At 42.7% G+C, this 72,089-nt stretch overlaps 1 long non-coding RNA gene across 1 annotated transcript; it reads right to left on the bottom strand.

Annotated features, from left to right (window-relative positions):
• Nucleotides 1-45,587: 45,587 nt before the first annotated feature.
• Nucleotides 45,588-67,109, bottom strand: LOC124245063 (uncharacterized). Its single transcript, XR_006890174.1, has 3 exons — nt 67,036-67,109; nt 47,843-47,978; nt 45,588-46,578 (listed from the first exon to the last, which is right to left on the bottom strand). It is a non-coding gene; the product is annotated as an uncharacterized LOC124245063 (long non-coding RNA).
• Between the last annotated feature and the right edge of the window lie 4,980 nt (nt 67,110-72,089).

Here is a 72,089-nt window from a genome sequence, read left to right as displayed (position 1 = left end):
GTATGGTGACCTTTGTTAAATTAGCCACAGAAATGTCAAATGTTCTTTAGCACAATAAGGCCAGGGGTTATGGTTTTAAAATGAAAAAGGTCAGAGTAATGCAAACAAAAAAAATATGCTTTCTTTATATGAGACTAAACAGTGTGGACATCAAAAACACCAATGCTAGGCTTGACCACTTGGGCTGGATTCTTAGGACAACTAATGAGGAAGCTCTTGCTCATGGGAAAACTAAACCGGAAATAGAGCACCCTCAATTCATGGAACAGGAGCCAACATCCCAACCCTGGGCAATTGACAATGGCCAAATGAAGAGGAGACGCCATTTTCATCCAACCAAAGGCTCAGGCTCTCAACTGTGAGACACAAGAGATGCCTAAGAGGACAGGCCTAAAACTTCTCCTCCTCTGTCGAAGGGGGGTAAAACTGACCCAGGAAGGTGCTGGAGGCACTGAACTAGGAATTACAGAAAGAGAGCTGTGTGGAAAGGAAGGGAGAGCTGGGGAGAGCATCCCAAGGCCTCAGTCTATGGGTCCTTCCATTGCATGGTACATAAGCTCAGATTAAGTTACCACCTCTCCTCCTCCCACACTGTGCTGGGTTTTGAGATCTACATGGCCTTTAAAAGAAGAACATGTTATACACCTGACATAGCATGCATTGTGTTGGCCTGAAAAGCCCTGGCAGAGGCTCTGGCAGAGACAGGACTGGAGGACATCAGCCCCTCTCATGCATTCCTAGGCCAGGTCTCTCATTCACAGTATTGGTGCCAGGGACTCTGCCAGCCATTCCAGAGCCTTTGTGCAGACTAGAAAAAGACACATTGCTTTTTCACAGATAGCTGAGCCAGCTGAAAAAGGTGTTTTCATTGGATGAATAAGGCACCCCTTCTTCCGGCAGACATATGTGAGGGTTCATAGCTTGTGAGCAGATTATGGGATAGATTTTAGCCTCCACTCACTCCCTTAGTCCGAGGCATTTATGCAGAGCACAAATGGCACAACACTGTGGCCCTGAGCCCCACAGGGATCCACGTTCAGCAGAATCTCCATTCCTCCATTCACACGCTAGGGAAGAGATTGCAAGGGAACCAGCAGACACAGGAAGGACCAGCTCCACCCTACCACTGTGACCCATGGAACCTGACTGATGTTCTGATTGTGGGATGGGGAGGAGCTTCTCCTGCCTTTCAGAGAAACACGTACAAGGTACGGGTACAGTGCAAGTTGGAGGAGATGAAACAGAGAGTGGACCTGAGAGAGAGAGAGGCCAGGAGAAGAAATGTGGAGGAAGAAGAGCTCTCGTGGGAGGATGGGAGGGCAGGAGCACAGATGCAGAGGCTCCAGCCCGGCCACAGGGAGCCCAGGGGCAGGGGCGACATGGCTTACCGTCATCCCTACTCTGCTCTGCTTGTGTTTCTGCCCCAAACCCGGTCCCATCCCAGCGCAGGGGGGAGACAGGAAGCAAGAGAGGGGCCGGCGACTGTGGAAAGGGAAATTCAATCCCAAGGGGAGATCAAAATAAAAATGCATAATAAAACCTTTTAAAATAACAAAATAAGAAGCTTTTCTTAGTTTTAAAGAAAATCCCAAGAGGTAGGAGCAGAGAGGGAAAGGGCTCCCCTTGGCGACCAGGCCGCTGACGACACTGACACTGGGCACAGGTTTGCAAGGCCTGGGTCTGTAAGTTGCCGCCCCTGTGCTTTCCTGTGCTTCCCCGCGGCCAGGCTGTGCTTGGCAAGGGTCAGCCTGGGAGCACCCACCGTTCTAAACACTCTTTCAATTTAAAAAAGATGCATCACTAACCTAAAAGTTGGCCTGTACTGTAGTTATGAAAACTTGGAAGACTGAGCTGAATGTGCACATATCCTATGAAGCCTGGAAGGTTTTTTTAAAAACCAGTCTCATGATAATTTAGCTACTTGTCATTTTTCTCTCTTCATAAAAATAAAATACAGGCCCCCAAAAAGGGTACTGACTTAATTATTTGAGTTCTGTATAAAAATGAGTTTCTTGTATATACACATGCAAATTTTAGGAATTCTGATAAATTAGAGAACGATTATTCAGATTTCCCTGTCTTTGCTTTTTTTTTTTTGCTTTCGGTGGGGAGAGGGTGGGACACATGAGATTCCTTTAGATATTGACCGAATCATAAGTAAAACATATTTACACTCATATTTATGAATAACTTTTCAGGAATGTATTTTCTGAAGAAGACCCAAAAGGAAAATGTTCATGGGTATAGCTCATCTAGAGAAACATTGACCAGTTTCAGCAGAAAAGATAGCACAGAAGGAAGATGGCATCTGACTTCAACATTTAGGTACAAGAGAAATTTCAATTGACTTTTCTTCCTTTTTTGACAGGTCTGGGTTAAAATACAGAGCAATGCTCAGCCAGTGAGCCTGGATTGCCTGAGGATGAGCATCCCTCATATCTAGTGCTCATCCAATGAACATTTGTTGAGCACCTGTACCTAACAGGTTCTGTGCTAGGCACCAGGGGCTACAAAATGAATAAAGCTCAAGAAACTGCCATCTGATCAAGGAGCTAGACTTTTAAAAATAATTACAGCCCCTTCCTGTAAGACCATTTCTAAAAGTACAAAGTAAAGTAGTAGCGTATCAGTCATGGTGTTTTTGGCTACTAACAGGAGAAAATCTGACTAAGAATGCCTTAAATGATAAGAAATTTGTTATCTCATCAAAAAGAAGTTCAGGGTAGGCTAGTTCAGTGACTCAACAACTCATCAAAAACTCAGATTATTTCTACCTTTCCATTTGGTCTCGCTCAGCATGTTAATTATTGTCCTTATGGTTGACTGTAAGGGTCACAAGATTGCTGCTACAGCTCCAGGCATCACATCCTCACACAGCTGCACTCACACAGAAGCAGGAAAAGAATAATTTCTCTTAACATGTCTTTCTTTTAATAAGAAAGGAAAATTGTTCCAGAAGTCCCCCAGCAGACCTCCCCTTAAGTCTTATTGGCCAGAATTGTATCTCAAGTCCACGCTTAAATGAATCACTTGGAGGGTCCGCCTGGTGGTACATTGGTTAAGTGCACACATTCTGCTTCGGCTGCCTGGAGTTGGCCGGTTCAGATCCCAGGTGTGGACATGGCACTACTTGGCAAGACATGCTGTGGCAGGCATCCCACATAGAAAGTAGAGGAAGATAGGAACGGATGTTAGCTCAGGGCCAGTCTTCCTCAGCAAAAAGAAGAGGATTGGCAGCAGATGTTAGCTCGGGGCTGATCTTCCTCAAAAAAGAAAAAAAATGAATCACTTGTAGAGAAATTTGAGTCCCTGATTAATTCTGACCAATGATGCATTGGTCACCTTTTAGAGCATTTTAGCTCCAACCCAGACCCTCTTTCTTCTCCCAGCTCAGCCAAGAACCACGTCTGTCTTTCATGTCAAAGAGGCAGCAGGTGCCGTCAATCCCACCTAGGCTAATCATTGGCTGAGGTACCTAAGCCAGAGTTGAGGCCCCACCTCAAATTTGTCCACTGCAGGAGGGTGTAAATTGTTTTCTTTTTAAGTATAGAAGTAATTAATAACAACCTTTAAAGTTTTATTTAACTTCATACAAAACTCAGTACCTCTCAAACAGTTGACAAGTGTCAATAGAGAGCAACAACAAAAAAGAAACAAAAAGAAATCCACAGTGATCTCAGAGTGGATATTTGGTGACGCCGTCATTGACCCTCCTTTAGAGAAACATGGGCTCCTAGGAAGGCAGAACAACCCAGGGCTCTCCGAGCCAGCACGTGCTGAGGAAGAGCCCATCAGAGAAAAAGAGAAAGGAAAATTCATACCAAGTCCTCACACTGTTCCTCTTGAATAGAAAACGGTACAAAGATGAAAAGAGAGAAGGCAGCCAGCAAAGCCTCGTCACCTACGGCCCTGCTAAATAGAAAACACAGAGACAGAGACTCGCCACAGGGCAGCTCCATAAAGCCACTCTGGATGCCGTTTTGCTAATTGTGTTTGCTATGACACCAAGCGCTGCTTAGCTGGGCTCCCAGAGTGTCTCCATAATGGCAATCACTTGCCAGGAGCGAGAGTGATTTTTATTTGATATCCATACAAAGCAAAAGCAAATGAATTACCATAATGAGAAGCAACATAATGATGTAGAGATGTACAAACTGCCATTGTGTTTAATAACAACAAAGCCTTCCCTTTTGAATTAAATTTGCGGGAAGATTCTTAGTGAAGCATCATTGTAGTGAAACCAAGTTGTTTAAAAAAAAAAACGAAAAAACCCACTCCAAAGTATTTCAGGCCCATGATGACTGGAAAGGTTGTTAGGAGAATTTTTTTCTTCAATTTTGATTCTCAGTAAAATCGACTTTATTGTAGCACTACACAGCTGCGATTTGTGAAGTAAATGGCAAAGCTAAATGTGCCGAAACCCGACATGTTCCCTGAGCAACAAAGGGATGGAAGGCAAATGTTACAGTATTATTGACAACACTGGTAATGCTTGTATAAGCATCTGCTTCATAAAGGGGAAAAACCTACATTATAAACAAAAGGAGTTTCCAAGCGAGGTCTGCCAACTCAAATTGTGGCTTTGATCTGAATTTTCACTTGTTAGATCAAATATTTCCTCTTTTTACCTTTTCCCTCCAAAGTAAAAAAAATTCTCTGATCCTGGAAACCTCCCTGTAACTGACTCATTTTTTTTCTTTCTCTAAAATTGTTTCCTACCTGTTCTGGTATTTACCTGTTTCCCACCAGCTGACGTTTGACAACGGATGAAGACATCACTGATTAGCATGGCATCAATTTACGTCTGTTCCCATGATCATGATGAGGGCATTGTCCTCCTCTTAGACGGAGTCCAGTGTGTGAAGGGAATGTGTCCTTCCCCCACCTCGACCTGCCCCAACACTTTCAATGCTGCTATTTGTATCCATTTTATAATAGAACATTCTGGTTTCATTAATGGACAAACTCAGAGCCAGACCATGGCTTGCACTAGATTGAGCTAGACTGGAGCAAAATCTGAAGAGCAATCTTATGGGACTAGATGTCAAGCGCCTCTGGTCCCCGGGTTCAGCTCCCCACTGAATGTGACGGAGGAAAGTCGACTTCTTTGTGTCTGTCTCAGTTTTCCCGGCTGTTAAATAGGCACAATATCTGCTCCCTCCACATCATAGGAGTGTCTTGAGAATCAAATCATATTCCAGTATTTTGTTAACTGTTATTGCTATGTCCATGAGAGACAATGGGAGGTCTTACTAAAGCCCAAAACGCATCCAGAGAATCATATAACTTATGAGGATCTATATTTTGGGGTTTGTCATTTTATCATCCAACAAATATTTCCTGAGGTCCTATTCAATGCAAGGCACAATCCTCAGGGCTGTGGGAAAAAATATGATGCCTGCCCTGGAGGGGTTATAAACAAAGTGAGCGAGAAGGCACGCCCATATAAAAAGATGACTGGAGACAGAGCCCATATCTAAGTACCAAATGGGAGATGGTATTATAACCCAGGGATTGGGGGTGCAGGCATGGGCATCACATTTTCTGGGTCTGAAGCCCGGCTCTGTCACTGACTAACCATGTGTCCTTGGGCAAGTTACTTAACCTGTCTATGCCTCAGTTTCCTCATCTGTGAAATGGGGATAAGAATAGCACCTACCTTATAAGCTTATTGTGAGGAATAAATGTATTACTATATCAATAATTCTCAGAACAGTGCCTGGCACACACATAGGACACACTTAATGAATGTTTGCTGAACATAAAGATACCTTGTGGTACTACAACCAAGAGGGAGAGAGAGCACTAAAGATTACAGTCAAGTGGCTCTGGTGTCCTGATCTGGGGGTGGAAGGTTGGGAAGGGCCAGCGGAGGTGGAGTGAAGGGATGAGGGATTAGACAGGAGAGGCATTCCAGACAGGTCAAACGGCCTGCACGAAGGCTCATAGCCAGGTTCGCATGAGGCACATTTGGGGTAGAATGAAGAGAAGGGTCAGAGTTTCCTAGTGGAAACAGTGAGGGCAGGGCGGGGGGGGGGGCGCTGTAAGTGGGGATCTGGGTGGGGTAGCTCATCTCCGCCTGCATCTCTGGGGCCAAAAGCTGGAGTGAGTAAAGGGGCCGTATTTCAAAGCTGCCAGCAAAGTCTCTTTCTCTACAGACAATGGCTTGAATGTACCTTTGGAAGTGTATTGCTTTTGAGTTTTGGAGGGAGAAACAGAGCACTTTAATGAGCTTTTGGTCCTACGAAGATAAATCTAAATACACCATTTCTGAAAGTGTTCCTTCACAATGACATGCTAAACTGCTTTGCACGATAACGTTAAGGCCATCCCATCAGGCTTGCACGAAATTCCCAGGATTCTACCCACAGACACCTAGAGAGGAACGGGGAGAGAAAAGGACACAGGGAGAGAGTGAAAAACTAGCTAGAAAGCGTGGACACTTCTGCCTCAGGAGCGGGTAGGAACTGCGATTCGCCTTTTCTCTCCATGGTTTTCAGCCCCTGTGCCTTAAGCAGTATGAGCATCTCACCACGGAAAATGGGATTCTGAAGTTAAAACAAACCTTAAACCCAGACCAGCTACTTCCTCTGGTGTTCTGCTGAGGAAATCGTGGCCTCTACTAGGCTTACAGAGAAAAGTGCGTCCACCTACAATGCGGCTCTCCTCTAGTGGTCTCCAAAGTCAATTTCTTACACAAATTCTGCCTTACACAGTAACTTTAGAACTTAATCCCCAGGAAAGATTCGGCTCTACTGTACAGAAGATTGTTTTCATCGTGGGTAGAATTTATCACAACAGATTACGTTTCTGTGGGAGGGGCTAGTGGAGACCAGGTATGAGGAGGAATGTGGATCCTCTTCAGCCATGTCTTTTGGAGGCTCATATGTGTGGCCTGAACTTCAGAGAGGGGAGACAGCAGAGGTCTCTCTTTGTGAAGGGAGATAATCAGGCCCTTGAAAAAAGGTGGCAGGCCAAGAACTGAGGAGAGACCCAGTGTGGATCCTGTGGGAGGCCTTGGTCTCTGGACTGCAGAAGAATTCATATCTAGTACTCAAAGCTAAGGGGTGGGGGAGTCTGTATTATAATTTCTTCTTCTATCCCTTACTTTTCAGTGGAGTATTTGTTTTTAATTATGAGGCATGATCTAGGCTATGCTCTGGGCCAAGTGGTAAAGAGTATCAGAAACAGAGATGGAGCAGGAGCTTCCGGAAGCCAAAGTCAAGAAGATTGGAGCATCCGTGAGGAACAGAACAGCTGACTGGGTCTCTGGTGCTGTAGCCCATGGTTAGAAATCTCACCGCCGAAAATATTCTGCCTCAGTTAACACTTGTCCTCTGCGAGCAAACATTAAATGGAAGTCACTGTACGTTATCCCTGAGCAAAGCAATGAGGAAAGTCCCCTCAGAGGCGGCAGGACTGGGCTCTGAGTAAGGGTGTTCCCTTTCCAATGGGCTGCCTTTCAGGACCACCCAGAGCCTGCATTGTCATCCCACAGCACCCCAGAAGGTCCCCTCTCACTGCATTGGCCACTCGTTACTGTAACCGCCATTTTATTCCTGGAAAGGAAGAACCAAAGTGAGGGACGCTGTGAACAACAGACAGGCCTTGGTTGCTGATGGGGTGACTGCAGAGAAACCATCTTCTGCTCTTTGCTTCGCTGTTTTGCCTCCTTATCCAGCCCCCCTCACTCCATCTCAGTGAAATCCGTCGTGATCTCCTAGCTCAGATTTCATAAGTCAACAAAAAAATTAGAACTACTTTAACAACATTGGTTCTACCGTGCCAGGCCATGGGCTAGAAGTTACAAGAGTATGCAGTCTCTACTTGCTTTTTATTGCAGAACAGCACATTCCTGGAGCCCATGTCATAAAGCGGATCACTGAAAAGCAAATTACATTTTCCCACAGGAACAATGTTGTAATTAGAGGCTGTATTCCTGACAAAGGACTTGGCTTCACGTAAATAGTAGACATGAACAAAAATATTTCACAAAAGCAAACATTTGAGAACTATAAATCCTTATAATTGTTTAAAATAATAAAATTTTCTTCAAGTATTATAAACCAGGCGGGATTAGAGCGAGTACACACTGATTATTCGGGGACTCCAATGTACCATAAAGTGTACATTAAAATATAACTACTGCGTCATAAATTAGAACCTGAAACTAACTTTAATATAGTCATTACATACTTAATTAACAATGGGAAGGCAGAGAAGTACCATGATCACGTGCAGCATTGGGCATTAGGAGATCTAAACTACAGGCTCGCCCTCTAGACTGTGAGCTCTATGAGGCTAGAGGCTGGGCCTGCCCGGAGTAGGTCAAAATCATTTTTACAATGAACAGCCCAGCCCTGGGTTGTCACTTTGAGCAAGCAAATCACTTTCTCTAGTTTCTGTCTCTTCATATGTAAAACAAGGAAGCTCAACTGTAAAGTCTCTAAGGTCCCTAGCAGCTCCAACATTCTGGGACTGCCACTTTGGTCTCTTAGAATTCAAAAGAGTTTCTGGGTGTAGTGAGCTGTGACTTCAGTGAACGTCAGTATGACCCTCCAGTATTTATACACTCCTGTAGTCGCCAACCACATTCTGGGCTTGGCCATGTGAATGGCTCTGGCTAGTGGGACTTTAGCAAGCCAGATACAACAGAGGCTTAGTAAGTGCTTGCAAACTGGGGCTTGTTCCCTTGGAATATTCCCTCTTGGAATCCAGGTACCATGCTGTGAGGAGCCCAAGACCCACGGAGAGGCCACGTGGAGGGAAACCAGGGCATTCTGGTGGACCGTCCCACTGAGCTCCCAACCAACTGCCAGCACCCACTGCTAGTCATGAGTAAGCATCTTGGACATTACAGCCCAGTTGAGCCCCCAGATGACAGCAGCCCCAGCTGATACCATGTGGAGCAGAAGAACCTCCCAACTGAGCCCAGGCAACCCATAAAGTTGTGAAAGATAATACAACAATTGTTGTTTTGAGGCACCAAGTTTTGGGGTGGTTCATGGTGCAGCCATAGCTAATTGAAACTCTAGCACATGGCTTAAATGGCTCTAGACATTGGTAAAAACAAACCATCCAAAGAAGACTGAATAATGTCTATGCTTCTCCATATGAATTTTCCTCTCCTGAGAAACATTTAAAATATTCCAATTATCTTAAAATAGACTCAAAATACTGTAGTAGTGTTCAATAAATATTTGTAGTAGATAAAGATGTTTCCTCTTCCTGAAAAATATTCTTCCTCTTTACCTTCTCTTGAGAAAGTAGAGTTGTTCAAATGCATAATCAAATAAAGGTCACAAGGAAATGATATGTGCTGCTCAGTCATTCTACTTGACACTTTGTTGATAGCTCTTAGAACATTCCCTCACTACCGATAATCCATAAAAACAATTATCAAGCAAAGCAATGACTTTAAAATAAGACTGTAGCAAGGTCTCTGGTAAGGCAGAACTTTACTTTTTCTTGATAAAGAAACTGTTGACATTCAGGCTGGCAGAAGTAGGCAAATTTGGATGAGACATAGGTTTTCTTAAAGTAAAAGGATGAGACACTCCAACCATTCTCTGGGAAATTCAAAATTATTGAAACCTCTCAGGGGTGCCCTGATCAAGGGTCAATGACAAAGTCAAGGAGACTAACACAATAAAATCAGCATGGTGACCAGAAAGAGACTGAGTCTGGGGACCTTCCCCGTATGAAGTCAGGTGGTCAAAGGGGTAGTGGTTCTAAACCTATCTTGTACTCTGGGGAATTGGCTGTGTGGGTGAAAAGAAAGCCTGTCAAGTTGGGCTACCTGCTCAACTTTGATGTGAGGTTCCTCTGGCCAGTCATTGATAAGGAGTGGAGGATGGTCTTTCCTCACACTTTGAAGAACCAGCCTGGGAGAGGGCCTGCACTGGTGCTTGGGCCATCAGCCACTTAGCTCAGACGCTGCCACAATGTCATCCCAGGAACGATGGGTCAGGAGGCCTTCTGACTTCCCAGGTTTTGCTGTGTCACCAGGTCTGCAATTTGGTGATGCCTTAACCCAAGCAGAGACAAGTTTCTGGTGGCAGTGACAACATGCTCTCACTCTTAGAGGGTATGCCTGCCTGAACTCCAGCTCTAGCAGCAAGATAGACCCTCAGGACACCAAGCCTCCTAAAGATCATCCCAGAAGGATGGAACCAGGGAAGCCAGACATTTAGCCTCAAGCCATTTAATTGGAATCGTAAAAAGAGACACAGTTTTATATGACACCTCTAAGCTGGTAAAGTAGGTTGTGTCCATTTGGGGCACTACGAACCTTCTCTCAGATTATTTAAGATGGGTATAAGAAGCACGTAATCTTTAGGGAATGCCAGGCACTGTTTCAGATTCTTACACATGTCATTCATTGAAGTCTCCGATGTAATTATGAGGTAGGTATTTCAGAGAGGGAACTGAGGCACAAGGAAGTAACATAACTTTCTCCAGCTTTGACAACCATTAAGTGGTGAGGCCAGAATTCGGCCCCAGCCATGCTCTGAACTTCTCAATCACTTGCTCTCTTCCTGACACCCCAAAGCTGGCAGCCTTGCTTCCCTGGGCGTTCGAGGGCATTTCATGAAGGAAGCCCTCAACAGAGCTGGAGGTGCGGGAGGACAGCACGCTGTCTGCTCCGCAGCACTTCTCTCCGGGACCAGCTTTCTCTGTATCTTCCACTGTAATTTAGTTAATATACTTAATAATCTCACCAAATGAGGCTAAATCTGTTTTTGGCACCTAACCAAACCTAAGACTGTAAACCACCTGTCAACACCCTCACTGGAGCTTGTCTGGATGCCCACAGGAGAGGAAATCCGGGCTTAGGAGTGTGGTCCTGCTGCGCAGACAGAGCTCAGAACGCCAGCTCTCCCGTTCCTCCTGGCCTGGCTCGTTCTGCCTAGAACTCTGAAATACAGCTCCCTACCCGCTTTGGGCTCTGCGTGTATATTGCTATTATCAGTTAGTGGCAGTATTTGCTGTCGCTACAGCACCTCATATTTGCAAGTCCCCTCCTTCGGGTGTTTGTGCACGGCTGGTCTTCACAGCCACAGCTCTGCACTGACACCACCCGCCCAGAATTATTCTTAGGGGGTAAATGATTTGCTTACGGCAATTGCAGAGGGATGTGCTGGAGAATGCAAGATGAGCAATAAAGAGACAGGAGACGAAGGACGCCACGGCCTAGCTGTTTAGGGGAGTCCAGTGAAAAGAACAGAGAACCGGCAGCTTGATTTTACTTATTTCCATTTATGATCATAAAAGTATTATTATTAATGAGGCTGTTTTACATTTTACAGCTCCTTTTCAGCTGGAGAGATTCCCAAAAGGTTTTGTGAACTCTGCTTGCGGCTTCACTGTGATCGTGTGGCCATTGCCTGTTCTTGCCTCTCGAGGAGCCTCTTACTCACACAGAGGCAGGGACAGTAGCAATAATCAGTAGATAAAGCCACAAGTTAGACACTAAAGTTTTGCCCCCAACCCTGCCTAGTGTTAAAAAGGGGCTCCTCTTTGCCCCCACGATCCATTCCATTTTCCAGGCAGGAAAAGGTGGTGGCAGCTCAGCATCCATTGGTGAGGGCTGAGTTCCCGCCCGCTTGTACCACCAGGGACAATTAGAGCAAAATGAGACCGCAAACATCAATAGGGGAAAGGCTGCAACAAACTCCAGCTAGAAATCTGAAGGTGTGCTCCTCTTTGTAACAGTGAAATATAGATTTTAATGCCCTAAAGACACTAAAACTGTAATGCCAACTCTAAGCGTGTGAAACACAAAAGAAACACGGGGTAAGGTCCTAAAGTATTCGATTTAGAGGAAATGAGCAGAAAGTTGAAATAGAAAAGCACAGACATGTGTGGTGTGAAAGCAGAAAAGTCTCGAGACTAATAGCCGCATTAACAACTCTGAGCCAGCGTCAAATTCTGAAGTCCCCGGGCCCCACGCCCCAGAAGCCCAAGTAGCTTGCTGAGTGTGCTGTCTTCGGGGCCTGCTTCCCATTTGTTATTAAGCCCAGCTCTCTGTGGACCCAGAATCCATTTCTTACGAATCATGATCATCTGCTTGAATTAGAAGGAGATTGTTACTTACCTTGAAATTCTAAATGCTGTATTTGGTACTAGCTTTTGTCAGCTGCCAGAGGAAAAGTTCAATTAAAATGAGTTTCTTTATCCTTTTCTCCCTCTTGAAAAAAAACCAGGGGGTTAGATTCTATAGTTTACTTGTACAGTACTTTATTCTTAATTATTTTAATTATTTAACAAATACATGTATAGCACTTACCATGTGCCAGACACTGTTCTGAGTGTTTAACAATATCACTCATTCAATTGCCATAACAACCCTAAGAGATAGGCATTAATATTTTACAGAAGAAGAAATTTACAGATGAGGAAACTGAGGCACAGAAAGGTTAAGTAACTTGCCTGAGGTCACACTGCTAACGAGCAGCAAAGCCAAGATTCAAACTCAGGGAGTCTGGCTCAAGTCCCTATTTTTACTACTATGTTACGCTGCTTCCCTTATATAAATTATGCTCACAAATGTGGAGAGGCAGTTTTTAGCGGAACATAAATATTATGAAAGCAAAAGACAATGACAACTTACAATTCAGGAAAATGCGTGTGCCTGGACATATTTTTACAGGTTGCTTCCATTAAAATCTTATTTTTAAAATCATTATCTAATTAACCTTAAATTCTAAGACATTTTTCTCTTGCAGGAAGGAGCCACGCATCCATTGGTGGGGCTTCATTTTTGTCTTCAACTGCTTTATAACTTCAAAGACGGGAGGGTGGGTGGAGGTGGGAAGGGTTTGGCCTACACAGGAGGACGGAGCACAGTGACCAGCACTTGGGTTCAAATCCCGGCTTTGCCGCTCACTATTTGTATGACTTTGAGTAAAGTCCTTAATCTTTCTGTGCCTCAGTTGCCTGATCTATAAAACGGGAATGATAATATTACCTACTCAGAGGTGGTTGTAAGATTAATTGAGCTAATACACATAAGGTGCTCGCCGCGCGTGGCCCACAGCGAGCGCTGCGTGAAAGTAGGGAAATTGGGCGGCGGGACAGAATGAGAATGAGACCGCAGACCGCAGACTGATAGGGCCAGTCTCTGCTTCCTGTTAGTTCTCTGGGGGGACTCGTGTCTGGCACCCCCATCAAGGAGGGCAGCGGGCAGGCCTGCCCAACTTTGAGAGGTGACCTGCAGTTTAATTTCGGAAGCCGCCACCCCTCGCCTCGGGGACCCGACTCAGGCAGGCCAGCCCCAGCCCCAGCCTCAGCCCCAGCCCCAGCCGTGCCCTGGGCATCGTGCACACTCGGTGCACACACGCTCCCCACGGGCCACCAGAGGCAGGCCGCGGCTTCAGCGGCCGGGCGTCCTGAGGGCACCCTGGCTCGGCGTGACAAGCGGCAGGGACGGACGGCCAGCGGGACCGGGTACCAGGAGGGGGCCACCCACGCTCTGCGCATCCCTGCGGCCCGCGGCGCGCCCTGCCCTTCGGGGAGCGGGGAGTCCCGCGAAGGCCTGGGCGCTGCTGCGACTCCTTCCGGTGGTCTCCTCTCGCCCGTTGCTTTGAATTACCTGGGTCACGTCCGCTGGCTGAAGACAGTCGTGGAGTGAGACAGGGGACGCCCGTCCTCACCCCGCTGCTCTATCACACGGCCCAGAAAACCCGTCGGCAAAAGGGAGAGTGTTTTATTTTTCAGACTGTTGTAAACCTTTTTACACACACACACGCACTCACACACACAGTGATCTCCTTTTACAAAAAGACAAAACGGAGGGGAGAGATGGGGCGGACCATATTGTTTACAGTTTTCTTCACCTTATTTTTTTCACTTAAAATATATCTGGGGGCAGGCCTGGTGGCGTAGTCGTTGGGTTCACCGCTCAGCTTCAGTGGTCCGGGGTCCGCGGGTGACAGGGGTCCCAGGGCGGGACATGCACACCGCTCATCAAGCCATGCTGCACTGGCGTCCCACATAAAAAAAGAGGATGTTAGCTCAGGGACAATGTTCTTCACCAAAAATATATATATAGAGACTATATCTATATCTATATATATATATCTGTACACCTTTCAGATAACAGAACACATAATTTTTTTTTTTTCTGTGAGAAAGTTTGGCTCTGAGCTAACGTCTGTTGCCAATCTTCCTCTTTTTGCTTGAGGAAGAGTGTTGCTGAGCTAACATCTGTGCCCATCTTCCTCTATTCTGCGTGGGATGCCAGCACCGCGTGGCTCCACCAGCAGTGCTAGGTCTGTGCTGGGATCCAGAGCTGACAACCTGGGCTGTGGAAACAGAGCATGAGAACTTAACCACTATGCTACCCTCCCAGCCCCCACGTAACTCATTTTTACCATCCGCATGTTCCTCCATGTAGAGTTCCAAATTTTATTTAATCATGGCCCCAGTGATGGTCATTTTGGGTTTTATTGTTGTTATTCTTGTTCGGTTTGGGTTTTTGCCATTGCACTCAACGTTCCTGTGAAAATCCTCATACACTGTACAAGCATTTCTGCAAGAAAAATTCCTAGAAATGCAACTGCTGGGTCATAATATGTATGTATTTTTAAAATTTTAATAGATGCTCCAAAGTGAGAACCATTTCCTAAATAAAATGCAGACTTCTGTTATGATTGCTGTCAAAAAGGAAAGAGTGACATAAGAATTTTACATTTCAGAGAAAGGGCATTGATGATACTTCTTTGTTTTAAAATGTTTTTCTTATTTTAAATAATTTTTTTAAACTTGTGCTTTGGAGAATACACTATGAAGATACACCATTAAGCAAACCACATTTTGTAATTAAAGCTTAGACGATAAAGCAAAGAAAGGCAAAATGAACCCCTTCCACAGTATTCTGCTCAATAAGGAGATGTGTTTGAATCTCATCATTGCCTGATATTTCCCTGCAGTGTTTCTCATAGTCATTCTAAAAGGTTGTTGAAGCCTCAGATCAATTTGAATCAGAATCTCTGGGGCAGTGGGGAGGGGAGGGGAGGGGTCGGGGAGGGGCCTTAGGCAACTGACTTTTAAATATTTCCAGGTGATTCTGAAATACGGGGAGATTGAGAACCACAGCTACAGGCTTTGGTAATTTTGTGATTTCTGAAATTTTAGCAAAACAGTAATGCAATTGTTCAGTGGCATTGCAATAATAAAAGAACACTAATAAAAGAATATTATTATTATTTTTTTTTTTTGAGGAAGATTAGCCCTGAGCTAACTGCTGCCAATCCTCCTCTTTTTGCTGAGGAAGACTGGCCCTGAGCTAACATCTGTGCCCATCTTCCTCTACTTTATACGTGGGATGCCTACCACAGCATGGCTTGCCAAGTGGTGCCATGTCTGCACCCGGGATCCGAACCGGTGAACCCCGGGCCACTGAGAAGCGGAACATGCAAACTTAACCGCTGCACCACTGGGTCGGCCCCAAGAATATTAAATTTTCTGAATTTTAAGTGTATAGAATTTACAAAAAGAAATGCAACCTCAAATTCTTTTTATTTTCTTGAATTAATCATCATGCAAAAAATAGTTGTTCATAACTAGGATCAGAGTATTTGTGATTTGTGATCAGAGATGTGTGATTCTAGAGAAAACCAAACAATAGAATAAGTGGGAAAGCTGAAGAAAAGATAGAAGGACAAGAGAGGGAGCTGTGCAGGATTAATGCATAGAGTGTGAGTCAAACAGAAGTTTTTGAAACCCAAAGCCATGGAAAATTCCTTGGAAGGCCAGGGCTCGCTGAGCTTCAATTTTCAAGCATAGATGGGCATTGCCCAATAAGAGGCGATAACAAGCCTTGGTGAATGATCATTAATATGGTGGTAGTGAAATCATATTGAAAGAGAGGAAAAATAATCTTGTCCTCACAAGAGGAGGCCAGGCCAGCAGCCCGTTCAGTTCTTGTAAAGAGCCAGCAATGATTCATAAAGTCCTAAAAGGCAGTTGTGGAACAGGGACTTGGGAGGGACAGTTATAGGATTAAAACCCAGGCCCTCTTCCGCATAGACCCTGAGTGAGGTGGCCTTTATCTTTTCTTCTCCCTAGAATCTTTGTGTCAAGTGAAAAGTCAGCTATTTTGAACCAACAAAAATGATTTTATGCCAGCATGTACAGTGTAATTGTCTTTTCCTAGTAGTTAATGAGCACTCCATATTTCAAGTCAGTCAGCCTATCTTCTGATCTGCCATATCCAGGAAGTCCTAGGTAATTTAGCATTTAGAATTCTGCTTTCGAATTTTGTTATAAAAACAGTGTTCCGTGCCTTTTCACCCTTTTGTTGAGACTAGGGTACGGTTATGAGGCTTAGAAAATTCGTTTGGTAAAAACCCACACGTGTAGTCAACCATATTTTGAATATTAGAACAGCACTTGGAATGCTAAAACTAAAAAACAGTGATGAAGACAAAAAAATAGATGATAAGTCCATGGATTTCAGCATCCCTTCTCCTGCATCAGGACCAGGCCCCAGGGCTTCCAAGGAAGAACAAATGAGGAGCCCAAAACAAGTTAATCAAATACTCTGCATTTGATCTAATTTGAAGAATTAGCCCAAAACCAGACAAAGGACTTTGTGTGATAGTAAATAAAGGGACACAGAAATAGGAACATCCAACTATGACTTTCCAACATCATCAAGACAGTGATAGAAGCTTCTGGCAAGAGACAGAACATTTCTGCTTAAATTTCCTTCAACCGTGTGTGTTGTGTATTAGCCTTGGTATCATGACATCCAAATTGTAAATTTAATGGGGAAATCATATTTACTGTGTCCCTGGAAGGTTGTTAAAATCTCATGGTCTGTTGTACACATCTTATGACAAAATTCGGATTCACTGCAATTTTTTCAGTAAATATGTATTATATCACTTTGATAGGGTCTTGGAAGCAAGAATAGGACAGTAAAGGGATAATATTGCCATTATGTTGGGAATTCCTGACTTAGGAAAAGTTAGCTAGCATTTCAGAGAGCCCTAAGGTTAGACTCCTTCCACGGAGGATGTATAAAGCTGGAAGGATACACAAAGAAGGAAATACAGAGCAAAGCTGCACAGGCACCTGCTTCTCAGACAGAAACAAGGGGACTTCCAGGAGGAAGAAAAGAGAAAAGGTGTCACAGCAGAAGCAGAGAGCTTTGAAGGTAAAAAACAAAAGGTGATGCTGACACACAAAGCAGGAAGGAGCCCACAGCACACTTTTAGTAAAAATCTGTTACAGTATTTACTGAAAAATAGAGAGAAAGTCAGCCCTAGTGCTCTAGTGGTTAAGATTTAGGGCTCTCACAGCTGCGGCTGGGGGTTTGTTTCCTTGTCAGGGAACCACACCACCCGTCTGTCATTGTCTTACTGTGGCATCTGTGTGTTGCTGTGATGCTGAAAGCTATGCCCCCGGTATTTCAGATACCAGCGGGGTCACCCATAGTGGACAGGTTTCGGCAGAGCTTCCAGACCAAGACAAACTAGGAAGAAGGACCTGGCCACCCACTCCCGAAAACACTGGCCATGAAAACCATATGAGGAGCAGCGGAGCGTTGTCTGATACAGCGCCAGCAGGTGAGAAGATGGCACCGAAAGACTGGGCGAGGTACTGCTCTGCTGTCCACAGGGTTGCTAGGAGTCAGAATCCACTCAACGGCACTAACAACAAAAAGAAAAGAAAAGAAAACAGGGTGGGGAAAGGTCACAGGGCATATGCTCTAGACAAGTTAGCTATGCTGTTTTGGTACTGCTTTTTAGTTTTTATGCCAAGACACTTAGGCTTCTTTGTGGTGAGTGCTAAACAGAAATTAAACCAACAATTGGACCAAAAAATGTTAACAATATGCCCACAAACAATGTTTCTGCCCCTTCACCGGTGCCCGTCACAAATTCAGCCAAGAGGTCACTAAGGCCCCACAGTTGTTTGCTGGACTACTGCCTTATGAGAACAATGGATGTTGATTTGTTTTTTTTGTTTAATTGTTCCTCTAATTTGACTAACCATAAGGCTGATTTGTACATTTACAAACATTAAGATCTGGATTGGATTTCCGATCCTCATTGTCACTCAGTCTTTCAACATCCCAATGGGCCCGTGTGTGTTGGCCACCTTTCAGGTAAGAGTCCTTACAGTAAGTACAAGCCTTTCTGACTTTCAAGCCAGATTCCCATTCAAATTTTGCAGACTGAAGATGGTAATTAGAATATGAGTTGGAGAAAAGAATGGGAACAAGGAGACAAAATCACTGGAATCTCGTGGTGCTCATCTCCCTTTACCATCAAACACCACACATTTACAAAGACCTTTTGTCCTTCTGGGTGGGGAGGAAGACAGCCTCAGCTATTCATCACCCACCCGGACCAATCAACAGAGGGGTAGAGTAACCTGCCCGGGCAGAGGACAGGGCTCGCACGCAACATCCTTCCTCTCTCACCTTGTGACTTGCCTTTTCCAGATCCTTCTATTTCAGAAATGGTGGGGTCCCACATGTTGGTCTCTACTGGGTTTCTAGCACAGCCAGCCAGCTTTGAATGGGGAAAGACACAAGAGGGACTCGCAAGTATGTCAGCCTTTTCCTCTAAGCGAACCTTCTTTTTTTCCCTTCCCGTCTGCGTTATCCTGCTACGGTACTTTAAACTTCTCCCGTCATTAAGCCTTCTGAGTGAAATATTGAACTGATTAATGTGGCATTTTCCACTAAACTGTTTCAGGAAATGTTGCACCTTACCAGTGGGATGCTTTTGAATAATGTAATCTCCTTAGGATAATTAAAACTAAGTTCTGAAGTTAGTACCTTTTCTCCCTGGAGGCACTCATCAAAATGTCAAGTGTTCCTTCTGGTAGAACTGCAATCCCATAATACAAACAAATATATTACCCACTGCTCCTCACTTGCAAGAGGCCCTTGCTGCATTTTTTTGTCACTTCATTTCTAACCTGAGCCAGCAGCATAAGAAATACGGTCACTGGAAGCCGCTGTGACCCCAGTACTCAGAGCAGTACTCACTGCCTGGTTTGGATTTACTAATATTTCTTTTGACTGTTTGTCATCAACAGATGAACTTTTTGTTGTGGTGGTGTTGTTTACATGAAGAGAACAATGTGGATCTAAAAGTCATTTTCTCTCCTAGGGCTTTTGCTTAGTTTAAAAGGAAAAAAAAAAAAAAATCAAGGACGTAACGCCCTCTTCTGGCTGAGAAGCATTTACAGGTGAAAACCTGAGCGGCGTTTTTAGACTGCTTGGTATATGGTGAATGATGAACAAATAATCAGTGTTACTGTCAAAGTTTGCAGTGTTATTCTCTCTAGGGAGAGAGGCCTGACCTCGGAGGGCTGTCCCGGTTGCCGGCTTTTAGGAGCTCTGGAGGGAGTTCAGTGGGTGGACCATTCCCCAGGGGAGCAGGAAGGTACTGAGAGGAATGGTGTCAAGAGTCTGGTCCTTCTCAGGAACAAATATTAAATCCAAGACAAGGGTAAATTCATTCTAGAAGTTCAGGAAACTTCTTTTTGAGTGGGTAGTGGAGAGAACCTGGTATTTCTTGCTAATTACTGGCTTTTTCTAGAAATACCTGAGAGGGCTTCAAAAGTTTCCTAATAGCAGCCTATTATTTTCTTAGGACTATTACTACCCTAATATTTTGCTTCCCCCAGATCACATTAGAGTCTTCTAGGGAGCCCACACCCGTCTTTGAGAAACCCGATCCCCAAATAAGGTGGCCCTGCCAGTCTCCATCTGGGAAGGAGGTGGGGAGGAAGTGACAAAGGAAAGCACAGACACTCAGAGACAGAAGGAGCCCAGCAGGACTTTGAAAGAGAAATATTCAGTGCTGGAACATGCTTCTTACCAAAGAATGTTTTCATTCTTTAGAAAACATGCTTCTTTCCAGTCTGAAGGCCAGGCTGGCTGCCACTTCTCTTCTTTATGCCTGCCAACTAGTCATTAGCAAACAATGAGTGACAGGGTGACTGGAAAAGAAAAAGGAAACGGGCACGCAGCAGCACACAGGGAATTATAAGACGAGTGTCAATGAGGAGAAATGATCCAGGTATCAGACTGGATGCTCCCTCTTCTCTGGGAGCTTCAGGATGAAGTTAAAGGTGTGGCCAGCACAGAGTTGAGGAATGCTGTCTGCTGGCCACACAGTTGGGCAGGAGCCACAAGACGTGTACACCTCGGGACGTGTACACCTGGGGCTGTGTGCACTTGGAGCCATGTTACCTTGGATGTGTGTGGCTAAGGGGGTACACTGCCATGGCAATGCCTGGGGCAGGATATTTTCTAGACCTAGCCAATGACAGAAATGCTCGGAGCAAATAATTCCAGAAAGCAGTTTTCAGAACATACAAGTTAAAGCTCTTTGGATGGCAAGTGTTAGAAACCCTCTTTAACATAACTTAACTTAAGTAAAAACAGGAATTTATTGGAAAGACTCCCAGAGTGTCTCATTGGATCCAGGGCAGGAATTAAAGTGGGGGCTGGGCTGCTTGTGTGTCTGGAGCCGGCAAGTAAAAAGCAGTTAAGAAACCAGGCGGCCGCTCTCGCTGCCTGCCTAGCTCTGTTCCTCCAGCACCGCGCGGTTTCTCATCCCTCGGCTTGCTTTGTCCTTGCTCTTTTCTTCTCTAATTTCTGCTTCATGTTTTTATGTCCAAACACGGGAGCCACGTCCCCAGAGTTTGACTGTCCTCACTTCAAAGGATCCATAAAACTGACTAACTGGTATCCATTCATTCCAATTCCACATTTCTGAGAGTGACGATTTGCTCCATCCTGCTTAAGTTCACCTGTTTCCCAAGCAGCCATGAAAAGAAGGAGACGCCATGCACTATGAACTCGGCTGTCAGGATTCACCCCTGTGCATGGGGAGACAGTTCTTAGAGAAGAGGGTATGGACTGGGAATAAGGTCTCATAATAAACACATTTTCACGTTGACTCTAAGGGACCCTGAAGTGCAGCTGAAGTGATTTTATGAAATGGCAAAATAATGAGCAATTTTTTAGAAAAAATTTTACTAGAATTTTAACTGTTTCTGAAAACTTTTAAAAGGGGGGAGAGGTGGAAGGGGCACCAAATTGTATTCTACTATACAATAGAATATATATATATATTTCACTAATATGTGTTAGTGGAAAGATCGCTAATTTGGGAGCTAGCTGATCTGAGGACTGCTTCTGGCTGCACCAACCTGTGTGAACAAATGATGTAATCTCCTAACATAGTTTCTCATCCATAAATAAGAAATAATAATAGTTACCCCGTCTATGTCACAGGACTGCATAAGAGGGGGATGTATTGCTGTACATGTCGGGGAGACGGGAATTAAGAAGAGCTTGGGTGCTCCATGGCTAATTATTATAGGCCACATAGACGCTTGGGACTCCAATACAGCTGGATACAAGAAAGAAAAACAATGGAGTTGCTCTGATCACCATTAGCCTTATCTGTAGGACTCTGGAGGAACTAAGCCATATATTCTGAGAGTTAAAGTCTTCCACAGATAGAGTAGTTGCTAAGGAAGTAATACCATAAATAATAAAAACTAGGTGGAGAATGATGTCGGTACGTGAGTAGGGGAGTGCCCACTGACACTCATTGGTCAGAAATGTGGCAAATCTAAGACTGGTCCGTTGGATGTAACCCTGGGTTCAGTAAAGTGATTCAATGAGACTAAAGCGATGCTTTACTAAAGTGAGTTGAGGCTGGTTACTCCCACCCAGGGTGTGGAGGGGCAGGGGCAGGGTGACATCCGCCCAGCCCCAGCTGACTTCTCTGGCTCGGTGTCCCCATCTTCCCCCAACGTTCTTCATGCATCCCTTCTTGAAGACGCACACTTAAAGAAGATGACTTTCCCAGCGAAAAGACCGTTCTTTTGGCAAGTGTGTCTTCCCAAGTTTGTTGTGAAGACTTGATAAGATAATAGATATATAAATGCTTTAAAAACTGTAAAGCACTATACAACTGTAAGTTATAATTATAATGATTAACAATGTCATAAAGGGAAACCATTAAATCAGTCACACAAATTGGCACACGAACTCAGTACCTAAAAGTAATCAAGCTGGGCGCTTAAAGCAATTTGATCATCTTCCTTTCCTTCCAAGTTTCTTTTCATTAAGCTTTTGTGGGTTTGTGCATCTATAAAATCAGAAGATATACTTGTCTCTAGGCTATTGTTTTCTCAGCTGAATGGAGTGCCTTCTTTGTTTATTCCTTAGTCCAAATCCTTGACTGTATGTCCATCTCTGAGACACACACCATGCTAACTACCAGGTATTCCAGAGAAATGTCAAATTGGAGCTGGATTCCAGTTTCTTCTTTGAGTTCCTTGCATCTAGAATGGGGAATGTAAGTGCTGACAGGTGAGAGAAGGTGGAAGAGAGACAGAAAGGAAGTGGTAAGGGCAGAAATGGGCCCAGTCAGAGACAGGGACTGGTCTGTTTTCAATGGGCTGTCTTGTGGCTCAGCAGAGATTAGAGAAAAGAACAGCAGTCATTCCTGCAGTTAAATATTGCTAGGGGCCCTGAAGTACAATTGGCTTACATCCAACACTAGGTGAGCATCACATAAGAGCCACTTGCAGGTAGCAACCAATGCAACCTGAGGTTTTAGGTTAAAGATAGTCATTTTTGAGCAGTAAACAGACTGAAGTTCAAGTTGGAGGACTATGCAGACTTTTTCAGTCAATTCTTGTGGGGTGTAGGTAGAAATTGGAAAAGAGTCTGTTTAAATGAGTGTAATAAGACGGATCCTTTAACAATAAACAAAATTTATGTTTCATGAAATAAAAGATGATGGAACTAAAGAGAGGAAAGCACCATTGTTACTGGATATGAGAAGGATATATAGGCTGGAATAAGGCGGGTGATGAGCATTTTGGGAAGAGAGAATGTTTGCCATTCCTAAGTGTAAGTTTGCAAATTCAAAGCTCAGGAACCCTTTTCCTTCGATTCCTTGTTCGTGGTCATTAGAGTATGCTGACGAGGAGAGTTCCGTGCTTATCTGCAGTTCCTAAAATGATGGCCTCCTATTCAAATGCACTAGATTCATAGTAATGGCTATTCTAGACCTTATGTCCAAGAAAACATAACTCTTATTAAGATAAATAGGAATGATAAATAAATAGAAAAACAATCTTATAGAATTATCTTTCAAAAAATAAAAATTTATGTAAATGCTTATACTTTATAATTAGGCTTTTAAATATTAGGATCATTTCTCTTTTTCTTATTTTCCTTATGCCTCTGAGAATATAACTCCTAGCTCCTTCTCACAGGAGTGGTGGGAAAATGAGGAAGCTTAGAGTTAGAAGACCTGAGTTTAAGATCTGATTCTATCCAGTTGTGTGATCTAGGGAAGGCACTCACTGTTTCCAGGGGTATGAAATGAGCGATGATGCACTTCTTCATGAAGGACCTGTGTAGAACAGATGAGAATATATATGCTAAAGAGCATTCATGCAAGTCCCACACAGGTAATAAGCCAAATCTGGAGATCACAGAATTACAATTGGAAGGGAGTTTAATATCATCCAGGCCTAAGATTTTCAAATCTTTTAAGATGAAGGGCCTTGTGGGTTGCCATAACAAAGTACCCCAGACTTGGTGGCTTATAAATAACACATTTATTTCTTACAGTTCTAGGGACTAGAAGTCCGAGACCAGAATGTCAGTGTGGTCAGGTTCTGGTGAGGGCGCTCCTCCAGGTTGGAGACTGCCATATTCTCACTGTGTCCTTACATGGTAAAAAGAGACCAAGAGAGCTCTCTGGGATCCCTTTTATAAGGGCACTAATCCCATTCATGAGGGCTCCACCCTCATGACCTAATCACCTCCCAAAGGCCCCACCTCCTAATACCGTCACATTGGGGGGAGGACTTAAACTGTTGAATTTGGGGGGAACACAAACGTTCAGTCCATCACAGATCTTTTCTCCAAATAAAATTATATGTAACAAATAAAAATAAAAGCTATTCTCATAAAGCAAGGACCAGCTAGATTTACACCACAATGGGCCCCAGCCCCACAGCCCTCCCTCCCGCTTAGGTATTACTCAGTGCACAAGCAAAAAAACTCACTTATCTATTCCAACCTCCTTAAAGTACAGGTAAGGAAACTAAGGTCACAGAGTAGGTTATGGCCAGTTCTCCTATAAAAGATGTCCCTAAAACACCAATTATCTTATACACGATTGGTATATGGGAGAATTATGTCAGTAAAATATGGATGTTCTGTTAGTTTATATATGGCTTTTCTTAGGCAAGGAGAGCCAGAATATCAGGAGGAAATAGAAGGAAAGCCCCTCAGTTCAGCTGTGGTACAGGGAGGAGCCCTCCTAGCTCTATTAAAGATAAACAAATAAAAAGAAGTAGCTGTGTGGCCAGCTTGTGCTGGGCTGCATTTCCTCTTGTGCCCACCTTAGCAGAGCCCCACTAGCTCAGAGCTCCACTTCCATCTCCGTTGTCTCAGTGCCCCCACATCAGCATTTCCATCTATTGCTTTTGTGCTGTTTTTAATATCCCTGGGTGTAGCCCCTGGCCATGCTGAATGCCTGGGCTTTGCCAAGAAGCTACAAAGGTGCTGACTTAGTCAGCTCAGGCCGCTGTAACAAAATACGTTGAGCTGACTTAAACAACAGAAAGTTATTTTTTTGAAACTCTGGAGGCTGGAAGTCCAAGATCAAGGTGCCAGGAGAGTTGGTGTCTGGTGAGGCCTCTCTGGCTTGTAGAGGGCCACCTTCGCTGTGTCCTCAATGACCTTCTCTGTGTGTGTGGTGGGGGGGGAGAGCACTCTCTGGTGTCTCTACTTCTTATAAGGACACCAGTCCTATCTGATTAGGGCCCCACCCTTATAACCTCATTTAACCTTAATTGTCTCCTTAAATTTGCCCTATCTCCAAATACAGTCACACTGGCATTTAGGGCTTCCATATATGAATTTGGGGGAGGAACACAATTTAGTTTTTATTAGTGTCCTTGTTAGTGTTGCATCAGTTTCAAGTGGTGTGTCCCTCACACTATATTTCCCAAAGGATTGAAAAGATATTTTTAAATGCCCAATATTGGTAAAGATATGGGACAATGGACACTCTCTTACACTTCTGGTGATAAAATAAAATAAAACTGGCACGACTCTTATGGATGGAAATTTAACAATATACATCAAAAGCCTAAAAATTTTACATTTCCTTTGACTCAGTCATTCTATTTCTATCCATTTATCCTAAAGAAATACCAAAACTGTAGCTTACAGAATACGACCATAGCATTAGAATTTGGAAAAATTGGAAGCACAGTCGTGCGTCACTTAATGATGAGGATATGTTCTGATTTCGTCATTGTATGAACATCATAGAGTGTACTTACACAAACCTAGATGGTATAGCCTACTACACACCTAGGCTATATGGCACCAACCTTATGGGACCACAGTCATATATGGGGTTCATCAACGAAAACTTTGTTATGTGGCCCATGACCATACTCTAAATGTTTAATAATAGGGGACTGGTATATCATATGATAAAATTCTATAAAATTCTTAATATAATAATGTAGAGCATGGAACAAAGAAATACACATTTAATACAATAAGTGAATAAAAATGAATTAAAATTACATAAAGGATATCCCGTATGATCCCTTTTTTACTAAAATATTACATTATAGGTTATAGATAGAAGAAACTTTAAAAAAAATACCTCTGGATGGTAAGATTAAGGCTGATATTTATTTTCTTCTTTCTGTTTACTTTTATTTTCCACAATGAACAAGCATCACATTTGTAAAAAGGAAAATATATATGTATTTATGTATATATACATATATGTGGATATATATGTACACCCACACACACGTTTGAGTTTAAACTGTTAGAGCACTAGAAACCGTAAAGGAAATTAGAATCTCGATCTAAAATGATCATGAGCATCCATTACCCATTTCTTAGAAACCTCTACACGCTGTGAAGTCCCTGAAGAATCTTCTCCTTCCTTTGATGAAGCAGCAACAAAGGGATTAGAGCAGCAACAAAAACCTGTTTCTAGACAAACAGTCCTTGTTGGACAACCAATCACACTGTCTTCCTTTATTTTCTATCCCCCCAAAAATCCAGGTAAGAAGGGGGAACCAACAATACAGCTTCACAGTAACGCTTTCCTAACAGAATATTTTCTGCTGTTTTTCACAACTTCAGCAGCTTAGAGAGGCGAAGAAACATCCTGAGGACTGTCCTGGAAGGTTATTTTAAACATCGGCATCGTTCTTATCAGGTAAAGATAGCATTTCCTTGGGGGGACTCGAATGGTTCCTTCAGAGTGGTTCCGGTCTCTGAGGCAAATATGGATCCATGCACTGTGCTGGGGAGTATTTGCCAGGGAGACTATGAATGCCCAGGTACACACGCGGTATGTGTTTTGCTACAAATGTTTTCCCAGTAAACAAGAATGGAGCCATCAAAAGAAAGGGAACACTCATTTTAAATCAATTAAATTCAAACAGAAATGCTTCCTTTGGGTATGGTTGCCTTGTAATAAGCACATTAATTTTGGAGACTTGTATTATTTACCCACAAACTGTTTTTGAAGCATCTGTGGCATTGAGAAGTTCAAGTCAAAGTGGTCTCTCCTGTAGCTCCTTCCCCATCCATGAATTACGGAGGGTGGAATTTAAAGGCGCCATTATTGTTCGTCATCCTGCCCTAGTCGATGCAAATGCAAACTCGATCATTGTTGCACAATAGAGCATTCCTATATAACGTTCATTGACATGAAAGGGGTTGCCCAGGAAATCAGGAATCACATGCTTCCGTGAGTCCCTCTTCTGGTCACATTAGGACCACTAGACAGACGGAAATGGTTCAAGATCACCTGCTGGCCAGGATATCAGTCTGGGCAGGAGAATGGACTCTGGACTCTGGGTTCGTCCAAAAGGAAGGAGATTCCATCCTGCAACTCATTAAAATGTGCTTGTGGCCCTGAGCAGCCTCAGTCACTGGGGTCACATGCGAAGGGAGAGAGAGCAGAGCTTGAGTCCTTGCCAACCCAGCTCAGTCAAAGGGAGGGTCACGGTGTCGAGCCTCCAGGGAGGAAAATAGTTGGATCACTTGCAAGAAAAGAAAAAGATCTCAGAGATGACAACCGTAGCCCAGCGCCTTAAACAGAACAAAGGTGGTACAAGGACCCCTGCAAATGGCTGCTCACCTTCCAGTGCATGCGTCACTTAACATCCAGGGTTTTGGGTTTAGATTTGCTGTCATTGCTTTTACTGTTGTCTGGGGTGAGTTATTGGACTGAAAGCAATTTAGATATTGTCTCCCTCTATGGGGTTCTGCAGCCAAAAAGAGATTGATGAAAAGCAGGAGTTTGGGGTGAGTGATTCCAACATAGCCTTCCTCAGAGCAATACAAATGATAAGGCTGTTCCTTGGGAAAACAACAGGCCATAAGAGCGATTTCATTGTCTCCCATGGGGAAGGGTGGGCATAAACATTAAGTACAGTTCACGACATTGGGCGATGACGGATGGGAGGATGCTACAGTCTTCTTTCCTCTTTAAGGCTTTCTCAACGTTTGCAGAAGCTGTATTCTTATACAGTCCAGGAGGCAGCAAGCCAACCGAGCACCGTAGTCTGTGACATTGGGACAGCACTTTAAATTTTACCAGACACTTTCACACACGTGATCGCAACTGACCCTCAAACTCACAGCCTGGATAGGTGAGGCAAGCACTCCTATTTTACGAATGAAGAAACTGACGTTCAGAGAGGTAAATGACTTGCCTCAGGTTACCCAGCCAAGAATATTACTTCTGATACAACAGCGTGTCCACTCAGAGTGAAGTCAGGAGACTGGACGTCTGTTATTTGTTTCTAACCAACTGTTTAAGGAACATGTGGTATACCTCGGTTCCCTTTCTATACAATGGGATTATCAATAATAGTGTAACAATCCCTATTTTTAAAAAAACAGCTGTATGACTGAAACCTGGCAACACTTTTTAAAGCCTGTCAGGATAAATTAGAAGCTCCGAGGAATACTTTAACCTGTTCTGTGAGTCCAAGAAGAACAGCAACTACTGACTGAGAGACGGTCCCCACACACACTCCATTTTCAGCCACTGTTTAAACATAAAGAGTTACAACTTCATTCTACGGGAAAAGAAATCTCACCTTAACCTTGGATTTCTGTTTACAAATATTTTTGTAAAAATTATTTACAAGGAACAACACTAACTTGCATTTGTGGGTTGCATTAGCGACAGTCAAGTGCTTTTACGTACCTGGTTTAATCCTCATTCCACCTTGAAGATAGAAAGAGATGAACATTCTTACCACCGACACCGGAGCCTCGTTGGGAAGGTGAGCACGCTAAGATTGCGAGAGATCAAGGGTGGCGCCTGGAACACACTTAGCCTTGGAGCTGGGAAACCTGGGCTTGAAGAGCAGCTCCACCACTTGCTAGTGTAAAGGCCTGCAGCAATCTCCTAAATCTCCCTGAGCCTCCAGGAAAAATCAGAGAATTTACAAGAGAGCCAGTTAGTTACCCGCTCTCTCTCAGCCCTGCAGCCACCCTTCTCCATTTAGCTGCGTAAAGCTAGAGCTAGAAACTTGCAACCCACATGGCCAGGCTCCCTCGCTGCTGACTTCCTATGAGTTTCTACCCATAGGAAGCACTGGTGCAAGATCAGAGGGTGGGAGCAGAGGAGAAGCTGTTCCTTCCTGCTTTGGCAGCGGCTCTGGAGGTGGGTGCCTCCCCCTGTGATTCTAGCTCCTGACGTGGGGCTCCTCTGCGTGGTTCCAGCCCAGCAGCAATGGTGCTCTAAGACTTTACGAACTAGATCTCCCCACTCTTGTTCCCCCAGAGCTGGAAGCAGGACAGATTCCTGAAGTTACTGGTTTCTTGGTATCACCGCTTATTTTTCATTGCTCTCCCAGCACCTAATCCTTCCATTTGTTCTTATAATCCATTCAAAACATGCGTAACTAATTTTTTTGTATCAAACTTGTTTGAAATATCTAGAAGGAGCTTGATTTTCTCAAATCACCCTGACTGATATACAAAAGAACCTAACACATTAACTGCCACATTGTTTGTGTGCAAGCATCGAAACCAGTAAAAATAAAAAGACTTGACTTTCACTGGCTACATTGGGAAGCACAAGGGCGATCCGCTCTCCGCTGCCCTGCCATTAGAACTTTGTGTTAGGTGTGATCGCTGCCTGAGCATCGTCTCCAGTCACAGAATGCTTCCAAATCTCTAGAATTTTAAGATTTTTTTAATGATGCATGCACCAATTTAATGTAATTTCCAAAACACGGATGATAAAAATACTGACCTACCTCATAGAGCTGGTTGGAACAACTAATTAGCTCTCATAAAAACACTTCAACCACCTAAAGTACCTCATAAAAGTTTATTATGAGTAGTAATACTAATAGTTAACCATATAATGATGGGCATCGAATGGGCGCGCTCCACAGCTGATGCTGTTTTAAATTCTCTTTACGATCTCACTGTTGTTTAGCAGTTCATATGTTGAAAGCTCTTCACAGCTGTAAATTAGTTAATCCCCATGACACTCACTCCTGAGAGAGAGGTCAGTATTACTTCTATTACTATGGCAACAAATCCTATGTAAATGCCCAATAATAGAAGTTGGAGATGAGAAACAAGAAAGGTTAAGTGACTCGTTCAAGGCCACACATCAAGTAAGTGGCAGGGTCGACTTTGAAATGCAGAGGTGCTGACCCCAAAGGGCACTCCCATGCACCTGGTCGACTCTGAGGGGATCATTGACATTCATTTGCTTAGAAATTCAGTGAAACAGAAAATATCAATATGGTCTACATCTGGGAACAAAATACGAACAATTATAATTTGCAGGCATATAATTCAATGACTATATTTTGTTAGTCCATCAACGAGAGGCAGTAGCAGGCAATGTAGCATGAATTCTGAAGACAGACTGTTCAGATTCATACCCCCAACTCAGCCTCTGTCACATCCTTGCTGTGCAAACTTGGACAAGTTGCTTCACTTCTTTGAACCTCAGTTTCAGAGCCTAATGGTAGTAAAATGAAGCTAATAATGGGATCTACTTCATATGGTTTCTGTGAGGATTTACTGTAAGTAGACAGAAGCATTGAATGAGCATCAGCCAATGTTAGATTGACAGAACCTCTTACACAAAAATATTCCTTGCTTTCCAACAATGTTGTAGCAAGCACAAAGATGCTTAAGACAGAATCCCTGCCCTCAAGGAGCTTCCAGTATAATGGGTTTGCACAATGTGTAACTTGCCAAACCATCTACGAGGGCTGGGTGATACGTGACTCTGAGTGTCCGGGCAAGGTTCCATGTTTTCCAAGCAAGTGACCTAATTCCTCAATTCTCTCATGGGGAGTGCTCAACCTGCTCCCTCCTTCACCTGTCCTTGGGTTTCTGTTTCCATTTAACTAACTTTATTTACGCTTTTGTAAAAAGGCAGGACACAATCAACAGTCACTAAAAGGTACCATGTGTTAGCGAGAGTGCCAAGGGTGCTCAGAGGAAAGCAGGATCATTTCTGGCAAAGTGTCCAGGCAAGAGGTGGTGCTTGAATTTGGTCTTGAAAGATAAATCTGATTCTAGAACCCCAAAATGCTGTGAGAGTTGGTGGGTGAGGTGAGGAGGGTGGGTTGAGGGAGCGGGTGGCCAAAGAACAGTGGGATAGGAGTTTGAGGAGGAAGGGTGACAGGATGTTTATCAAACACTTGTGACGATCCAGCAGGTGTGTTATCGCCCTTCAATTGCTTAACAAAGGTCACGTAACTGGTAGATGACCCAGCTTGGACTCAAATCAGTTCACCTTCTCTGAGTTTGAGGCCATGGAAAAGAAACATTGATGACTTTAAGAGTGGAGAGTGTGACACAACGTGGGACTTTTTTGGCGGTGGGGGGGGGCGGAGATTAGCCCTGAGCTAACTGCCACCAATCCTCCTCTTTTCGCTGAGGAAGACTGGCCCTGAGCTAACATCCATACCCATCTTCCTCTACTTTATATGTGGGACACCTACCATAGCATGGCTTTCCAAGCGGTGCCACGTCCGCACCCGGGATCTGAACCGGTGAACCCAGGGCCTCCGAAGTGGAATGTGCACACTTAACTGCTGCACCACCAAGCCAGCCCCCAAAAGTGGGACTTTTGCAAGATTATTCTACGTATAGTGTTTAGAGAGGATTGAATAGACAGTCTGGGAAAAGCCAGATAGGGAAGTCTACACTATGTGAGGAGTGATGCAAGCTGGAACAGCATGGTGATGTAAGACTGGAAGGGAAGGGGTGGATGGGAATGCTGCACAGAGATTGTCAGCCCTAACTGCATATAGAGTCACCCAGAGATATTTAGAAAACTACTAACGTGTAAACTCCCTGACTATTGTATACACAATAGGTGGGAATCAAAGGATGCTCTTTAAAGCTTTCACTAAAAGGAAACCAGACAGAAAAAGTTAAATAAAAAACAGGAAACTAAGGGCATCTTTTTTTTGTGGTAAAAACACATATCATAAAATTTACTAGCTTAACCATTTCCAAGTATACAGTTCAACAGTGTTAAGTATATTTACATTGTTGTGAAACAGACCTCCAGAACCTCTTCATCTTGAAGAACTGAAATTCTATGCCTATTAAACAACAACTTCCCTTTGCACCCAGTCCCTGGTAACCATCATTTTACTTTCTACACTTATGAATTTGACTGCTTTAGATACCTCGTATCAGTATTTGTTCTTTCGTAACTGACATTTCACTTCCATGCTCATCCATGTTCATCCGTGTTGTAGCATGTGTCAGAATTTTATTCCTTTGTAAGGCTGCATAGTATTCCTGTGTGTGTGTGTGTGTGTGTGTGTGTAGCACATTTTGTTTACACATTCATCTGTTGGACATTTGGGTTGCTTCCACTTCTTGGCTATTGTGAATAGTACTGCTTTGAACGTGAGAATGCAAGTATCTCTTTGAGACTCTCCTTCCAGTTCTTTCGGGTATATACCCAGAAGTGGGATTGCTGGATTGTATAGTAGTTCTATTTTTAATTTTTTGAGGACTTGCCATACTGTTTTCCATAGCAGTTGCACCATTTTGCAATCCCCCCAACAATGCACACAGGTTTCAACTTCTCCATATCTCTACCAACGCTTGCTATTTTCTGTTTTTTTGATAGTAGCCACCCTAATGGCTGTGACTAAGGGCATTTTTAAAAGGTATAAATGCAAAGATAATCTCTAAAACAAAAATATGTATCATCCTAAATACCAAGATAATTAAAAAAGGAAAGAAAACACATTATGTAGAGAAACATAGCAAATATAACAAATATAACAATAATATCATAAAATAATGTGGCAGAGTTGCCATCAAAGCACATCAGCTTTTTCAATAAATATGTATAGACTTAACTCACTTGCTAAAAGGTTTTCTACTTGGCTCACAAAGCAAGACCCAACTATATGCTTTATGCAAAACACACTTAATACAGAGTAAATCAGAAAGGCTAAAAATAAAGGAATGGGCAAAGATATTCCAGGCAAATGGAAACAATAAAAAAGCAGGGGCCGCAATCCTGATGTCATCACATATGTTCCTGGGAAAGCAAACTGCAATGTGTCCACGTCAGACTCCTCATTCGAGTAAAGGTACTGTGGCTATGAGAGGGAATGCTCCTATTCTTAGGAAGAACAGACTGAAGGACTTCTAGGGCTAAAGGACTTGCTTTCAAAGGGTTCAGAACAAATAGAAAGAAGGATAAAGTAAATGATGCAAAATGTAAACAGTGAACCAAGAAAATGTGTGAGTTCATTGTACCTTTTTTGCAACTTTTCTGTAAGCTTAAATTTTATCCAAAGAAGTTTTTTTAAAAACATAACACCCAGATCTAACTCCCCAGAAAGTCTAATTCTCTTAGCTTCTAAATGGAACCTGGACCGTAGCAGTTTTTAAAGCTGTCCGTGGGATTCTAATGTAACTTCGGGGATGAAAGCCAACGGACTAATCTGTGGGACTTGTTTACTGACCAGTGTGTGTGGCAACAGAAAGGAAGAAATCAAAGAAGATTACAGCAGGCAGAAAAACTGCCCCCAAATATATCTCGGTCTTTATCCCTGGGACCTGTGAACATTACCTTATATGGCAAAAAGGGACTTTGCAGATGTGGTTAAATTAAGGGTGTGAGACAGGGAGATTATTCTGGATTCTCTAGGCATGCCCTCAATGTAATCACAAGTGTCTTCATAAAAGGAAGGCAGAGGGAGATTTGACTACAGAAGAGGAAGTAAGAGATGTGACAATGGAAGCAAGAGGTTGGAATGCTGCAGCCGTGAGCCAAGGATGCCAGCAGCCACCAGAAACTCAGAGAGGCAAGGAACAAATTCTCTCCTGGAGCCTCCAGAAGGAACCAGCCCTTGATTTTACACCTTGATTTTAGCCCTCTAAGACTCATTTCAGACTTTCAGCCTTCAGAACTATCAGAGAATAAATTTGTGTTATTTTAGGCCACTAAGTTTGTGGTAATTTGTCACAGCAGCAATAGAAAACGAAGACAAAGACTGGAATGTTTTAGAGGTAAAGGGACAAAAGTGGTGCCATAAATAGAAGTATGACTTTTCCTGTGCAAGAGGGTGAGTTTTATAGCCATTCTTTTTCTGAAGCCTAGAGAAAGAAAGTGGGTAATTAATGGATGAGACATTTCAACAAATTTCTGGAAGATGGAAAGTGGTTGGGAGCCTGCTGAGAGAGGAAACAGAGACATGGACCCACAGCCCAAAGCATCTGACTGAGGAGGCTGCAGGGGAGGCGGAACCTGATCTGCCCAGAGCAGACCATGCAAGCCTCCAAACTTAGAGCCAGCGTTGAAGACCGAGGGGACCGGTGACATGCTGGGCTAGCAGGAGGAGTCTTTGAATGTTTATACACAAAATAGTTGTATTAGGGAGCACCATCTCCCCTTTTCTCTCCCCTTTTGCTACAGTTAGCCCAGGATTTGTCCTTGACAAACATTCTGGAGGGCTCTTCTTTAAGGAAACTGAGTAAATATCGATTGGAAGAAGCTAAAGTTCTGTGTTGGATGTTATTGCCCGAAGATAAGTCTTCTTCACTCTGACCTGAGGAGGGGCTCTCAGCCTGCTCATACCAGAGCTGATCCTGCCCATGATGTACCCTGGACCTGGACACAGTGATCAAGCAGAAGACCTTCTTCCACAGGGCACAGGAAATCCATATCCACCACTTAGTCCTTTTCTTTTAAACTTGAATAAGCAACGTGAGTTCATTGGAAACTCCAAAGGGAAAAGGCAACAGAAGAAACAACCAAAAGATGTTTGAGAAACTCGTGGATCAATTATGAAGCATTCTATGACTTTAAGCAATTGTTGCAGTGTAAGAGAAGGGAAACCTTTTGACCTTGAAGCCACAACCATTGTAGTATCTTGAGGACACTTCACTGGGCTTGTAAAGAAGGAATTGCAATCCTAACATAGCAACTTGGCTTTGCAGTGAACAATATTCACCTAGTTACAATAACGTCAATGCTGTTTTTTGGTTTTCAATCTATGGTAAAAGCTCACAAGAGTTAATTGTGGTTTCAGGACAGATGTAAATGTTAACCACCTCGACAAGGCAAAGGTTGAAACGTGGCTGAGACGAGGTGGGAGTTGGCAAGGGAGGAGTGGAACAGAGATACGTAATAAAGAGAACAAAACAGGAAATAGAGAGATATAAATATAGCACCTAATGTCACAATGTTATCTGACAAAATAACTCAGAAGTAAGGAACATAAAGATCAAGTAGCGCAGGGCTCAAATAGTGGGGGTAACACAAGTGAGCTGAGTCTTGGTCTTTCGTGGCTGCGAGTCAACAGATATTGCTTAAAGTAAAAAAAAAAAAAAATCAAGAAATGGAAGTACATTATTTAGAGAAGGCTTGAACTCAAAAGCCTGGACATAAGAGGTCTCTTCTAGAGAGTGGACTGGGATGGAGAAAGGAGCTCAATAGATTGTTGCTTTTTGTCATGAACTCTTCTGTTCTATGTGATTTTTCTTTTTACCACATGCATGTATTTCTCTAAGAAACATAAGCTTTAAAAGGATAATGCGCTAAGGACATAGTAGATCCTCAATTAGTGGCAGTCTAGTGTTATTTTCCAGATGGCTCAGTATCTTAAATTACTTTGAGGCCATTATTTAAGGACCGATCACGGTTATACACTCTCATAGTTGTAGACTCTATAGTTAATCACCGTATTCTTATGTTGATAAAAAGGATGTAGGAAAGAAAGAGAAGGAGGAAGGGACAAGGAAATAACAGGGAACTCAAGGTAGAAGAGCTGTTGAGAGGGTCCCATTGCTGAGCTCAGACTTAGAGTGAGCTGGTGAGTCCTCTGGGTGGAGATTTCCAACAGGAAGTAGAGCTCTGGAGGGCAGCCATAGCTCAGAGGCACCTTTGGGGCCTCAGGCACATAGACCAGGACACTCTTAAAGTGGTGGAGGCACGAGCTCTGCTCTAGTCCCCTTGCCTCCTTTCCCAAACAGGCTTTCTCCTGGCACCCTCCAGCCCCACCCACACTCCCCTCCTGTCTCTACCATTCTACCAACAGGCAAGGCCCTTCCCAAGTGCCACCTTCCTGAAGGCTTTCCCAACGATCTCAGCCCTTACTAACCTCCTCTTGATGAACTCCATGGGGCTCAACACTTTCACTCTCAACAACAGTCAGTACCGCACGCTTTACAAATTGTTTGGGTATGCTAACCCTTTCTTCTCAACTAGATCATAAGATTTTTTAAGGGGAGAAGCCATGACATCCTTCTTTTGTCTCTTCTAGAGAACCTAGGCCAGTGTTAGGCTTCAAATAAGAAAGTACAACTCTAGTTGTAGCAGAAAGTAGTGGAGGAAGTTCTCATTTTACCTGAAACAAGTTTCTTTCCCTTCCTTGCCCTGAATTGTGATGCAGGGAACCTAACACACTTCACCTGTCAGTTTTGTAACCTGGTTGTGACTGCCAGGGCCCCACACAAAGCCAGTCACCTTTTATTCTCTGAGACAGGCGGCCCGGAGTGATGAAGGTTGGGGACCCAAGGGAGAACAGGCACAGCATTATGGCTGCCTTTTGTTTCAGCAGAGACTGCCCCTCCTCAAGCGCAGAATCATCCAGATAGCAGGTGCAAGTTCATTACCCATAGGTCAGAGGGGGTCATGATGTGTGACTTAACTTTTGTTGCTAAGAGAACAGGGATCCTATGGAAAGCACACGGGCAGGACTTGACGTGATCCAGAGAGAAAGGGCAGCTTGCCTGGCATCCAGTGTCCTCACTTCCACCCTCCCTCCCCCCTCTACTCTCCATACAGATGCCACTGCCTGAAATATGAGTTCTTCAAATTATTTTAGTGTGTATGCCAAGGTCACTTTCTTTTATTCATTTTAGCAGACTTCTTTCAAGCTCAGGTCAAGACCTCTGCTCTCAAAGGAAGCATGTCAACATTTCTTCCCCTTGTTGCCCCTCACATCACGGCAACCACTCACAACGTGTGTTTATCCAGAAAGCCCCAGGCAGCCAACCTGCTCAGACAAGCCGAACGGAAAACTCTTCTGTGTGCCGGAGAATGGAGTTTTGGCGTGCCCTCTGGCCCTGAAAATAACAATGGTTTTGCTATGAAGATATATTTACCTTCAAAGCTTTGTTCCCACAAGTGTATAGAAATACAGACTCACACACGCTCCTGACTTAACGGCCTTTTCTCCCTTGTTCATGAAAAGAATTCACGGCGGACGGGACACACCTGGTGAGTCTGAGGGAGAAGAAATCTATCAGTCATTCTTCTCCGACTTCTTTCAATTTGACAGGGAAGTCTGAATCAAAGAGTACACTTCCATGGCAATAAAGAAGAAACCAAGAGTCAAGTAGCAGTGAATGATTAAATCGCACGTTTTAACCATTCCTTCCGCGTTGCAACACTTTCACCTAGAGCACCCTTGTAATTGTGCTATGGCACCATTTATTATTTACAATTGCCTTATTTTCTTCTGAGATCAGTCTTCGTTTAAAAGTCTATTCAGGACTGGTCATACTTCAACTAAGGGTCAGTTGAAGCTTCTTCTAATCTGCTGTGTGTCAAATGTCATTATGTTACAAGCCCCAACACCAGCACATAAGGAAACATATTCACCTAAATTCAAAGAAGCTGCAATCTCTCTTAACAGAACCTAAATCTCCACAAGGACACGTCAAAGAGAAAGAAATGACGGTCCCACCATTTTCTCTGCTGTCTGATGTACGTGACACTCGTCTCTGGCACGTGAATATTTATGTATACTTTGTGTGAGCCTTGCTAATTGTAATTATGATTGCTTACTACAGTTTCCAAGGTAACAGTTGTCACTGTGATGCCTCACTGCCAACTCAATTTCCATTCTCCTGCTGATATAACAAATATTATGTGACATTTTAACTGAAAATATCTGTAAATGGGCGTCTGAGTGTGGTGTGTTTCTTTAAAAGGGAAGGAAAACAATTATTAGCTTTTCATTATTCATCTCAGTGGCACATTTGATCGGTAATTACTTCAACTTTACATTTAGAAAGGAATGAACTGGGGTCCCACAGGGTCTGGGATTTGGAGGTTCTGGGTTCTCATCCTGCCTCTCCTGGTGACCCTGTGACCTTGGCCCAGGAGCCACGAGCTCATCTGGAAACTGCCACAGTGAATGAAGCACTGCTGTTGGGCGTCCCTTCCCCGCCCCTTCTTTTGACCAGCGTGCACTTGTCACGTGGGCACCTTTTATTCCCTGAAACAGGCAGCCTGCCACGACGAGGGCTGGAACCTGGGGGAGAGCAGACAAAGCAGGTGCTCTTCACTGTGGCTGCCTCTGTGTGCTCCCTAAAGGAGCACAATCATCCAGAGAGCAGGTCAGAAATACCTTGGGAAGAGGAGGCATACCTACAATCCATTCTGGTAATGACCAGGTGAAGGACCTTTTCCTCAGCTCCATAGTGTCCTCTCCTGCCAGGGGTCCAGGCAAGGATCCCACTTTCAGCCCGCTCTGAGATCCCTCTGTGCCTTGGCAGGAGACGTACATCTGATAGACACAATTCACATACATACTCTATCTCTATTTAGTGTGAATATGCACCCAAGGCCAAGAGCTCAGACCACTTTTGGCAGGGCATGATGCCGGAGCCCTGCTCCTGGCTAGCCTTTGTCATGTTCCTAGTGTCTCCACTGGAGTTTCTCACCCTGCCTCCTCACAGCCTGGATTCCTGAACCACTGACTGGCTCTGACCCGGTTTCTGTATCCTGCTGGCTGGTCCTATCTATCCAGGATGCCAGGCCTCACCCACCCCTGGCAACTGAGCGTGTCCTGCCTCCTGGTGCCCACCCAAGACAGCTCCCATGGTCATCTGCTCATCTCAGCTATGTCCACTTCCTGTTCCATTCTCCTTGCCTTGTTTCACCTTCCAGTCTCCTGTAGATCAGAAACCATGCCTTTCCTCTTTTCTCTACCTTCCCATAGGATCTGGTTAGCATTTAATAACTGATCCATTAAATAATTAAATATCAATAAGCAGTCAATATCCACATATGAAATTGTTCAAAGAACAAACTGAATTTGAGCATCTTCAAACCTCCAAAACTTCTTTTGTACCTCCATAATATCATCTTGTAAAATAGTGCTCAAAGCAGTGATTCACAATCACGGACAAGAAAGAAATCTCCTGTGGAGTTTATTAAAAATACAGGTTAAACAGGCTAGCCCCAGTGGCCTAGTGGTTAAGTTTGGCACACCCCGCTCCAGTGGCCCCAGTTTGGTTCCCCGGTGCAGACCTACACCACTCATCAGTGGTCCTGCTGTGGCAGCAGCTCACATACAAAATAGAAGACTGGCAACAGATGTTAGCTCAGGGCGAATCTTCCTCAGCAAAAAACGAAAAATGTATATACAGATTATACAAAATCTGAACTGGTTCTGTGAACATATTAAAAAATTGTTAGTTTTATTAGGTGTGATGCTGTCATTGTGGTTATGTTTTTTTAAAAGACTTCTCTACCATTTCACAATGCAGACTGAAATATTTGTTTAGAAAATATATATCTGCAGCTTGCTTTTAAACAAGTTGCAGAGATGAGAGAGTGGGAGATAGTACTTGTGAAACAAGCTTGGCACAAGTTGGTGATTGTGGAAAAAACTTGCCATTGGGACATACGAGTTCATGCACTATGTTCTCTACTTTTATGTTTGAAATTTGTCATGATAAAAAGTTTTTAAGAGAGGGGGTGGAGCAAAATGGCAGGGTGAGCTGACCCGGGATTCTCTCCCCTCCAAAATACAACAAAAGATTGGAAGAACTGAATTTCAGAGAATAAACATAATGCCAGCTCGTTAGAGACCTACAATACCAAGAAGGCGGAGATCATAACCTTGCTTACACCCTCGGAGGCGCTGGAACGGTAGGAGACAACATCGCTCCCTCCCCTAGAGTCTGCAATGGCTGCGGCTCGGGTTGGGAAGGAGTGGGGGAGGGGCCGTGCGACCGGGGGATCATCCAGGACTCCTGCCGCTGATTCAGTGGAGACCCGCTGACGGGGGGGCAGGGGGGAAGCTTCCGTCCGCAGGGACCCCATAAATCAAGGGCCTTGGGAGACCAGAGAACAGAACTGATCTGAACCCAGACCTGCGCATGTAACAGCCCCTCCCCCCTAACAAAGCCAGTGGGCGCAGCCATCTTGCCCGAAGGCGGAGAGCTAACACGCCGCTCTCGACCCCCATCTAGTGGCGACAGGCTGTAACTGCAACTGAATTCTACCACCATGAGAAAAAACCGCTCCTCTACCATCCAGCAATTTATAAAAGCCCCAGACCAGAAGGAAAACAATAAAAACACAGAATTAAGTCCTGAGGACTTGGAATTAGGTAAACTAAGTGATAATGAATTCAGAGCAGCTATAATCAAAAAACTCAATGAGGTAGAGAGAAAGATAGAGAAACAAGCCGAGTTCTGGAGTTACTTCACAAAAGAGATTGAAATCATAAAGAAGAATCAAACAGAATTACTTGAGATGAAAAACACAATGGACCAGATAAAACAGAATACGGATTCCCTGAATGCCCGTGTAGACAACATAGAGGAGAAAATTAGCATAATCAAGGACAGACAGGCTGAATGGCGCCAGACAGAGGAAGAAAGAGAACTAAGAATTAAAAAAAAATGAGGAAAATCTCCGAGAGATAATGGATTCAATGAGGAGTAAGAACGTAAGGATCATAGGAATTCCCGAGAATATGGAAAAGGAAAATGGAGCAGAAAGTGTGCTTAACGAAATTATTGAAGAGAACGTCCCAAATCTAGGGATCAACGGAGAAATGTGCGTAGAGGAGGGTTTTAGATCTTCTAGATTTGTCAATGTAAAAAGAGCTACCCCAAGGCACATAGTAGTAAAGTTGGCAAATAGGAATGATAAGGAGAGAATACTCAGGGAAGTAAGGAAAAAAGAGAACAACCTATAAAGGAGCCCCTATCAGACTGTCAGCGGATTTCTCTACAGAAATCCTACAAGCTAGGAGAGAATGGAGTGATATATTCAAAGCTTTAAAGGATAAAAACCTTCAGCCAAGAATACTCTATCCAGCAAGAATTTCCTTCAGATATGAGGGAGAAATTAAATCTTTTCCAGACAAACAAAAGTTAAGGGAATTTGTAACTAAAAGCCCTCCATTACAAGAAATCCTCAAGAAGCCTCTCATACTTGAAAAAAGAAAAAAGGGAGAAAGGGGACACAATCCACAGACTAGGGAGACTGATGGATAGAACCAGAACAGAATAGCAAATATTCAACTATAGCATTAGGGTAAAGGTAAGGAAACTACCAAAACAAGGACGATCTTAGCACTCTAACTACCAATTAATAAGACGAGTTGGAATAAAAAATGAAAATAATTATTTAGGAGGGGAAGAGCAAAGGGTCTAAATCAGTATTGGTCAAGTAGGTAAGAGACCACCAGAGAATAGACTATATTATACACGAGATTCTAAATACAAACTTCAAGGTAGACACTAAAATAAAGTACAGAACAGAGTCACAAATCATAAATAAGGAAAAATCTAAGAAACCCAGCATAAGAAATTGCAGTATTAAATGGGTAGTCTAAAGCACACAAGAAAAGAAACTCAGGAAAACAAGATAATGAGCAACAGATTAACAGCATTAAGTCCACATGCATCAATAATCACTCTCAATGTAAACGGATTGAACTCTCCAATAAAAAGACACAGAGTGGCAAAATGGATTAAAGAACAAGATCCAACAATTTGTTGCCTCCAGGAAACACACCTCAGCCCCAAGGACAAACACAGACTCAGGGTGAAGGGGTGGAGGACAATACTTCAAGCAAATAGCAAGGAAAAAAAGGCAGGTGTTGCAATTCTCATATCAGACCAAGTGGATTTCAAAATAAGACAGGTAAAGAGAGACACAGAGGGACAATATATAATGATCAAAGGGACACTTCATCAAGAAGAAATAACGCTTATAAATATCTATGCACCCAACACAGGAGCACCAAGATTCATAAAGCAACTATTAACAGACCTAAAGGAAGATGTTAAAAACAACACAATAATAGTAGGGGACCTCAACACCCCACTCACATCAATGGACAGATCATCCAGACAGAAAATCAACAAGGAAATAGTGGAGCTAAATGAAAAACTAAAACAATTGGACTTAATAGACATATATAGATCACTCCACCCTGAAAGAGCTGAATACACATTCTTCTCAAGTGCACATGGAACATTCTCTAGGATAGACCATATGTTGGGAAACAAGGCAAGCCTCTACAAATTTAAAAAAATTGAAATAATAACAAGCATCTTCTCAGATCATAGTGCTATAAGGCTAGAAATTAATTACAAGAGAAAAGCTGAGAAAGGCACAAAGATGTGGAGACTAAACAACACACTACTGAACAAGCAATGGATCACTGAAGAAATTAAAGAAGAAATTAAAAAATACCTGGAAACAAATGAAAATGATAGCATGCCATACCAACTCATATGGGATACAGCAAAAGCTGTATTAAGAGGAAAATTCATCGCAATACAGGCACATCTTAACAAACAAGAAAAATCCCAAATAAGCAACGTTAAAGCACACCTAACTGAACTAGAGAAAAAAGAACAAATGAAGCCCAAGGTCAGCAGAAGGAGAGAAATAATAAAAATCAGAGCAGAAATAAATACTATTGAAACGAAAAAGGCAGTAGAAAGGACCAATGAGACAAAGAGCTGGTTTTTTGAGAAGATAAATAAAATTGACAAACCACTAGCCAGACTTACAAAGAAAAAAAGGGAGAAAGCTCAAATAAACAAAATCAGAAATGAGCGAGGAGAAATAACAACAGACTCTGCAGAAATACAACAGATTATAAGAGAATACTACAAAAAACTATATGCCAACAGAATGGATAACCTAGAGGAAATAGATAAATTCTTGGACTCCTACAATCTCCCAAAGCTCACTCAAGAAGAGGCAGACAATTTGAACACACCAATCACAAGGAAAGAGATTGAAACAGCAATCAAAAACATCCCAAAGAATAAAACCCCAGGACCAGATGGCTTTCCTGGGGAATTCTACCAAACTTTCAGAGAGGATTTAATACCTATCCTTTTCAAGCTATTCCAAAAAATTAGGGAAGATGGAACACTTCCTAACACATTCTATGAGGCCAACATCACGCTGATCCCAAAACCTGACAAGGACACCACGAAAAAAGAGAACTACAGGCCAATATCACTGATGAACATAGATGCAAAAATTCTAAACAAAATTTTGGCAACCAGAATTCAGCAATTCATCAAAAGGATCATACATCAGGATCAGGTGGGATTCATACCACGGACACAGGGATGGTTCAACATCCGCAAATCAATCAACGTGATACACCACATCAACAAACTGAGGAATAAAAACCACATGGTCATCTCAACAGATGCAGAGAAGGCATTTGACAAGATCCAACAGCCATTTATGATAAAAACTCTGAACAAAATGGGCATAGAAGGAAACTACCTCAACATAATAAAGGCCATATACAACAAACTCATAGCCAACATCATACTCAATGGGCAAAAACTGAACCCCATCCCCCTGAAAACAGGAACGAGACAAGGATGCCCTCTATCACCACTCTTATTTAACATAGTACTGGAGGTCCTGGCCAGAGAAATCAGTCAAGAAAAAGGAATAAAAGGAATCCAAATAGGGAGGGAAGAAGTGAAACTCTCGCTGTTTGCAGACGACATGATCTTATATATAGAAAACCCCAAAGAATCCATTGGAAAACTGTTAGAAGTAATCAACAGCTACAGCAAAGTTGCAGGGTATAAAATCAATTTGCATAAATCAGTAGCATTTCTATACTCCAGTAATGAACCAACAGAAAAAGAACTCAAGAATACAATACCATTCACAATCGCAACAAAAAGAATAAAATACCTTGGGGTAAACTTAACTAAGGAAGTGAAGGACCTATATAATGAAAATTACAAGGCCTTTCTGAGAGAATTGGATGACGACATAAGGAGATGGAAAGACATTCCATGTACATGGATTGGAAGAATAAACATAGTTAAAATGTCCGTTCTACCTAAAGCAATCTGCAGATTCAACGCCATCCCAATCAGAATCCCAATGACATTCTTTACAGAATTAGAACAAAGAATTCTAAAATTCATATGGGGCAACAAAAGACCCCAAATTTCTAAAGCAATCCTGAGAAAAAAGAACAAAAGGGGAGGCATCACAATCCCTGACTTCAAAACATACTACAAAGCTACAGTAATCAAAACAGCATGGTACTGGTACAAAAACAGGTGGACAGATCAATGGAACAGGATTGAAAGCCCAGAAATAAAACCACACATCTATGGACAGCTTATCTTTGACAAAGGAGCTGAGGGCATACAATGGAGAAAAGAAAGTCTTTTCAACAAATGGTGCTGGGAAAACTGGAAAGCCATAGGTAAAAGAATGAAAATTGACCATTCTTTTTCACCATTCACCAAAATAAACTCAAAATGGATCAAAGACCTAAAGGTGAGACCTGAAACCATAAGGTTTCTAGAAGCAAACGTAGGCAGTACACTCTTTGACATCAGTATTAAACGGATCTTTTCGGACACCATGTCTTCTCAGAGAAGGGAAACAATAGAAAGAATAAACAAATGGGACTTCATCAGATTAAAGAGCTTCTTCAAGGCAAGGGAAAACAGGATTGAAACAAAAAAACAGCCCACTAATGGGGAAAAAATATTTACAAGTCGTATATCTGACAAAGGCTTAATATCCATAATATGTAAAGAAGTCACATAACTCAACAACAAAAAAATCAAAAAACCCGATCAAATAATGGGCTGGAGACATGAACAGACATTTCTCCAAAGAAGATATACTGATGGCCAATAGGCACATGAAAAGATGCTCATCATCGCTGATCATCAGGGAAATGCAAATCAAAACTACACTAAGATATCACCTTACACCCGTTAGAATGACAAAAATATCTAAAACTAATAGCAACAAATGTTGGAGAGGTTGCGGAGAAAAAGGAACCCTCATACACTGCTGGTGGGAATGCAAACTGGTGCAGCCACTATGGAAAACAGTATGGAAATTCCTCAAAAAATTAAAAATAGAACTACCATACGATCCAGCCATCCCACTACTGGGTATTTATCCAAAGAGCTTGAAGTCAGCAATCCCAAAAGTCCTATGCACCCCAATGTTTATTGCAGCTCTGTTTACAATAGCCAAGACGTGGAAGCAACCTAAGTGTCCAGCAACAGACGAATGGATAAAGAAGATGTGGTACGTATACACAATGGAATACTACTCAGCTGCAAAACAGAACAAAATCATTCCATTTGCAATAACATGAATGGACCTTGAGAGAACTATGTTAAGTGAAATAAGCCAGCGAGAGAAAGATAATCTGTGTATGACTCCAGTCATATGAGGAATTTAAAATTATGGACCAAGAACAGTTTAGTGGATACCAGGGGAAAGGTGGGGTGGGGGGTGGGCACAAAGGGTGAAGTGGTGCACCTACAACATGACTGACAAACATTAATGTACAATTGAAATTTCACAAGATTGTAACCTATCAATAACTCAATTAAAAAAAAAGTTTTTAAAACACATAAAGTAAATATAGCAAAATGATAATAATCATTCAATCTTAGCGAGAGTATGTAATCTCCCAAAAGTTAAGAACTATTCCATACTTTAGTATATTTGCAAATTATAAATAATAGATAATAGTAATAGATATAAAAAACAGATTCTCCAACCTCTTACCCCTTTTGTCCTTTTTGAACCCAAGTCTCTGTGCGTAGGATATATGCAGGTATATTTTTAAAGCGTCAATAGCTAGCAACATCTACTAGCTCTTCATTAATGTAATTTTAGTCACTTGCATTACTTAAAAGTAATAAATCTGTATTTCTCATAAAGTACTTAATATTTTTAATATTTTATTAATTTGGACAAGCTTTACCCCACCCTCACCCCTATGCAGTTAATATGAATTGTGAAGTATTTATGTATTACACATTTATTCTTCCATAGGATGATTATAATCTACTTAAAAGATAATGCTACCATCTTGATTCTTCAATCACATTAAGTGAGAAGTTAATGGAAATACACTGAGGTGATTGACTCCAGGAAAGGATACTTTCTAAATGCATTAGTAGGATGATTTCATAGTGTATTATTTTAAATATAAATATTTTCCTTTAACAGGGAGAGCAATAGCAATTATCCTTTTAATCTTAATATATTTGTATTAGTCTCATTGCTGCTGTAACCGTTACCACAACGGTTTGGCTTAAAGCCATACAAATTTATTGTCTTCCAGTGCTAGAGGTCAGAAGTCTGAAACAGATCTCACAGAACTAAAATCAAGATGTTGGTCACGCTGCTTTCCTTCTAAAAGCTCTCCTTTCACAGCTTCTAGAGCCTGCCCTCATTTTTTGCCTCATGGCCTCATCACCCTGACCTCTGCTTCTGTTGTCACATCTCCTTCTCTTACTCTGCCTCTCCTGCCTTCCTCTTATAAAGACCCTTGGAGGTTACATTGGGCCCACCAGGGTGACCCACTCATCTCAATATCCTCAACTTAGTCACAGCTGCAAAGTCCCTTTTGCCTTGGAAGGCATCATTCACAGGTTCCAGGATTAGAACACGGAGATCTTTGGGGGGTCATTATTCTGTCTACTAGAATACTCTTATCATTTTGCCCCTCTGAATTCAACCAATGTAGTAGACAGCTATCGCTGCAATCGTGTTGTGTAACAAACGACCCAAAACTCAAAGGCTCATGCAGTGTACTTTTCTCATGTAAGGGTCGCAGATCAGCTGGAGTGGCTCTGCTTCTGCGGAGAATTAGGTGGCGTGGCTCCAGGGTTCAGGGTGGGTTTGTGTCTGCTCCATATGTTTCAATCTGAGGTCCAGGCAGAAGAGGCCATGAACATCTGGGGCATGTTCTTCTCTGCACAAGCACAAGAATGCAAGAAGACAAGTCAAACCTCACACGCACCTTTAAAGCCTTTACTTGCATTACATCCACTCAAATTTCATTGACCAAAGCAAATCACGCGGCCAAATGCAAAGTTACTGAAGTAAGGATGTTAACTGCACCCCAAGGAGGAGTGGGAAGAGAGTGAATATTTGCTGAACAGGAATTCAATTTCCCATTTGTTGGGTGGGATACTAGCCAGCTTGAAACTTCTCAGTGATTATATACCTTCCAAATATTTTGAGCTTTTACAGGTTGATGAAATAAGCACATGACCTCTCATTGTGACTCCTTTAAAAGCAACCTCACTTATCCAGGATATAAGTGAAAACAAGGAAGCGGGCAAGAAAGGCTAGCAAGCACCAAAATAGATAAACTAAGGTGTGTAGACAACTCTCATAAAAGAACTCTCTAGACCCTCATCTATAAACTATTTACTCTTACTTGACACATAGTTCTGACAATGTTGAATGCCTCATATCTAGGTCCACAATAAAATAACACCAAAAGACAAAGAAAAGAAAACCCACAACTAACAGATATCAACAAGGAAAGCATAAAATACGGAGACCAAATCTTAAAAAAAAAAAAAGCACAAAAGAATGGAAAATGGCCTCACATAGCTCAATAAATCTTAAGGTTCTCATTTCATCAGAGTTTAAGAAAAATTGGGCTAGACAGTGGGATCCATGAGGGCAGGGGTCTTGCTCATCTTGTTCACCATCATTCTCCATCTCGCCACCATCTCGCCACAGACACCTGCTAAGCATGCCTGCATTCCTGACTCACAGAAACTGTGAGATAACAAATGTCCGTTATTTTAAGCCTTGAAGTTTTGGAGTAATTTGTTATGCAGTAATAACTAATAATACTAATAATGTCCAAAGACAGGAGAAATGTTAGTGAGTTAAGCGGCCACTAACGTATGTCTACTAAAAATCTGTAATACATTTTCAAAAATATTTCTACCCCAAATGATTAAAATAAACAAGTTTTTATACCAAAAAGCTAATCCTCTAACCATGGATCCTACACATCAGCTAGAATGAATCTGACCACAGATTCCTTTAAGACAATGAGGGCGCACAGGTTCTTTTCAGGTAGCTTTGTTTTCTATATAAGGAAAAGTAGGATGTCAGAAGACTATAACTGGAGGCGAAAAAGATGTTTCCAGATCCTCAGCCTGGAATGGCCACCTCAATTCTGGTTGATGCCACCATCGCCAAAGGACACTTACCATGCCACTTGGGTCGCTTGGCCTATGAACTAAAGGTTTGGTTGTCCCTGGGTGTCATGGCTCCATCCAAGATCCCCGAGTGCAGGCTGATCTGACACGAGACACTCTTGTCGCGACGCAACAGCTAACACTTCAACTACAAAAGAAAAATCACTAAAAGATTTGCAAGAAAGATTATTTCAAAGTTTGGGAAGAGGGAAATCATTTAATCTCTCAATGAGCTTAAATGGTAGGTCTTTTTGAAATCAGCATATAACATCATGATGATGATTAATCTTTTTTTCTAAAAATGCCTTTTTGGCACAAACTGAGCGACCACTTCACGAACAATTGGGCACCCAAATAATTGGAAATATTTCACAAGAGCAAATGGAGCAAAAGAGATCATGGAAAGCCGGAAATATATGGATGCAATTTTGAGCCTAAATGAACACGCAGTGCCATATACAAAGTAATCAGTGAGATGTGAAAACAGATGTAGATCCCTCTGATTTGAATCAACAGAGTGTGAAGGACTCTTATTATCAAAGGGAAACCTTGATGGCACCAGGCCCTTGTCCAGATCCAGACATCCATGGTCCCAGCTTCGGAGATGCAAAAGCCCACCGCCGAGCTGCCTCCAGTCAGGAGGCTTGAGAGCAGCTCTCAGAGTGGTACTCTTTGGCTAACTGTGACTCAGAAGCTTTCCTCCCTATCTTTCTTCTCCTGAAAAATTTTCCTCCCAATTAGCAGTTTTAAAATCACCTTGTCAATACAGGACCTCTGACTTAGAGAAGAGAAGTGGCCTATATTTTCACACTAAGTCCAGGGAAACTGATACTCTGTAGCATAAGGAGCAGCCACATAGCTGTTCCTTCCAGAAAACTAACCGAGGCCAAGAAAAAGCAGTGTTCTTCCTACTCCAAAGAAAGAATCAAGGATCATTTTTTCAGAGCCCCAAGGAGCCCTGAAAACCTCCAGAGATTTCCAAACTTTGTTCATCTGAGTTCAGGGATATTGAGAGAGGCTACAGCTAAAGAAAAGGATGGGCTAATGATGAGATCAAGAAAAGCATTTTCAGGGCTGGCCCGGTGGCGCAGTGGTTGAGTTTGCATGTTCAGCTTTAGCAGTGGCCCAGGGTTCACCAGTTCGGATCCTGGGCACAGACCTGTGCATCACTCATCAAGCTATGCTGGTGCAGCATCCCACATGCAAAATAGAGGGAGTATGGCACAGATGTTAGCTCAGCAACAATCTTCCTCAAGCAAAAAGAGGAAGATTGGCAATAGATGTTAGCTCAGGGTCAGTCTTCCTCAGCAAAAAAAAAAGAAAAGCACATGAAAAGATGTTTAACATCACTAATCACCAGGGAAATGCAAATCAAAACTACGCTTAGATATCACCTTACACCTGTTAGAATGACTGTAACCACCAAGACAAAAAATAACAAGTGTTGGAGAGGATGTGGACAAAAAGGAACCCTCATACACCGCTGGTGGGAATGCAAACTGGCGCAGCCACTGTGGAAAACAGTATGGAGATTTCTCAAAAATTTAAAGATAGAAATATCATATGACCCAGATCTCCCACTACTGGGTATCTATCCAAAGAACTTGAAATCAACAATTCAAAGAGACTTATGCACCCCTATGTTCACTGCAGCATTATTCACGATAGCCAAGATGTGGAAGCAACCTAAGTGCCCATCAACTGATGATGGGATAAAGAAGTTGTGGTATATATATTCAATTTGGAACACTACTCAGCCATCAAAAAAGGAGAAAATCATCCCATTTGCAGCAACATGGATGGACCCTGAGGGTATTATGTTAAGTGAAACAAACCAGATAAAGACAAATACCATATAATGTCACTTATATGTGGAAGATAAACAAACACACAGACAAAGAGAACAGTTCAGTGGTGAGCAGGGGGAAGGGGACTGGGGGTGGGCACAAAGGGTGAAGGGGAGCACTTATATGGTGATGGACAGATAATAACGTACAACTGAAATTTCACAGTGTCTAAACTATTATGACTGCAATAAAAAAAAAGAAAAGAAAAGCATTTTCAAACAAAGATTTGCTTGAGGCTTCCTTCAAAGTCAGTTTCAAAGTCACCCTTAAAATTAACAGAAGAAATTTGAGGCAAAGCTCTACTGTAGCAGAATTATATCTTGAAATCTTCATCTGCGTGTAGGTTCTAGTCCCCTCCACTTTCTTGACAATACTCCAGGCTGTTTCTTTTCCTTCTTCTAGCCAGAATGGAAGGAAAAACAAAACTCAAAGAAGTTTCTAGCCTGAGAATGGGACTAAAAGAAGCCTATACATAAAAATCCCTTCCATTTATAGGCTAGATGGAGGAAGGGTTGGAGGGAAGAGCAGTAAGCAAAGGATAAATTTAAAGTGAAAAGGAAGGAGGACTCCCAGAATTCCTCAAAGTGGGAAAGACAAAATGGGCGTTCTGCATGTCTTGAGGACCGGAGAGAGGAGTGGAAGGGTGTCAAAGCGAGCTGACCCAGTGATTGAAGACAATCCTGCGAGAATCCTGGGAATCCTTCGGATTTGGAGGTGGGAGACCCAGACACCAGAAGTATGGTCGAGGATGAGGAGGGAAAACTTGCCACTGACGAAGGTGGCAACAGAACAGAAGAGAATCATTTGGAAAGTTTCCTCTGAGCTAAAGTAGAGGTGGACTCGTCGTTCCTGCTCCTGTTAAGCCCAAAATAAGAGAACGGATGGGAGATTCTGGTACCATAGAAATGACTGAATGAGCCTAGGGGGAGAAAGGGACATTTAGAAAAGATACCCCATCAAAGAGCACCATTTTTTCACACAGTGTAATGTGATCCAAACATACATTTAGGTAACTGACTAACTGAAGATAACACAGTTCTTTTTACCTCACAGTTCAAAGAGAGCGTGGAGATAAAGGATTTTGCCCTGAGAGTGTTTTTCACTTCTTATATCTATAACGAAGAAGCCCTGTGCTGATTTCCAAAGTGCTTAATGATATTCACATCATTCTACCTGGTGAAGAAACTTCCAACTAGACAACGCGATTTTTAACAGAACCTGCTATTGACTGGGGGAGGCGGGGAGATACACAGACGCGCAACCAAAGAGCTTCAAATCTGTGATGAGCAATACTGTGGGAGCAGTAAAATGGATCAAAACCATTACACAGTCCGACTATAACAGTAGACACCATATTCACCAAGAATGCCTCGCCCCAAAGGGGCTGCCTCTTGATCATCTCACTGTTTTCAACAAAGTGGTGAAATTGGGTCAGATGCTTTCAGCCAGCCCCATCACAGGAGTGACTCGACCAGCGCTCAGTGAGAAGATATAATCAGTGAGATTTCACCAACAGTTTCATGAAAATGCCCTGAACCTCCTCTCTGGTAGTGTCAACGCAGCTTATAAAACTCTGAAGAGTCTGCAGGTGTTTATGAGTCTGGGCTCTTGAAATATTAAGAGAAGAAAAATTGCCTGGACACCAACACTGATGTGCTGTGCGAGGTCTCCATCACTCATCTGAGTTCTCCCCAGTGGAGAGACTCATTGGAGAAGAATCTCACTCATTTACCACTGAGTCACGTAGAAAAACATTTTTATGTTGGCCCACAGTTTATGATTTAAAGTGTTACGGTTTCTGTTAAAACATATTATAAAAAAAAAATTCACATGAATTTCTAACATTTAAAATGTAAGGAATTTTCCTATTTTCTGAGGGCATGAGTTTAGAATATGGCCCCAGACTCCCAGAAATATCAATTCAGTGTCCACACAATTAGGGATACTTAATGGGAAAGGTTAAGAAGCAGCGGCCTGGAGTCTGTGTACGGAGAAGCCTCGCACGTATAAATCGCTCAGCTTTCATGACTCATCTCGCCGGAAAGTCACCTGTCACCCAAGAAAAGCCCTTGCAATAGGCTTAGCTATTGAGATATCATCACACAGTGTTGGATAAAAGGCAATAATATGGACAGCATGCATGTCCAGGCAACATATCTCAACTTTTCTCAAACAATCAATGGACTCTGTTACAAAAGAGACACAGTCTGGAATCCACACAATCTAACTTCGCTAAAAATAAAATATTCATTGGTTGACAGAATACTTCAGCTGAACGTGTTTTAAAAGATGGCAGTGTTAGCTGCATCGCCAGATCTCTTAATCAGTAGACTTTCTTCATCTGTGTTATTTCTCTTGATGTGATATGTTTTCTCGGCCAAGATAACCCAACCACGAACACGGTGAAAAGGTTTCTGCCAGCCCAGCCTCAACTTCCCCTCCAGCCTCACAGTGGGTTCTTCTACTCCTCTGCAATCTTATATCTCAGCTATCATCCCTCTCTAGGCTTCCCTCACTAGTATTTACCTTCCTGCATCAGTTATTTATGTTGTAATCAACCCTATAGCTCAGGTGAAATTTAAAAAAAATAAAGCACGGAAAATTATTTTGAAATGAAATGAAAACTTCAGTAATTTGATTTGCAGGAAACGAAGAACGAAGTGTCACAACTAGCATGCTTTTAAATGTCGTAATTAATTACGCATGCGTCTATGTTTGGATGCTCAATTTCTGACTAATTATGCAGAAAATGTAATTGCGTACTGAAGTGTTCAATCGTGCCTGCTCTCACTTTCATTGACGGCAACAGGTTTCTGTTGTTGTTGTTAATGGTACGTACCACCTGTTGAAATTGTTGCAATGTTGTCAAGACACAAATAATCAAGTGATCTCTCCTAGAATGTAGTTGTTCCTGTTGAGAAAATTGTAGAAAGATCTAAAATTGTTTCCTAATTTATCACGCTATTTTTCAAAAAATTGTGTGACTTTTGCATTCTTTTGTCTTCTCCTGAAATAACTTGTTAACAATCATGTTAGGCACATCATGCAGCTTCGTTCCTCCTATGGATTCGTGATAGAGACTTTTTATTTTCTTGAAAGAGTCATGAAGCTCAAAGGAATCATGAATGACCATCACGTTTATGTCATTCTAGACAGGCTTCTTTTTAATGACACTGAAGGGAATTTATAACCTTTTCTCCATTTTAAGATGCCTAATAAAGTGAATATCAAGGAAGCAAAGGAAATAAAACCAAATTTAAAACTTCCGCTGAATAAGTCATGGGAGTAATTGCGTTTGTGAGTATTTTCTCACTAAAGGAAAGAAAAGAGAGCAAGCAAACAAAAAATTCCAAAAGTTCTTATAATACTTAGCAGGATAACAACTACTTTATTGTGTTTTTCCGAAACTCCTGAGGAAGATTTATTACATACAGTTGACTTTTTCTGTAGAAGCCAGATAAATTCCAAGGCCCTTTGTGGCCCGGTCTCAGAGGTACCGCCTATAAGAGATACTGTCTAGCCACCAAAAGTGAAAGCAGTTCCAGTCCTTTCTCATGCCTCTGAAGCGCCTGTGAGGGATATTAGCAGAGCACACCTACATAAGTTAGCACCTTCCAGCCTCACGGAACACTGCTTCCCAGGTCCCTGCGGTCAGGCAGGCCACGGGGCCAGGGCCAGGTCATGGGCTTCAAGCAAAAGTCTCTTCCTGGCTAAAACGTGGAAGAATGGTTGTGAGGCCTCCATAGCCTCTCCTCCCCTGCCATTCTTATGACAACAGACTCATACGATCAAAGCAGCTGGGGCCACCAAGTCACCACATGGAGGACTCCTGCCCAGCTGAGTCCCCAGGACCTGCACCAGACTTCAAGTAAGAAATGAACTTTTGCTGTGTTAAGCCAAAGAAATTTAGTTGTTTGCAACTTTGCAATGACAGCAGCACCTCGCCTGTCTTGACACGTAAGCGTTAAAGGGAGGCCATTCGTCCACCCTCTGCAGCACTTCCTGTGCACTCCTCTCTCCACCTACCGTGGTCTAGAGCTTCTCACTCTCTCAACTTCCCCGCCATGCCCATCAATCAGCATCCTGGGTTGTTTTTCCTTGCTTTGTCCTCCCTTCTCTCTAATCCTATCTGTCTCAATAGAATCTCCTGGTTCTGCAAAAGCCCAAAAGCTGGATTGACAAAAGTCAAACTCTATGCAGAATAAATTGAGGCTCCAAGGGAAAAAAGAAATTCCCTCTGGGATGGACAAAGTGAGGTGCAAAGACTGGAAACACTCACTTGAAAACTGTTACCCCTATCATCTGCTTTTGGTCCCAAAACAAGTGTGTTAGGATTCACCCTTTAGTAACTTATTCTTACCTGCCTAGCCTGTTGCAGTTGCTAAAGTTACCGAACCAGGTTCATTTTTGCCTGCAGCCCTGAAAGCCAAACACTGAGACGACGAGATTGCAGCAGAGAGAGGGTTTACTCACAAAGCAGCCAAGTGAGAAAGCGAGAGCATGAGCCTCAAATTCACTTCCCCGAAAACAGGGACTCAGATATTTATGGGATAGGGGGCAATGTGGTCTGAAATGTGGAGAGAGGTGATTGGAGGTGAGGAGAGGTGAGGTAATTGACGATCTACGCAAGCGTAGTCAGACTCCATGCCTCCTCATAGGACCCATGTTCACAAAATGGCGGCATTAGCATGATCTGAGGGTGGAGTTTTTAGCCTTTTGACGTCAAAAGGTCTCCTATTGGACGTCTGCGGGCCTGGTTGATGAGTTGGTGGTCTCAACCAGCCTGAAGTGGACAAGGGGTTCTAATTCCTGAAAAACAGCTCACACACCCATTACCATGGTGACCCAGGCTCCAGGGAGATTATCTATAGGAGCCTAGTGGGAGTCAGAGAGCATATTGCCTAAGCAGCACAGTTAACAATGGGTGGGTTAAACAGCTAAAAGCTATAATCAGTAATTGCAAAAAGGAAAAAAAACTTTAGTACCTAGATACTTAATCATCAATGGCTGTTTGCTGGTTTCACTAACATACGTTTTATTTTAAGCACTAGTGCTGTCACTCTTTGACCCCCTTTATTCAGAGCCATCAGAGGCAAACACCACAGCCAATGCCTATGTGAATAGTTCCCTCTGGAGTTGTGCAGTGTATAGCCTGCATGACCATAAGAGCACCACCTCCATAGCATCAGTAATGTGATATTGAACAAGTCAGAAAAGAAACATAATTCACACCATTACAGTTTACACAAAAGACCATGCAAACTTTTAAGGAGGATTTTTGTTCTTTTTTTTTTTTTCTTTTTTAAGGAAGATTAGCCCTGAGCTAACTACTGCCAGTCCTCCTCTTTTTGCTGAGGAAGCCTGGCTCTGAGCTAACATCCATCTGCCCATCTTCCTCTACTTTACATGTGGGACACCTGACACAACATGGCATGTCAAGCGGTGCCATGTCCGAGCCTGGGATCTGAATCGGTGAATCCCGGGCCACCAAGAAGCAGAACGTGCGAACTTAACTGCTGCGCCACTGGGCCGGCCCCTTGTTCAATTTTTTAATGACACTATTAATAAAATCTACAACTAACACCTACTATTGCAAACACTGTCCTAGTAGCTGGAGCAGTTACAAAAAGATATAAGATATGATCTTAACCCTCAGAAAGGTTGCCTCTACATAGGGAGATAGGGCACATTCATGAGGAGATCAATATCAGTGAAGGATAATATTTAACAGGCAAAACAAATGGAATTCATAATAACGTGTTATGATCAAGGTATGCTGAAGTGATCAAGGAAGACAGTGGAAAAGATGAGTGCTCAGCTGGACCCCAAGAGATGTGTTCAAATCAGAAAAGAAGAAAAGAGACGTGTCTTTAAATTTCAAAGTCTGAGCTGCAGTGTTTGCTGACAGGACTATAAAAGGAGACTATTTGTCATTGTGTGGGACTAAACTACTTCCAAGGCCACCCAGAGCAAACTGGAAGGGATGTCATGCTCATATTTCACAGGAGTGCTTGGTAGCCACAATTTCACACCAGCCAGCTCCCCTCAGATGGAGCCTTCCTTCATCTCCCTAATCAAAACCCCTAATCAACACTCACCTGAGTGAAGGCATAAAAAGTGCATTATGCAGATATGGTCCCTGCCCTCTAGGGGATTACTTTCTAAAACTGGCAAACTTAGCTCCGACCAGCCTAGAGACATAATTAGCAGGGCTAAGGATGAGCAATGTATTTTCTGCAAGGCTCACTGCCATCAGACATAACAGTTTGTAGTCATCACTGATCTGAGCTGAATTCAAATTAGTGACCCAAAGGCTGCACTGTCTGGGTGTTATTTTCAATCTCCTTGGCTCTCCAATCTCCAGAAGTTTCATTTTTCATTCTTACTGTGCAGTCATCATCAACTACCAAAGGGATGCAATCCAGACACGCTAAAAATAGCATTCTTGCCTTCTGAAAGCCAGACTCAGATTTATGACAGTTTTAAAATTTGGTTCTTCATCTTAAAAGTTCAACATTCCACAAGAACTGGGCGAAGTAAGACTTACCTGGCCTATAGAGCATGAAAGCCCGTGACTTGACGCAGTGGGCAATCAGGCCTCTGTGCAATCCATTTACATTAGGGAGAGAGAGCATTTTCTTTTGCTTGACAGGTTGACATGCCTTCATGTGTTTTCCACTTAATCAACAGAATCATTAAGGCACTGAGAGTTTTGATGGTCTCAATAAAAAACATCTATTTCTGTAAAACCTATCACGATAAATAATTTAACAAACATACCTCCTCAAAAGACTATAAAAAGAGAGGAAGAATTATTCTTTCATACTTAAATCACAGACTGCCTTTGAGTTGAACCAAAGCAAGTCCAGATTCAAAATGAGGGCAGGATGATGTTCAACAGTAAATGATAAAGTTGAAGTGAAAAGCAGGTTACAGAAAAATGCGATCTAATTTCTGTTTTAAATATATATTGTATATATATTTACTTACATATATTTAGATATATTATAATTGATATATTTGAGTTTATACTTACATCATAAAGGTCTGGGAGAATTATATCAATATAAACTGTTGACATTATTAATCCAAGGGGCGACTTGTGGTAGGCGGAACTTTCACATTCTCTGTATTCGAATTTTTTACGCTAATCTCATTCTATCAGGAAAAATTAAGGTATTTTCATTTTTAAAATACACACACATATATGAATATACACTCACTGTATATGCATATATAAATTTATACCAGTGCAAATCAAGTTGGATATTACATCTCTTTCTGGCTGCCTGGATATCAAGGCTCAGTTGTCAGGAATGAGGTGGCATTAGATTGGGAACCTAACGTCCGTCTGGAGGGGAGAAGCTGTGACGGAGACCGGGGCGAAGAGAGAACCGATAGGTTATAGTGTGTGTCCCCAGAAGGGGAGCCTAATGTCCACATTCCAATGTTCCAGGAAGAACTGATACCCACAGAATCTGAGTTGTGGATTGGAACCTAGCAAGCAGGCGTCTCCGGTCAACAGTGTACACTGGCTTCCAGGTGCACAGCAGCATCTTACTTTGAGAACAAGCAGAAGATGTGTTCATCTGATTGAAGCAGGACCTCAGCCAATCAGGGAGAGAGGGCAGGCAAGGCTCAGCAAGGCCAGCCCTGGACAAAAAGCTGAACTCAGGGCAGGAGCTGAACTCCACCAGGAGCCAGGCCTAGGACAGGTGGTGGGCTGCGGCTAGGTGGGCACCCCCAACCCCCAGATCCACAGGGTCACTCCAGATTCCACACTTTTGTGCTGGTGAAGGAAAGGTGCCTCGTTTAGCCCAAGCTGGGCCTCCTGGTTTAGGGATTGGGCCACAGACTGAAAGGTTTTATTACCTAGATTAGGGCAGCACTGGGCTGGCAAGAATGACACCAGTAGTTTCGATTTGGTCTTTCTCACCAAAATTAAGAGAATTTTTCCTCTAACTCTCACCAGTTAAATACAAACAGGATGAAGTTTAGTCCTAAGAGTAGGTCTGAAAATTTACAGAACCTCCTATTGCCGAGGCCAGGACTGCCTGCTCAGTAACTGTGAGCCTTTGAGGTCCTGAGTTAACTTCAAAGAAGACAAAGAGAAGTCCATTTCACGGAATCTTAGAAGATTTTATCGATGGCATGATGCCCATGTGGAAATCAGGGAACTGGCATATGGCCTTTCCAGTCACCTTCTCAGTAACATTCAGAATAAGGATTCTATCTGGAAGAGGAAAAAATCCTTCCTCCTCTGGTGGCTGTGATCTTTCCCTTTCATTCACACCTGTTTGCCCAGGAAAGCTGACCCCTTCCTAGCTTCTCCTTAAAAGTTCTCAGCGTCTTGAGATATTAAACTGAATGTGTTGGCATTTTAGTGCCTGCCCTTTCCAGAATCAAGAGATCAAATTAATATAGATCCCATACATAAACTAAGGAAAAAGTAAAGATGGAATATTCTAAGACTGTAAGCACTTCAGGGAAGCATCATGTGCTGTGTTTCCTGGGTAGGGAAATGCTGGGCGAGCACAGCAGTCCTGTGGGATCACTTATTCCTGGGGCCCCTCTCCAGACCACTGCTGTCATAGGGAGGGGTTCAAGATAGCCCCAAATTCCAACTGAAACAATCCTCAACACTGTCTTGTCTTACAGTCCAAAGACTCTTAAAACCAAAATATTAAATTGGCTTTGGTGATGCCATGATTTTCAAACTGTGTCTCTTTGGGAAATGGATATTCCACCGGTAAAAATAGAAAAATGATGTTTTTTCCCCTTTGCAATTCTCAGGGGAAAAAATCCTAAGAAAATGGACAAAATTTTCTCAGTTTTAAGATTTTTCTCTCATAAATGTTTTTTAGATTTTTGCTACCTGCTATCAGTGGAGGCTAGAGTCATGGCAGACCAGTCCAGGAAAGTTGGAGCCACAGAGGAGGCATGCTTCCTGCCACAGACCTCACTGGAAATGGGGAGGGTATGAGTGGGAGATGGGGGGAGTGAGAGGGCTGGGCTGGGGGAACAGGAAGGAGAAATACCCCGCCTTCTCCTTCTCTCTCTGCCCGCAATCTCCCGCTCTGGCCTTCCATTGGCCAAACCCAACAGGAACCACTTGTCACAAGAACCTGCAAGGATTCACCTCCTGAGCAACAAAAGTGAGCAGCGAAGAGCAATAAATGAGTCTGAAGGCCATGAGAGCACAAGGACCAGCACATATGGCATCTGATTTAGCAAGAATTCACAGATTAGTTATGACACGTTTAAAATATCACCCTTTCTCGGTCATGCCCGCAATACTCCTATGACATCTAGGTATTCTTGCACCTGGATATGTTTGAGCGTGACTGTTGGATTTACTTAGGAGCCCAAGTCATAGAGTGGTATACAACGGTGTTTTCAAACTGTGTTCTGTAGACCCAGAGTTTCCATGGAGCTCTTCTACAGCTAGAGTGCAGGCAGCATGGACTGAATACATCAGCTCCCACCTCCGTCTCTGCTGAAGCCAGAGCAGCATTGCTTTTTATCTGTTTTACACTCTGGGTCTATGTAAGATTTTGCTTGAACAAAATGCCTCTCAGCTTAAACAGATAGAAATTCACTGGCATATGAAATTGCTGCTAAGAATTCTCTCAATGATCACACTTCCTTTTTTTTCCTTTAGTTTGTTATGATATTGAGTTATTACTTCCCTATGTTTTATATTCTACCACATTTATAGACTAAACATAAATACAGGCCACTCCAGCTTAGCATGTGTATATATACATAGTTAGGAGCCAAATGTTTGGAATTTCAAATGCTTTTTCCTGAAATAATATCATCCAGGTAGTTACAACCACAAATCAGCCCACACAATCCCACTTAGCCATAATGTACCTGAATCTGTGCTAACAATAAATAAATTAGAACCTGGGCAGCATTTATAATAAAGTCCCAAAGGAAAAATGGATTCTAGTTTCCCATCTGAAATGCAGACTACCCACCTCATCTCCCACAGTGGGATCTGAAGCTTTTCTTCCTCACACCCTCTGCATTTTTCAGAGAAGCAAAGATTTTTTGAAACTATCAAATGCTGACAAAGATGAAGCAAAATACTCATGCTCATAGATTACTTGGGGGACTAAGTAGAAACAAATATAACTGTTTGTCTGGGTCTTTAGAGAAGCAGATGCCGAGACTGGATTAAACATACAAGAATTTTCTTAGGGGAAATGTTAGTGTGAGAGAAAATGGAGAGAGAGCAAGGAAGGCTGAGAGCTGTCGGACCACAACGCAGTCTGACCTCAAGTGAAGGGAAGGAAGGTTGGTGTCGGCATCCTAGACTCTGTGTGTGTGTGTGTGTGTGTGTCTGTGTCTGTGACTGTGTCTGTGTGTATCCTAATACAGCCTATTGATTTTGTTTCTCTGGAGAATCCTAACTAATACAAGACCCATCAATGAAATCACAGACATAGAAGGGGGTAGGAGAAAGGGATTAAAGAGTTTGATAAAAAGACTTTGAAGAGAGAAGTTATCTTACTGTGAGTCTCAGCTAATTGAGAAAGGCCTCAAGGGTACCTCTCAGAGAGCTTTAAAATGTGTTCTCTGCATTGGGTGACACTGAGGATGGGTGCCTGAGTCTGATAAAGCTAATGTGAACTATGGACTGGAGTCTGACACCTGGTTCCCTTCCCCCCGGGGAAATTTAGAGGCCAGAAGGGCTGACTGACCAACTGCTTCCCTGGAGGTCCCAGGAAAGGCTTTCAGGCATGGGATGAGGCTGATCGCCCAGAGTTTGTCTGGGCTCAGAATGAGTGATGGTTCCCCACAGACTGCAAGTAGCCAGATGAAAAAGAGCCTGCATAGGGTTTTTGTCCAATAGAGTCAACTGGAGTTGTTAAGAGACCTCAGGAAGAGGCCAGAGACTTACCACCTAATGCCCCAAATTAAGGAAAAGAGTCACAGGAAATCACCCGAAAGACAGATGCTTCTTCCTAAGTACAGAGAACTGGAAGAGAAACACCCAGGAGGGCCACCTCTGCAGAGCTCACAAAGGAGAGAAAGGGATCTGCAGGCCTAATCATCTGCCAGGCCACACAGTCCAGGAGCCCTCCAGTCAAGTAAGAACTTTGCTATGCCAGTGTGCTCTCCTCTCTTCCTGAGCTTCCTCTTCTAGGAGAAAGGAGTGGGGCCCGATACTGGAAGGTGATGGGGAACTGAAGGACCACGCCCACTCAGGACTTTCAGGAAGAAACAGGTCTATGAGGGGAAACCATCAGTAGGATTGGAGTTTGGATCACTAGCCAGGGCATTCCAATTGTAAAGCACATCTCTAGTTGTGACTTAAAGTAACTCCAGGATTTCTATTACTTGAGAGTGAGCAGAAAAATCATGGGTTTGGTAGTTTCCACCCATGACTGGGGGAAGATTATTCCCCACAGAACAAAGTTTAAAGAAGCAGTAGGAGGGGGGAAAAATAAGTTGTGTTATGATCACAATCCACACATCGTGCTTGTGCAGCACGCCAACTACATTTGCTCGGCCAGCTGGCATGACTTGTAACAACCGTGCTCAGATCTCATCCTGTTTGAATGACAGTGATTGAGATGATTGCTTTCCCTTTTGAAAAATCCCCAAAGAGGAAAATGCCACCCATGTGATTTGGAAAGAAGAACTTTAGTCAAATACTAAGAAGAGGACCTGGTCCAGTAGCAGAGGTAGGAGCCTTTAGGATTCACAGTTTTTTATATCGCCTCTCTCTTAGCTAACTTAAATGCTCACAAAGTCACACTAAGGTAATAAATGATACACAATTCTTTTACACAGAAAATAAGATTCACCAAGTTTCAAAAGGAAACCAGACATCTTTTATCCTTTCCTGAGTCTTTCATTACAGATGTTGTGACAATGGGAACCAACGAGGAATGGAACCCCCAAAGAAGAGGGACAGAAGCTGAAGACGATGCTCAGGATATGGGACCCAAGGTAACAGGTGAGGTAGGTTATTGGACAGGGTAAGACAAAAGCAGAGAGGAAGTTGAAGAAAGATGGCAGCTCTCAGCAACAACACATCAGTGAAGGGGAAAAGGAAGGAGGAGTAAGAAAAATTTCAAGGAGGACTGGTGATGAAGCAAAGCGTGGAGGCCACCTGTCACCCAGCTAAGAGCAGCTGCAGCTGGATGCGGACTCGCGCAGAGGAGGGAGATCCATGGGCTGCACAAGTCTTGAGGTTGCTGCCATCCCTGACTTTGATCCCCTGTACTCAAGAAAGAGTGACACGGCGACGCTCTGTAACCTCAATCCCTCCGTGAAACTGACAGCAAGATAAGCTTCATTACAGTAACAAAAAGACAAATTTTTTACCTAGTCAAGTTATTACAGCACATTCTGATCAGGATAGCTTTAAATTATACATGTACACTTCCTGCCAGAGGTATTATTTAATAAGGCCTAAAGTAAAATTGAAAGCAAAAGCAGAGTGAATTTTTTGAAGTATTTATCTTATGCTCCTGACTGAAGAGAGAGATTTAGTTGTTGTTTCTCAGGTAACTAAACTTTGCTGTCGGGCTTCGTTTTTTATGTATTTAATTTGCCTTTAAACCTGGATTCTGTGCAAAGTTCCGTAACTGCTTTAAAATATGGGCTTTATTAGGGACGTGCAAGCTAAGAATGCAGTAATATTTTCTCCTTATTAACTCGTCACACGGTACCAAGGGGGAGATGGGAACTTGGAGCCCTCAGAGACCCACAGTGGGGGGAGATGAGACCAAGCTCCTGGGTCTTTTCATGGCCCTGAAAATAACTGAGGTTCTGCAAAGAAAAACATGATTCCTTTATCCTCGAAATCCTTTGGTTTTGGAGTTGAATAGTGTAATATTTTACTTAAAAATAAATGGTCATGCTTTGTATAAGGATTTTCAGGGGTGTGTTTTTGCTTTCTTTCTCTCTGGTTGGTTGTTTGTTTGAGACAGAGGATTGCTTTTAAATTGCATTTCAAAAGATACTTTAAATGGGGTTGATAAATGAATGCTACATGTCTCCCCTTTAAACACGGTGTCCACTTTTAGGATGGTGTTATGGTCAATTCTTCAGGCTGACTCAAATTCCGGAAAGTCAACCCAAGCCACCATCCACATGATTTATTACTGAATATTTACTGAGGATATGAACTTACAATCCAGGTGAGCAAACAGCTCTGCAGTGCAATGCAGAGTGTGGAAAAACCGTATGAGCGAGGCAAAACACTTCAGGCCAGAGGAGTCTCAGAAGTTTGATTTAGTGAAAGAATGCGGGCAACTTCAAACCTGATTTTTGCCTTTAAGTATGACTTAGGCAACTCTCTGAACATAATTTCCTCATCAGTAAAATATTGCAAATCATACATCCAACATAAAATGAAATGAGAGTAGGGAAATACCTAGCACGTGGTGGGTGCTCTCTAAATGCCGGCCTCCTCCCCTTCCCACAGGAGATGTGAGGTCATGGGGACCACGTGCTGGAACACACGATTAGCTCTTGATACTTCACAGAGAGGAACTGACTGGGTTATCTTCGTGTCCCTCAGCCTGGAGCTCCTCTGCAGTCATGGTCACTGCTCTGAGGGTGTAGCAGCTGATCACGCCTCCCCACTGAACTCTGCTGATGGAGTGCGGGCCATTCCATTGGGAAGAGCCAGTGGGGACCACTCCTCTCAAAAGGTGCCTGTTGCAAAGTGAGTGCTATGTGTCTGTGGACTCCTAAGAACAATTTACAGATTGTCCAGATGGCTGAAAAACATGTGACAAAAATGTAAAACTTCACTATTAAAAAATACAAGTTAAAGGAAGATGCTTCTCTTCATTTTTCAAAGTAACAAAAGTTTTGAAACGATCAAATGCTGACAGAGATGAAGCAAAATACTCACTCTCATAGATTATTTGGAAAAGTAAGTAGAAACAAATACAACTGTGTTTGTCAGGGTCTTTAGAGAAGCAGATGCCAAGACTGGATTACACATACAAGAATTTTACTAGGGGAAATGTCGGTGTGAGACAATGGAGAGAGAGCAAGGAAGATTGAGAGCCATCAGACCACGATGCCATCTGACCACAGGAGAAGAGAGGGAAGGCTGACGTCAGCATCCTGGACTGCCTGGCAGCTTAAGGAAGAGTCAGGAAAGCAATGGGGGAGTCTTCCAGCCAATGGCAGCCATCAGAAGAGTCCTGTGTCTCCCGGGAATAGGCCTGCTTGAGTGTCCCTGCCTCACCAGATCATTGGCCAGGAGCAGCCCACAGGCCTGGGATAGGCCATTGGTCAACTACACTCTCTGCGTTCAGAGGACTGTGAGGCATGTTCTCATAGCTGCTGCAGTCACTTTTTGGTAAACAAACTTGGCAATGTTTATTAAAAGGCTTAAAAATAATTCTACTTTGTTTCAATCTGGTAAGTCTACCTCTTGAAATCTATCCTAAGGAAATATCCTAAAATGGGACGAATAACTTGAGTTACAAAGGTGTTCATTAAAAGTACTTATAATAGCAGCAAATTAGAAGCAACGCCACTGAGCAATAAATCAATAGCAGTGCACGTATTCATCAAATCTTGTTCCATTTTGCCAGATACTAAACATCCCAATTTCCTTTTGCAGCTAGAAATTACCATGGGACCCAGTTATGGCTAAACAGATGTAATAGGGGAAGTCCAGCAGGGCCTTCTAAGAAGGCTTTACTTTCCTGATAAAAGAGAGAGATGCAGCTGGTGCCATTCTTCCCCCTTTTTCCTAATGTAGATGTAAGGGGTGGAGCTGCAGCAGCAATCTCAAGATCATGAGGCAACAAGCAAGCAGATGAACAGTGATCACATTGAAGATGGCAGAGGAGAAGGTAGGTCAGTTCCTGAGATTAAAAGAGCAGGATTAAATTAGGGGTCTCGGAAATATAAAAGGCCTGGTAGTGTTATTTAGGCAGTAAAATAGAGAACCAATGAAAAATAAATGGTAAGAATCCCAAGGCGCAGTGAGAGCCCAGGTGAGCCCAGCATTAATTTAGAGAAGAGCCACACTCTCAAACATATTTAGTAACAGTGTAAATTGGGATAACTTTTTTGGAGAGCAGTATAGCAATATCTATCAGCATTCAAAATGCACAGATCCTCTAAATTAGCAGTTCCACTACTGGGAAATCATCCTACAGAAAAACACAGGTGCAAAAAGATATATGCACGAGGTTATTTACTGCCGCATTGTCTGAAATAGCAGGAAAATTAGGAGCAACCTAAATGTGAAATTGGAACAATAAAGTACATACATTCACACAATGAAATACTATGCAGCTGTTCAAGAAAGAATGAAGTAGTATACACATAATGACGTGGAAAGATGCCCAGGAGATATTCTTAAGAGAAAAATAGAGCAATACTTATAATATAATCCCACTTTTGAAAAAAAAATAAAACGTGAGTTTAAAACGGTACATATGTATATTAGTATATGCACAGAAAAGTCTGAAAGAGAATAGGCAAACATACACAATGGACCTAGTTAGTATGTTTTCATGCCTCTTCTTACCACTATTGTTGAAGCAGCGCTATTAACGGAAAGCAAATCATAGGAACAACTCAAGGAGGAGGGTCAGCAGGGGTGACCAGCGGAAGGGAATCTGCGGATTTAAAGCAGCTGCAAACCATGAACCTTCCAGACGAGTTCTGGTCGGGGAAGCAAGTGAATGCCAAAGAAGCATAATAAAGAGAAGAGGGAGGACTCAAGAGACTCAGAGTTGTTATCAAGGTAAAGAAAAGCTTCAGGACATGTCATCTGAACCTGTGGAAGATTAGGAAGGTATCTATGAATGATGAGGGGGTGGGGACACTGCGTTGGGGGGAAGAGAAACAGCTCTGAGTTTGAGTCCCTGAAGCTGGAACAGACCTGAACAAGATTTGCCGTCAAAGTCGTCCCTCAGATGTGGGCCGCACACTGTGCTTTCAAACCCAAGGAGAGGTACCCGTGTGCTCCACCAGGCTCCATTCCATTTCCATCAGCTTCTCTACCTGAGTTTCACTCCTTCTTTGCAAAACTCTGTGTTCTTGAAATTTCTTTCCCTGGCCTCTGCCCCTAAACAAACATAAAGTTTCACTTGAGGGTTTCTAGGGGACTTTATTGCTAAAAATTCAGAGAATAGCAAAATAACAATGCTACTGATCTTTATCGTTAAGTCAATAGAATGCGCCTGTGTCAGCTTTAAGGCGGTGGTGGTGCACGTATTATCATCTCTCTCTTACACCGCGATTACAAACTCGGCCGCTAAATGCCGACCCATCCGTCTTTTTATTGCTGGTCAGATTTCTACATTCCCTTTCATATCGTCTTTTCTCTAGCTTTAGCTCCTTTGATTTGAGCTTTAACACGAACACTATTGAGGAGTGTTAGCTTCTAGATAGAGGCATTGCATTTCACAGCAAGTTTCACATCTGTCCCTCCCACCTTGGTGTCTTGGTGTCTTCTTGATTCACTCCAAACCATTTCCTGAGCCAGCCCAGTGGCCTAGTGGTTAAAGTTTGGTGTGCTCCACTTCAGCAGCCCAGTTCCATTCCTGGGCGTGGAACCACCCCACTCATCTCTCAGCAGCCATGCTGTGGCGGAGGTTCACAAAGAAGAACTAGAATGACTTACAACTAGAATATACAACTATATTCTGGGGCTTTGGGGAGGAAAAAAAAAAAGAGGAAGATTGGGAACAGATGTTAACTCAGGGTGAATCAAAAAAAAGGGACCATTTAACAGAAGGACAAAAAAAACCACATTTCCTAATAAAGGTTGTTGAAGTTGAGAAAAGTATGGTGGGTCACCAATGAGACTGTAGAGGTTTTTGAGAACAAAATCGAGGAGCTGGGTACAAAAGTGATTCTGGAAGTCAACCAAAAGCAGTGAGGAGCTTAAGCAGATGCTGCCACCATGGAACTGTGGTGAAGGGACAGGAACAGTGGTCTCGACGTGGCAGAGAAACAACCCCTCCTCCACCACTGGTGCAGTATGAAAGGAATGACTTCAGATGATGAGATTTTGAGGGAGGTGACATCAAAAAGCGAGAAACAAGTGTATCCATCAAAGTTTTTGGTAGTAATACACATTGACCAACTCTTGACTGATGTATTTAGAAAAGACATTTAGTAAGAGATTGTTGGTGGCTCACATAATCTCCAGCAGGGCCAGAGAACTTGACTTGGAAGCCACACTACCAGAAACAGGTTCTCAATCCCACTGCTCAGCAGTGGTCCTGGGAAGACACCAGCACCTCAGCACTGGACACTTTACTTGGCTCACACTGCCAACACCAAACATGCTGCCCACCACCACTGGAACAGCCCTGGACACCACCAGGGACAACTGCCAAGGGCACCACCCACCTGTGGAACAAACGCTGCTGCCTGTGGAAACTGGATCCACTGTTGCCACACTGGCTGCACCAGGACCGGCTCTGTGGTCTCCACTTCTGTGCATAAGGCAGAAAGAATTTTTTAAAGCGTATTATTAAAGGACTTTTTCTGATTAAAAAAACAAATGTTCATTATGAATAAAAGTGCTGAAAATACAGAAAAGTACAAAGAAGCAAATGAAAATAATCCTATAACCTCATATTACTGCTGTTAGCGTTTTCACTATTTTTCTACATCTTTTTCTATGAATATAAAGATCATACTCTACATGATATTTTTATTGTGCTTTTTCACAAATATCTCAAATTATGATTTTTATGACTATTAAAATTCCATTCTTTGGCTACACCAGCATCTTTTGGCAGATCACAGGTTTTCTTCCTCAAATTCCTAAAAGTGAAATAAATGGGTCAAGAGTATGAATATTGACATTTATTGTCTTGTTGCTACAAAAATATTATGCATTTCCTATCATGAGTTGTTGAATATTTCATTTCTCTGAACCTTCACCAAAATTAGGAATAATCAGTTTTTTAAATCTTTACAGGTAAAAAGTTATGCCATTTTTATTTCGTATTTATTTGATCAAAGTAAAGTTTTACATCTTTTCCCATAGACATATATAAATTACCCATTCATATCTTTTCCCTTTTTTCTTTGAAAATATACTTCTTTTCATGAATTCGTAAGGTTTCTTTATATAATAAGGATATAAATCCTTTGTCAAGTACATTTAAAATACTTTTTTAAGTTTTCATTTATCTTGCAAGTTCTTTCTCACATGTAGAGGTTTGAAATGTTTACATAATCAAATCAATGTTTTTATTTATGTTTTCTACCTTTGGATGTGCATCATCTTTTTAAGTAAAATTGTAAGTTTGAATCACGGGGATAAAGGAAACAAATCGTCTTGTCGCTCAACCTTCTCCAGGTCAATGAATGACCCATTCTCCCAATTGCTCGGGACAAGAGCCCTGGAGTCCAAAATGATATCTTTCTGTTTCACCTCACACCTACAGCCATCAGATCTACCTTTGGAACCTACGTCCAGAACGTGCCCACCTCTCCTCAGCCCAGACACTGGCACATGGGTCCCAAGCACAGTTATTTCTTACTGGGTTATTGCCCAGCAGCCTTCTAGCTTATTTCTCTGCTTCCTCCCTGTGCTCATAGTCTATTCCGAACACAGCAACCAGAACAATCCTCTTAAAATGAACATCCAATTACACCACTCCTCTGCTCGCACTCTCCAGTGGGTCCCCACCCCATTTCAGTGTAAAAGCCAAAGTCATCCCAATGAACTGCAAGACCCTATACCCGACACCAGATAGGGAGAGAGGGATAAGGGGATTTTTTGAAGCATTGTTAAAGGACTCCCTCCCTGCCTGCTGGGATCTCATGTCCCATCACCCTCCTCCTCCATCACTCTGCTCTAGCCATACTGGCTTCCAAGCTATTTCTCAAACCCGCTAAATGCATTCCTGCCCCAGGACATTCACATAACCTGTTTGCCTTCCTAGGAATGTTCCTGCCCTAAATATCCAAATGCTTCACTCCCTCACTCCACTCAGGATCTCTGCTCAAACATCGTTTTATCAAAGGCCTTCCCTGATTACCATTTCACACAGCTCCTCACTATCACTGCCATCAATCTAGGCCCCGTGCCCTGCTTTATATTTCAGCACAGCATTTGTTACCATCAGACCCATGCATCCGTCAGGTGTTTGTCTGTCTGTCCCTCCTGAAATGAAAGCTCCTTAAGAACAGGGGATTTGTTTTGTTTCCTGCTGTATCCTCAGCACCTTGAATGGGGCTTGTCTTAGGTCTGGGTCTCTGAAGCAGACCCCGAGGCAAGGGCAAGCATGTCACTGACTTATTATGGAAGTGGCACAGGAGACAGGGAAGCAGGGCAGGTCCCAGCCTCAGCTTAATCCAAGGGGAGCTCTAGACTGCACCGTTCCAGCTCAGAGGTAAAGTCGCCCAGGGGCAAGGAAGCTGAGCTTTCTACTCCCTCACCAGTCCCTGGCCACTGCAGGGGTGTAAACTCCCAGGCCCTCAGCTCCAGTAGCTCAAGAGAAATCCTCTGAAAGAAACAAATATCCACCACTAGCAGCCAGGTAATGAAAACTGGTAAAGAGATCCAAGAGCGTCTGGGCAGGGGATCAACAGCAAGCACTATCATATTGAAAGAATGTGTGATGCATGAATGAGTGAATGGACGGATGAATGGGTGAGTGAATGAATATAAAAGGAAGATTTTGAAATGTTTGGAATTTTGATAGTGGAAAATGTTGGACGAATGAAAGGTGGGTGTGAGAAGTATCTATTCAATAGCAGGTGCCAGCTGGCACCTTCCTGATCAGGGGGACTACACGGGGCTAAGCTTCCCTCAGCATCTTTGCTGCAAAAGGAAGTTGGGAATGACTGATGCTGGACCACTGTAGATTTCTGCTGGGACTCTGCTGGGGACAGAATAGGATGGGACCAGCAGAGCATTGCCGTGAGCAGCTCTGCTCAAATTTTCAGCCACATACATTGTCAACGAGAGATCTATTTTGATGGGTGGCTTTCAACCGAGAGGACATTTCAGCCACATGGGGAAGAGCTTTTTCTAACTACAACCCCTTCCTCCAATTTGAGCATGCCTCCTTAAGAAAGCATGCCAGAATATTTGAGAACAAACCAATGTAATTTGCAAAATGCTCTTGAAGAATTCAGCTATGCACTCCACCCTCACCTTAATGATCAATGATCTTCTCCTTTAGAATTCTAATTCCCCTTATAATAACCAGATCCTAGAGACTCTAATTCACAAGATTTTGTGGGTTCTGAGCATCCATAATTTTAAAAGTTTCCTAGCTATTTCTAGTGAACAGCTAGGCTTAAGAAATTGGGCTGAGTATTCCAACCACTGCTACCAGGAGTGCCTTATTTCAATAAAATAATAAAAGAATCTCTCCTGCTTTGCACTAAGCAAGGGTACTGAAGGAAGGAGAGGATTTCCCCTGAACTTTTAATTATGAAAATTCTCAATTATACAGAAAAATTGGAAGAATGGGTTCTATAAAGACACATGCCTTCCCACTAGATTCAATAATTGCTAAGATTTTGTATTTTGTCATATGAATTTATATATACATATTATTTGTATACACACATATATGCTTGCATACAGATAGGTCAGTATACATATGTATATATTGCTGGACCATTTGAAATAAGTTGCAGACAGTGTGACCCTTCACTCCTGAAGACTTATCATGCATCTCCTAAAAACAAGAACCATCTCCTACATGACCAGAATACCAGCTTCATACTGTATCCACCTGGACCCAACAGGAGACAGAAACCACACGATTATTTAAAAAGAGAAGTTTAATATAAAGAATTATTCAGATACAATGAGAGACTAACTGTAAAAATGTAAAGAGAACTCTAAAAACTACACTCGAGCTGAAACAAAATACCCAAGGAAAGATCCACTTGGAAAAGAGTTCATACACGGCAGGGTTCAGACCTCACTGGAGAAGGTATGCTTACAGCCAACGGACGGTGGAGAAGTCTATTGGCTTTCCCAGGCCAGAACTGGTCCACAGGCACCAGGCACGCAGGAAACCACCCTCGGGGCTTCGAGAGGCCATGCCGGAGAACAGGTGTGCAGAGAAAGTCCGATGCCTCAGCAGGCATGAGGTCTGGAGCACACAGTGTCCTCAATGGGAAAGTCACATCAAGGTGGTCACAGGGTCTGGACCGGGGTGCAAGGTCACCAAGAGACTGTGCACTCTAGGCACACAGCTGAGGCAGTGTGCCCCCAGATGCCCCCAGATATATATCTGCCACTAACCAACTGGACAACAAGAGCAAAAAAAGCAAAATGTAGCCTTCTGAAACCAGGAAGAGAAGCCCCCTTCCTCCTGCAATTTCCCTCCTGTGCCCTCTGTTGACAAAGTTTAACGTCGTGCTCACTGTAAATGAGAAATGTGTAAAGAGCCAGTACGTTATTGCAGAGCGAGTGCTAAAGGGTGACTTGGAGCTGAGGCAACAAGCTGATAATTGGCACACACACAATGAAATTATTCTTAATTCCCTCATATCATCTAATCCCCAGGCACATTCAAATTTCTCTAATCGTCCTAAAGACACCTTGTATAGTTTTTTTTTTAAACCAGGATCCAGTCAGGGTAATATTTGACTGTTACGTCATTTTAGTCTCTTTTGATTTAGAGAAGTCCTTCCCAATCTTTTCATTTTAATGACATTGATCTTTAGAAGAAATTGAGTTAGTTGTTTTATAGATTGAGTCATATTCTAGATTTGCCTAATTGTTTCTTCCTCGTGTTGTTTAATTTATTTTCTGTCCCCTGAATTTCTTCTAAACTGTAAGTTAGATTTAAAGGTTTGCTTACGGTCAGGTGAAACATTTCTAACAAGAATACTTCATGAGTTACTCTGTATACCTCACATTGTGTTCTATCAGGGACATATAGCGTTGTTTTCTCTCTAGTAAACCAAGAAACTTGACCACTTGGTTAAGGTAGTGATGGCCACGTATCTCCACTTTCCCTTTGCAACTAGCAGGTAATCTGTGGGGAGTTACTTTGATACTTTGATACTTGGAGAATATACCGCTCCCCAACAATTTTTCAGTTAATAGCTTTAGGGTCCAATTTTTCAGCAGGGATTGCAAAATGGAGATTTTCTAACTCACTCTTTCATTCTGTATTTTTTTAGCTGGCATTCTTCTATAAAAAAGAGCTTTCCTTCATCAACTGGAAATGAACTACACTTTTCAAAAAAAAGAGAGGAGGAAATACATGATTACCTATTTTCAGAGTAAAGAAAAAAAAGCTATGATTGGAGGAGAAGGAGAATTATTTCGGAGCAAAGCTTGGGGGTGGGTGGGCATGTCTGAGGACAACGGGAGAGCCCTGGTTCCTGCAAGACCCATGAGGATGCTAGGAGGTTGGAGGGAAAGCAGTTTGCCTGGCAAGGGCCTAGAGAAACCACATTGGCCATTCAATTAT

This window comes from Equus quagga, chromosome 9 (genome assembly GCF_021613505.1).
Source record: "Equus quagga isolate Etosha38 chromosome 9, UCLA_HA_Equagga_1.0, whole genome shotgun sequence".
In the NCBI taxonomy this organism is placed as follows: Eukaryota; Metazoa; Chordata; class Mammalia; order Perissodactyla; family Equidae; genus Equus; species Equus quagga.
The sequence above is the reverse complement of the archived record's forward strand: the minus strand, read 5'-3'. Positions and strand labels throughout refer to the sequence as shown.